Source organism: Pelobates fuscus, chromosome 12 (assembly GCF_036172605.1).
Source record: "Pelobates fuscus isolate aPelFus1 chromosome 12, aPelFus1.pri, whole genome shotgun sequence".
NCBI classification, from domain to species: domain Eukaryota; kingdom Metazoa; phylum Chordata; class Amphibia; order Anura; family Pelobatidae; genus Pelobates; species Pelobates fuscus.
This window is the reverse complement of record NC_086328.1, coordinates 24,033,856-24,105,944: the sequence shown is the minus strand read 5'-3', so window position 1 is coordinate 24,105,944 and position 72,089 is coordinate 24,033,856.

The window sequence follows — 72,089 nt, the reverse complement described above, 5'->3', positions numbered from 1 at the left end:
TGGAGGCGAGATGGGTGAGGTACGGTCGGTCACGGTACCGCTTGGACCCCATGGGGGGTAACCAGGGCAGGGTCATGGCTCATGGCCCACAAAGGAGCCCTGTCCTGGGAACCCACATGGGCACCTGCAGGTGCGTCCAGAGCCACTGGAACAACCCTGGCGCCACAGTGTAGTTGCCTAGAGCTGCTCGTACCAGCTTGTACAAGCGCTGAAATATATCTCTTATAAGTTGCCTTTCCTCACTTCTAAAAGTATTTGTTTTGTTATATACTTGTATAGTTCATGTTCAACAAACAAAGGTAAAACCTTGACAGATGGCAAACCTGTACGATCTCACTAACCTCTTACTGTATGTCTATTGTCACTTGACTTTTGCACTAAATGTAAGGTATTATTTAGCTGCTACTCTGTCGATGCATAAATAAAGAATAAAAAAATAAAAAAAGTCTTAGATCTTTCAATTCAGCTCATGATAAATGGGGGCAAAAACAAAAGTGTTGCGTTTATAATTTTGTTCAGTGTACATTGCATAAGCCTGCCACGACCTCAATGTACCCCATCTTTTGCAGGTCCTACTCCAGCAACCTAATGCCTGCCCTTATGAGATTATCCCACTTACTTGGGAAATGCTTCTTCCTAGGACTCTGTGCAGTGCAAGGTTAATTAGGAACCTGAAATGAGGCACCTGTGACAGGGAAGGGTATACCAAGGAAGCAGTACACATTTACTTTAAAGGGACAGTCCAAACCCCTAAAGCATTGCAGGTGCATTGCACGGATTGCCATGCCTGCAAAGCGATACTATCTGTTTGTGTAAGGGGCACAATTCAACCATTGTTCACACCTTGGACTTTTTCAATTATTTACTATTCCAGTTCTTTGTTATTATAGTCCACTTTTGATTTTATTTAATTTTATTATTTTTCTGCATCTCTACCCTGGGATTTCTTTCCATTTCCAGCTGGAGTCCTGGTCATCATTTTATTGTGGAGATATGCTGTTTTACTACTGATCTATTGTAAGTGCAATCTGTTTGAATAAATTGTGTTATCTTTACCATCTGCACTATTCTTCTTTTTCTTTCATCTATGAGTCTAAGAAGAAATCATATTATCGTGTAAACGAATGAGTTTGGAATTCTCCTTTTATACATCTTGTGGGATTACCATCTGTGTCCACTACTATCCAGTCCCAATCCATACATCTGGTCTCTGGTTTGGACAGTACCCCTGAAAGGGTGACAGGCGTGAACATGACTTCTTTTTTGTAAGTTCTCTACTACGTGCGCTACTTATCCTATTCTTACATACTTCACCATATTTTGTGTTTTGTCATTTTGTAGATTACACGTTCATTATCAGCCATATCCAGGTTGTATTGTTCTGTACCACCCGCTACCCCTTGGGGTTATATACACGTCTTGTGCACGTATTCTGTATAGTGTGTGAGAGGTACACTTTTTTGAGGGGGTGTTTTTCTAGTGTGCTATATAGTAGGCATATTCTTTTGTATCATTGTTCACATTTTACACTTGTGGCTCTGAATGAGACAGAATTTGTAAAAAGTATGCGGACAATAATTGAAGAACGTTAAAATTTTCTTTAATCTTTGTTCATTGTGGGGGATGTTTCTCAAAGAATTTACCCATCTGTGTATTCGTTTCTCTATTGTGCTAGGAACTACTATTGGATACTCTGTTAATTACAATGATTGATGGAAAATAGATCATTGATGGCTAGGAGACAGCGACTAGATATTGATTTTAGTCACAGATCAAGTGAGAAGTGACCGATACAGAGAAAAAAGGAGAAGCATTAAAAAAAATCTATATTTTGTTAATGCTCACATATTAAATAAAAAATATTATATGAATATACATTTTCACTGCTCCTCCTCTTTTTTTTCCATCTGTTGGTTACTTTTCTCACTTGATCTGTGAACAAAATGATGAAAAACTGTGCCTATCGGTGTACTAAAAACTATATACATAATATTTATATTATGTACATAGTTTTAAGTACAATGATTGGCCAATTTGTGCACCATTTTGATTCATCTGATTTGTATTTATTTTTTTTTCATTGCCAAAATTTACATGAACTGCCATGTTGTTGAAATTTAGCAGTCCAAAAACAACTTTTTCATTTTAAGATGAAGGGGTTCGGCGAAGAATATATTTTTTTCGCCATGTGAATATTTTGGTTTTAACATTGACACAAAATGCATCTAGCCAAATGGCACAGATTTTGTTGGGTTTACCAAATTATGGGCAAATGTGGATTTAGCAAATATGAGAATTGTCAAATCGATAAGAATTCGGCCATTTTTTACCAATTTTGTCCATCAACAAAATTTGATATTTGGTGAATAAACCCACAAGTGCCTTACTACACTCTCTACTCATTTTAACCTAAAGTTGCCACTTCAAAGATGTGTTACTATCACCTACCTTAACGATGTCTCTATTATTGACTTTAGAAGAGTGAAAAGTTGAGTTAGTCCTGCTGTGTATAAAATCCGAGACGATGACATGTGATCACATTCAACAATTGGGACATTAATCAAAGGAGCTTTCTTATCAGCTGAATAAAAATCTGTTTTGTTTTGGGGTTTTTCTTCCACAATTTTTCATTAATATGCTAAATGCTCCAGGCATGAAGTTCAGCTATGCACAGTACTAACTGTAATTACATATAGCAACATCACCAAACAACTCAACTTGGGTAAAACTGAAACACAACAATAATAAGGGCTATGTTCAATAAAATGATCACTCAGCCTAAAGAAATATAATCAAACTATATTGTCTTAAAATTAATTGGGGAATTGCGTTCATAATTAGCCATCAAAAAAATAACCATTACATAGACATACAGAAATACCCGACTTGTTTTGACCAAGTAGATTTTGTGAAAGAGGTGCTGAGTTCTCGTTGACTTTTACTGGGAGTCAAATTTACATTTTTCAACTTGCTTTTGGACATGTCAGTGAAACCCAGCCTCTCCAGGTGTTCTTGGATTCCTATCTCTATTATTCCCTTCGTGAAATTGGCTGGAAGACCAATGCTCAACTTTTTTGTAAAGCTCGATGTATCAAGTCAGCTGTGTAAAGAGTTCAGTGAAGCTCAGAATGTAAACAACAGATGGACCTTCTGGTCCCTATCACCATTTCCAAAACTTGGACACTTTCAGATAACTGGCCTAAAAGGAGGCTATGATTAAGTTTTGTTCTCTTCAAATTGTCCTTTGGTTTATGTATCTGTAAAGCATATATTTTAATGCCTACAACAACCGTATCAAGTTGTATCCGGCTCAGTCTTTGTGGTAGGTGTTTTTGCCCAGTTCCTTATTGTGATTTGTTTATTTCCTAGGCATTCTGGCACATACCCAGCTAATTGCACTTCTATATTGGCACATTAAAGCACCATGTCCTACCTTGTTGTTGTCCAGTGTATTTGATTAACCTACTTAAGGCCTCAATTTAATATTTCAGGATAAGATTTTTTTCCTATAAATTAAAATTGTGGATACATTTTTAAAATTATTTAATATTCTGAAAAAGTTTACTATTTTAAAATTTAGATTTTTTTAAAACATATTGAGGTATTTTTTATATGAGGCCTTAGGCCTCAATTTCATATTTTTTTGGGGGGGGGATAAGCTTTTCAAATGAATTAATATTATTGGACAAACTTTTCAAATTATTTTTTTTCCAAAATATTAAAATCCTAAACAATATATAATTTTGTATAATGTAAAAAAATAGATCAATATATTAAAAAAAAAAAAATACTAAAACATTTTTCAAAATATTAAATCATTTTAAAAGTGTATCCAAAATATTAAATAATTTGGAAAGACAATCCAAAATTATTAAATCAAGGCTTAATTCTTGTATGTCTTACGGAGAAAGATACTTTTGTATTCTTCATCATTGTATTTTTTTTTAATTTTTTTTTTGGTGTCTTGGAAGAGAAGACATGATTTAGCAGCAGGATAAATGGCAAACCTTTGTGTGTGTGTTAATAATAGAAGTTATTAATTGCTTTATTGATTGCAGGAAAACCTAATTATTTGGTGCTGGTGATAGAAGTTAGTTGACTTACACAATAGTTATTTTTTTTTGTTCAAAATCAGTGCTTTCCGAACGTGACTGTCTGGTATTATTTATGACAGTGTGCATTTATACTTTTTCATTTATTTCTATGTGACTTGTCTGTACGTGTGCAGTGATGTGCAAGGAGAGCATCTGAGGAGACAGTGACAGGGGCCATTCTCTGTTACCACCTCCGTTCCTGAGTTGTCATCACTAGGAAAAGGGATGAGTTGAGAAGAGCAAACACAAAAGCAACTATTGCAAGCTCACAAAAGGGAGAGTAGGGAGCCCTGGCGACAGGTGGGAGAGAGCTGCACAGGATACCCCCTCCTGCTTTTCGCTATTTGTAGCGAGACCTCATGGGACCATGGGAGAGGATTTTTAGTCTTGCATGGAGCTTGACTAAATGCATGCAGAGAATGGAGGCAATAGGGATTCCCGTGCTCGTAGCTCCCTGTCAGATTGGAAGAAGATAATGAAGATTCTCTACTGTGATCCCATAAGACCATGCTACAGTATGAACAGGTGGGGGGATTAAGATGTTTGAGGGGATAAGAGACAGAAAGGTCTGAGGGGTGGGGAATACGAGACAAAGATTTAAAGGGACACTATACTTAATCTCATTGAAGTGGTGTGGGTGCAGTGTCCCTGTTCTCTTAATCCTTCAATGTAAAGCATTTCAGTTTTAGAGAAGCTGCAATGTTTATATTTTAGGGTTAAGGCTGCCTCTAGAGGCTGTCTACCAATTCTAGGAGTCGATCTACATATCGGCCAACAGAGAAGCCCCCTAAATCCATCACCTTGGGACACTTTTATGGTACATCTTTTCCTTTTAGTTTTTTTTTTTGTTTTGTTTTTTTTTCTTTTTTCTAGTTCAATTAATGACTTTGTTAAGTTATGTTAAACTATGTTCATCACATTCTGACTCCCGATAATAAAAACCATAGAGCCACAAATAGACTCAAGCACCAGCCGGATACGCACACGGATAACACCCTGCACTAACTCAAAACCACTCGAACAACACGAGTCACAAACACAACAGCCTTAGAATGTATCGTCAAAATGTATATGCATACATGTGTATAAAATATCACAAACAATTTAATGTAACCAGAGCATGAATGCCTGGTGACTCATGTTTACAAATGTATGTATACATATCCGAGTGCGGCTTCCCTTCTGTAATGATTGACTCTATGCCAAAACAATCTACCTAATAAATACAGAATGCTTTATAAAAAATACACACAAGGGTTAAGGGTCTAAGAGGTATGCAAGGTGTAAGGGGAGTCAAGAGAGACAAAATAGCTGTCAAATAACCTAGGCTGTCAAATAAATAGCCTCTGATAACTCCCATCAATCTCAGGCAGACCAGGAAATGCCTATCCGGGAGCTGCCCTAACCCTAGCCCCAAATCTAGCTCTACATCCGATATGTATTTAGGTAAAAATGTCTAACTTGTCTATTATATAGATAGCATACAAGAATGTTTATTTACCTCAATTTGCCTGTATATTTACATATTCATTGATGTAAGCCAGAGTCTCTGAAAAGAGTCTTTCGATACCCATAGCTCCCTAGACAAAGCTGGAGCTTGCAATTTAATATAGATCCAGAACACTGCGGCCGGTTTATGGGCTTGTGTAATATCTGACTCCAGCTCAATCACTACGTCTATAATCATCCCACCCCTGCACCTGCCAAAACCACTCTCCTTTCTTAGATATCAGTTATTACGCCGGTTTACAGATAGACCTCTTCACATGGAAATACATTATTTAATGGTTAAACCAAAAAAGCCAGAAGACTGCAGTGTGCAGTAGAACAGCACACCGTGCTTTGAAATGTCATATCTTTCTCTGGATGGTACTACACTGGATGTGCCTTGAATAAAGAGCAAGGAGTATAATTGGTTTGCTAGTAATGACTCACTTGTGGATCATAAGATTTTTAATATGCTGTTGCAGCACATGTATTGTGCAAAAGAATTTAGAGTGCGTACAATATCCATAGAACGCTCCTTCCCTCTGATCGATGGGAACAGACGCTGTTAAATTACCTGTTAGACAGACTGTTTCTTTCCATTGTTTAACGTTGTGGTGGTCATTGATAAGGGAGCACATAATTTCTATCAAGAGAAAAGCCTGTTTTATTTGCACCACGTGACGCAGTCATTTTCTCAATGGGCTCCATTAGTCTCTCTGCTGCCACTTAAAATCAGCAGAGGGCACAAATGGAATGTCAGTGTCTCCGAGCATTCCTGCTCCCTTTTCTGTCCGAAGCAGATGATGAAAGCACTAAAAGAGGAGATGCTTTTTAGATTATTTGCCGGTACGCCAGTACGTTTTCACTGCAGAGGCGTCGAGATTTTATTCACGGGTGAAAAAGATATTGCCTTTATGCAGGATATGTGAATATATATATATAACAAAAAAATCTGCCATTTTTATCAATGAGAGATCATTTTTATTCAATGCAGTGTGGATAGTTTTATCCAGGCATTATTTTCCATAATGCACATTCGGACTGCCACTATGCACTGCATGCTGGATCCCTGATCTGATGCCAATGCTGGGATATATACATGCCAGGAATAGTGGGAGTTAGACTTTGGATACTAGATGCCATGTAGAGATGCCACTGCCATTTTAATTCAGCCCTCTTCTAATCATGATAAAAATTGTGCAATTAAGCCCCCAGCTTGTTAAATACTGTATAATACTATGGCTCAAGAGAGCAAAAAATAGTGGGAACAACTGCTTATAGGGAGAACAACTAATCTTGTGCAGAATGGGGGCCACCTAAACTTGAAAGAAGCCTTGCGCTAATCCTGACACTAGCACAACAACCCTAGAAAAACATATTATATAAATGACACACAAAGGTGAAGCATTGATAAGATTAAATATTTGTAAATATATTGTATTTTGAGGGTACAAAATACCCTCTCACTGTATAGTGTTGAACCTAGGTAAGAGGGTATTTGTAAAGAGTAATTCTGGGACAAAGTTCTTAAAGTGGAGCAATCACTATGGAAACCAATGCCAGGTTCCGGATGATTGTTCTATGTATATAACTCTATGTTCTTAAAGTGGCAAAAAACAAAAGTGTAAAAAGCACTGTTTAGTAAGTATACCCCGAATGAAACATGCATGCTCTTAATTATGTAATTTTTAATTGGGTATATATAAAAATAGCTTGCAGAAGCTGCAGATCTCTTGTCTGATGTTTTGCAAGCCCTCCCCTTCCAACCCCGCCCAGACTTTCAAGGCTGTCCAATCACAGACTTCCCAATGCAGCTCAATGAGAAGTCTTAGCAAGGCAGGTGCTCTAAGCAATTGCTGCATCTTGGGCTTAGCTCTACTGAACTGAATAACCAGGAAGTAACAGGACTGATTGCTTGATTGACCGCCCAGTGGGTGTGGCAAGGTTCACGTATACCAATTTCTACTAAAATCCACATTTTTGGAAAATAAAAAAGAAGACACAATATTCAAACATAAAGCACTTCAGCTAACATAAGTGCTTTAGGGGTTCCGGAGTGTCCCTATAGCATCTTAACTATATGTGATACTATCTAAATATTTATAGTTGCTGTCACCTACAAGCACTGGATTAATAACCTTTTGAACAGGATTCTTGTCGTTCAGTGTTCAGGGCATTGTACAAATTTGTGCGTGTCAGATGCGCACATGATGTAATTAATGCTTGGTCACTTAAGGTGGGTGCAATAATATGAGAGACATATTTATCTTCTGTGCATGTGGAAATTGGAGTTCAAAATGCCCATTCGATGCCCACCATCAGTGCCTCTCTGCAAAACATATTTGCAGGGCTCAAAGTCTACTCATTAACTACTAGCGAGTGACAATTCTGCCATAGCAATTATAAAATTCCATTGCCTGGTAGCACAGAATGTGAAATTTTGCTCCCTGTCATTTGGATAATCTGTATCATGGGCATGATGCCATCTATGGAACATGTGTAGGCCAACAATTGGCATTTATCAGGATCAACATCATAGGACAAGGTCTGGCTATATCTGCCACATTATCAGCTCTGATCATAATATATTCTACCTGAATTAGGGCAAATTATGAATAGATACGTATCTAATCTAAACCTAGACTAAACATTTAACATTCAATATTATGTTATTTAAATCAGAAAGCAAAAAGCAGCTTCCAATTTATATAAAATATTAACAGAACATCATTGCAGTTCAATAAACTCCAGATTAGAATTTATTAAAAACATTACTTAAAGGTTTACTATAGGGTCAGGAACACAAACATGTATTCCTGATCCTATAGTGCTAAACCCACCATTTAGGTGGCTTGCACCCCTTAGTCACCCTGTTACGGACCGTTTTGCATACAAGAGGTTAAAAACCGTTTCCCTTTCTAGATTCACCAACAGCTACTCTAAGCACCAATCTCCCGAACTGCAAACTACACGAATTCACCAACTCCCGAACAGGAAACACATGAATACTGGAAACAGCCGAACAGGAAAAGCATACAATCAGCTTACACTCCTGGCAATCAGCATACAATCCAATTCCCCGAATAACGAGACGACACTTCGTTTTGAGGGTCAAGCAGGAACTGGTTTACTGGGGCTAACTGCCCGGCTTTTAGGCAGGTCTCCCACCTGGTGGACACTCCCCTAGGGGACCAGATGGGAAACTGGGAAACATATTGGACATTGACCAATCACAAGCTTACAATCCCACAATGCATCACAATCCCTCCTCTCCAATTATCTCCAAGGACAGAGGCAAAACTCTATTAGCCACATGGCAGACAAAGGACAATAAAATACATTAAATTACATACTGTTACATTTATCACATAAAACATACACATTCTACCTTCTACCTTAAATCTGAGCGCACATTATTACCGGATGGAGCTCAGATCACATACATACAGTTCAATCGCCATGGAGCCAAAGTCTTTCATACAGTCTTTTTCAGTATACGGCTGGGCTCCATGGCATAGCTATCTGGGGTAGCATGGCTTTAACAGTCCGCAGAAAGGCACGAACCAGCCTTTCTGCAGGGAAAAGAACAGGGGCCATAGTCCAGGGGCAGGTGGCGGGCGACCAGGCTCCTCCAGTGGACAGTGGCATGGCTGGTTTCGCCACACACCCTATAAAAGTTTAAAACTCACCTTATTTCTAGCGCTGCGCGGGTCCGCCGGTGCTGGCTCTGCCCCATTTGTGACATCATCAAATTGGCAGATTTGTAGCCAATCCAATGCTTTCCCTAAAATTGGCTAAAATCATCACGGGGGTGTGGCCAAATGCCATTTTAGCCAATCAGGCTTGTCAGCATAGAGATGCATTAAATCAATCATCTCTACGAAGAAAATTCAGCGTCTCCATGCAGAGCGTGGGGACGCTGAACGACAGAGCTGCTTACTATGCAGCACTGAGCCAGGTAGCACCTCCAGTGGCCATCTAAGGAGTGGCCACTTGGAAGTGTTCCAAGGGGCAATGTAAACACTGCATTTTCTCTGAAAAGGCAGTTTTTACATGACAATGTCTGAAGGGAGCTATTATACTCACCAGAACAACTACATTAAGCTGTAGTTGTTCTGGTGACTATAGTGTCCCTTTAAAAACACAGAGTTAATTGGAGATAAAATGATAGTAAAACTAAAAACTAATAGAAACTATTTATAACATTGCCTCTTATGATTACATTGAAACAGACAGTCCTACAGGAATGAGAGAAGCTCGGATGAGTGATTTAGGCTTACAAGTCTGGGATACATTAACACATTGCACAAAACTTCCATCCTCTTAGCATCGATACAAGCCAACGGGGAAGCAAAATGTCAAAATGTGTTAGCTGCTTCTCCAATTGCCCTTATCTGTGGCATTGTACTTAGCAGGAGAAGTCAAGCTCTCTATGACTATAATAAGATTTCTATTGTGTTTCATCTTGAGCCATAAGGGGAAAAAAAGAGCTGAAGTTCAAAGAATTTTACTAGTGTGATGTTTAAACATACATAAGAAAAATTATCACGTGAAATAAAAAGAGCATATTGTACAAAATTCAGATTATTAGGCAGGAGAGGGATTCGTGTGCGATGCTACTCATACTATCATTATTATTACGTGTCTAGCATTGGGGTCTGTAACATTACCACCGACGCCAATTTCGAACACACACAACCTAAGAAAACTAACCTATAGTATTCATTTTTTTTTATCCCAGCTGTAACTCTGCAAACTATAGAATCAAAAAACTCAATCTGATGGCTGGGATCAAAACATGGTTCCCAAACACCAATTTGAAAAGAGGTTGAGAATTATTTACCCTATTTATTTTGTACTGTGTTAGACCCCATTGTCAGAAATCCATGCCAAATATGGAAAATATTACAGAATTATAGACTCTTTCTTTTATTCCATTATCACAGGAGCAAAATGAAAAGGTTTGAAAACTGATACAAACCCACATTTTTTTATTGTTCCCCCTTTATACCAGTAGTCTCATCTTGCTCCCTGTATTCCAGCTACCTTTCCTCTCACCTACTTGCTATTGGTGAGGGATTTACAGCCAAGATGAGTGTGCCATGTACCCCCCTCCTTCCGCATGTAAAAATACTCAGATGCTGTTTGACAGTAAGAGGTTTTTGCAGAAGTAATCACACAGCAAATTTCTACAGTCATCAAAATGGAGATAATGCTAGGAATCAGGCAGCTGAATACTTTCAGAAAAGGGTACTAATTTTCTTGCACTTTAACTTAATTAGAGTAATGAGTGCTGCCCCTCTGTCCATACCTAGGGGTTACACTGCAGGAAGAGATTGTCTGCTAAAGCCTTCTTTATTCCAATGGTCTACTCAACGTCCCCTTATTCCAGCTGTTTCCTCAATCACCCTTTATTCCAGCTGTCTCCTCACCTCCCCTTTATTCCAGCTGTCCAAAGCCACTTTTGCCACTTTTATTCCAGCTGTCTCATTTTACCCCTTTATGCCAGCTATCTCCTTAGGCTCATTTATTACAGCTGTCTCCTTAGGCTCATTTCATACAGCTGTCTCCTCGGGTCTACTTATACCAGATTTCTCCTCATGCCCTATGCATTGCAGTTTATTTATTTACGTATAACATATTTTACCAGAAAGGATACACTGAGAATTCTCTTGTTCTCAAGTATGTCCTGGACCCACTAACACTGCATTGTTACCATAGGGTATAATATAATGTTAAAAATACCAAATAATATTAATACACAACACATATATAAATTTAACACAGAACAGCTAAGAAATATTCTCAACCATGATTACAGGGGCATTCTGTTTTTAGAGTTGTAGAGAGGAGTCTCTTAAAGAATTTTAGGCTGGACGACGATTTGAAAGTGTCCGGGAGGTCATTCCATGATTCCGGTGCCCTGTAGGAAAATAAGGATCAAGGTGTTTTCTTTTTTATATCGAGGTAGACTACATAAAGTGCTGGTACTGGATCGGAGGTTATAGGAGGTGGGGACAGCCGTGGAGAGCATTCTGCTCAGGTAGGGTGGGAGCTCCCCGGAAAAACTCTTAAAGACAAGACTGGAAAGATGAAGAGTGCGTTGGGATTCTAGTGATAGCCAGTTTAGCTCTATTAACATGTCACAATAGTGGGTCATGTAATTACATTGTAGCACAAAGTGGCACAATGAGTTATACAATGTAGTAAGTTCACGAAGGTGGGTTCTCATCTGTTTCCTGTTTACCTTAGCTGTCTCAATGTTCAACCTTCATCCCAGCGCACTCCTTTTGCTTTTATACCTTTTAAACCTTTTATACCAGCTGTCTCATTTTTGCTATTTTTATTCCAGTTTCCTCCTCACCTGCTGTACTTAAGACGACTCCTCGTCATCTCTTTTCTAATTTCTCTCCTATATAACTCAATCCACTGCAGTTTGTTTTCAGCCAAACTTGCTAGTTCGGCTTTCTTTTAATTAAACCTTGTTACCTTGCTATAGTTTTTCTGTGAATGATTAGGCTCATTAGGCGCAAATTAGTTTTATTGCACACAAATTACGGAGTTGCACTTTACACCAGTGATACCGCAATCCTATTTGTTATTTAAGTACAAGGACAAATGGCAAAAAAGGTCTATGCTTTTAACGGGAAGACACAATATAAAATAAAAAAACAAAGTTTCATTGTTTGTAAATTACCACCTATTGTATATTACAATAACTACTGTATGTTTTGTTTACCAAAAATATCATAATATAAATTGGCTATGTCTATACAGTCCGGAGAATTTATATTTTTATTCTTAACTCCTGCATTGTAAACCCTATTTATACAGGGAGTTTGCACTGTTTTGTATGTTATGAAATGTCATATTAGATACATTCATACTCACCTATATGCTTCTGCTCTGACCCTCAACAAAAAGGGAAACTGATATTTTTGCTAGAGTTATTCTAATTACTCTCAGATTTACACAGAGGAAAATAACATAAAGAGGAACATTTCTCAAACAAGTGTTTTGGGTGCACTGCCCCTGTCTGTTCAAGCATTGCCTTTATTTCCGAATTGTCTTCCTCTTCAGACTTGTCTTCCTGACCGCCACTAGAGGTGCTTCCTCAGTAATAATTGAGTTAAGTTCAATTATAGATCAAGTGTTGCCCATGAGCACTAGCCTCCTAAAGGATCATTACGGGGGAATCATTGGATTGTCTGAAATCATCCAATGCTTACTTATTCTGAACCTGTCAGAACCATGGTAAAATAATGGATCCAGTATAAGATTTAATGCTTTATACCAGGGATTGGCAACCTTTTAGCAGTATTGCGAGGCTAGAGTTCAATCACGCGAGATCGGGGGCGTTGCCGTGGCAACGCTCCTGATCTCGCAAGAGAAACCAGGCAGAGCTGCAAGATAGAGCTCCACCGGGTCCTCCTTGTCTGTGCAAGTGGACCGGTGAGGTAGATCTTTGATCTCCTCACCGGCCCGTCATGGAAAACAACGGGGCCGGTGCTCGGATAGTGCCGGCCATGCATGGACCGGCTGGGGAGATCCTGTGACCTCCCTTGCTGGCCTCAGCCCATGGACATCACAGCCCACCGGGTGTTTGCCTGGTGTCCCCGATGGCCAGTCCGGGCCTGGTCACTAGAGGTAGAGTTAGCCCTGAATGATAATCATTGCAGTTTGTTAAAAACTACAATAATTACTTTTAAAGGGTTAAGGGCACTGGGACAGTGCATCCAGACCACTTTAATGAGCTGAAGTGGTCTGGGTGCCTACAGTGTCTCTTTAAGTGAAAGCAGATGCACAGTGAGAAATTTAGAGAACAGAAACAGCCTGGGGAGACATTTAGGGAAAGGATAGAGAGACTATTGATATATTTAGGTAACAAAGACTGGGAGACATTTAGGAAAGAGACATTGTAAGCACACAAGTAGAGAAGAAAAGAGACACACACTCACTAACACGCACACACTATCACTGACATGCACACACAGTGTCACACACTCTCACTAACAAACACACACAGTGTCACTTAACACTCTCACTAACACACACACACAGTGTCACTTACACACTCTCACTAACACAAACACACACTGTCACTTACACATTCTCACTAACACACAGTGTCACTTGCACACTCTCACTAACACACACACACACACTGCCACTAACACACAGTGTCACTTACACACTTTCACTAACACACACAAACTGTCACTCAAACTCAAGCTTACACCACTATTTAAAGACACACTTTATTTACACACAGAAATACAGCAAACACACACACACCAATTATTTACAACCATGCACACAATAAACAATCCCCCTTAGCCTACCTGGGTGCTGTGAAGAGGAGAAGAGGTCCAGGCTGCAGGACGTTGTTCTTCTTTCTGCTGGGGGAGCAGGAGAGTTGTGCACAGTGACAGTTTCCAGTGTTCACAGGCAAGAGGCAGCCAAGATACCAAGTCACATCCCGGCTTCCCCTACCTGCAGTAAGCAGAGTGCTCTGCTTGGTGCTGGGGTTACAGCAGGCAAACAGTGGAGAGGAGCCCAGCAGCTGGATGGCTGCACTGGGGGGTGGCTAAGGAGCTGCTCACCCAGTGTTTCAGCCCCAGACTGCAGCAGGGCAGCCCACCAGGAAACTTCCTGGTGGGTGCCCCCTCTAGGTCGGCGCCCCAGGCGAATGCCTTATTCACCGTATGGTAGCGCCAGCCCTGTTGGTATGCCAGTCCTATTGTTTTTAAATTGAGGTGTGTATGTTACCATATTGTACTTGTGTTATTTATGGGTGCTGCAGTGGCTTTGTAATGTTGTATTTATTTGTATGTGGGATGATATACTGTGTATAGTTTGTAGTTTGTGGTATTGTGTATGATACCTATGAATTTGTGCTGTGTATAGCGGCTGCTTATGGAATTGTTTGTCTGGATTTTTTTTAATATTGTGTGTTTGGTGGTGTGTGTGTGTTGGGCTGCTTGTTGGGTTGTGTCCGTGTATGTGGATTGTTATTGGTGTTGTGTTTTGGGGGACTGTGTCCTTGTGTGTGGTTGTTTGTATTATTTGTATGAGAGGGAGGCTTCTTCTGCAGCTCTGAATATATCTAACAGTGTGGATGGCTTCCCTGGGGTCCAGTGGGGACCGGGATGGCCAGCTACAGGTCAAGGGCAGGAGCTACTGCGGATTCCTGTTCACAGGTTTTATGTTTCAATCTGTAAATTGAGGTTTGTCCCTCACCGCTCAGGTTGCACTGGCAGATATCTGAAGTCCCACTTGGACTTCTGATAAGCAAAAGTCTGTTTTGCTCTAGCAGCATTGACTGCCGTGCATAGGTTGTTGACTCCTGTTTTATATCATCCTGGGAAAAATTTTTAAATGAACTATTCATTCCTTTTTTCAAATGAAATCAACTTATTTTTGTTATTAAGAATAAAAAATGATATTCCCCCACCTTGCTTCTTACCTTGTGACACGGAGTGGGGACATTCCAAACCCTGGTGGTCTGGTGGTATTATACTCTAGTCTGCACCTCTGCTGGGTGAAGACTGAGCATATTCTCCTTGCAAGCTCCTGCAATGTGAAGTGTTGGAGCACAGTAATGGTAACCAGCAATAGCTCTCTGAATGGCTGGAACTTGCAGGAGAAATGTACTTGGTCTGCAATAGGGAGAGGTGCAGACTGTGAGCCTCCTCAAGCTCCCCACATCATTGGAGGTCGTCACCTCAATGCACACCATCAAGGCCAGTGCATGAGATGTTGTTGGCCATGCATGGGACAGCAGGTCAGATCTTGTGAACTCCCTTTTCAATCTTGGTCCATGGCCCATGGGGAATTTGACCAGTTTGCTCAACGTACAGTCTGGGCCTGGATTCAATGCTTAAAGTATATGATTTGCGGAGTGGGTGATTGGCACATATGCGACATAGGCCCCCAATGCTTCTCTATAATTTGTCATGATGACCTCAGAAGAGGAGTTGTAACAGCAGCTGTAAGATCAGAACTGCACTGAATAAAACAAGTGATAGGGTGTCCAATCATCTAACAGAAGAATATATTTATAATCTCCTCTTGTATCTGCCACCCTCTTTACTCCGTCTTGACTCCCTCATCCCCATGCTACATTTTAATCCCTTGTTACTGTGTCAAATATTCTTTGTCTTGACCTATCAGCAACATTCAATCGCTCATGCCACTGCTACTCCCATGTTACTTTCCTTGTTCACCATTTTATTATGAAAAACAACTGAGTTAGATACTTTCTGAAGCTTCTTGAGTTAGAAGTTCTGGAGCCAATGATTCCATTTCAACAAGGATCTGAGCCACATGGTTAAAATAATGCTTTAAAAAAGCAGTTGCAGCCATTTTGTCCTCCAAATAAGCATTTAAACTCATAGAGGAACTACATTATTTTATCACAAATTCATATCTCTACATTGATTCATTTGTGTCCTCTTGTTGCATGATATTTGCCGTAGAACAAATTGTTCTTCACTAAGATTTATGGCCCTTATTCCTTATGCAGAAATACGCTTGTTTTACAGGAACATTCTATACGATACATCTGTGCAAAATCCAATGCATGCAAATGAGAGCAATATCTATGTTTCTATATTTAAAAAAAAAAAGAACAAAATTGGACATCACAAGTTTGAAAAACAAGATAAGCTACTTTACAACCCACTGCAATAACGTGTTCAAATTCATTCCAATTTAGTCTATTCCATTCGGAGAAAATGGGCTTTTAACAAGCAGCAAATTAAAATGTCAAAACCAATCATAACAGAAGGCTGCTTATAAGAGTGTTGATATTTTGGGTTTCCGGAGCTAGGAAAGAATTCTGCGTTCTTTATTTCAATCCGTGGGATGCCATCGCAGTATAAAGAAACTAAATCTGATATGATTCCATAACTTTTTTTGACACCTCAATTTAAATAGCAATCCTACTCTGGTCAACATAACATGGTACCAAATTCTAAGCTTTTCACATTCAATTTCGTTAAAGATGCAGAGCCTCGAGCTACATTGTAGGTCTTAGCGGATGAGGTCTAATGTCTCAAAAATAAATGCAGAGCAGATAGTCTGATTTTGAGGATCACCAATTGTGTCAGCTTTCCAAAATCCTCTGCTCTGTTAGTAAAGGCAGGTACGTCAAAATATCTCTATGCAAATTGACTAATCCAAAGTTATAATTAAACTGTAAATCTTCCCTCACAGGGGAGATGATTTCTTTATTCGTATTTAAGGTGAGTTTAAGAGTTGCTGTATGCATCGTTGTGCTTGCGGGATATAAGAATTAGCGATATCTCGGTATAATACTTTACTAATCATATTTCCAAAATTAAATAATACCAGTTCCTTAATACGGAGCCATCTTTTAATTTCCTTTCGCAAAATAAATTTCTTCTCCCAAATTTACCTGTTTATTGTTTTTCTACACCAATAAGTTATTGCAAAATAACAGGCAGGCGATTTAACTTTTTAGGCTTCTTTTCCAGACGGCTGATCAGTTTGATTGATGGCTGTGATAAGCCAGCAGTCAATAACATATAGAGAGAGGTTACATAGTTACATAGTTACATAGCTGAAAAGAGACTTGCGTCCATCAAGTTCAGCCTTCCTCACATTTGTTTATTGCTGTTGATCCAAAAGAAGGCAAAAAAAAAAACCAGTTTGAAGCACAATTTTGCAACAAGCTAGGAAAAAAAATCCTTCTTGACCCCAGAATGGCAGTCAGATTTATCCTTGGATCAAGCAGTTATTACCCTACATTGAAAGATTATATCCTTGAATATTCTGTTTTTGCAAGTATGCATCCAGTAGCTGTTTGAACATCTGTATGGACTTTGATAAAACCACTTCTTCAGGCAGAGAATTCCACATCCTGATTGTTCTTACAGTAAAAAAACCTGTCCTTTGCCTTAGACGAAATCTTCTTTCTTCCAGTCTAAACACGTGGCCTCGTGTCCTATGTAAAGTCCGGTTTGTGAATAGATTTCCACACAATGGTTTGTATTGGCCCCGAATATATTTGTATAATGTTATCATATCCCCTCTCAGGCGACGTTTTTCTAAACTAAATAGGTTTAAATTTATTAACCTTATCTCCCATGTTTGAAACAGAAGCATTGAAGGAATTGGGATGAGTAGAAGTATTTTAATATATTATTTGTTTATGTATGTATAGATAAAAAATTTTAACGATACCAGTGGGCTCAATTAATTTGGCCAATATGAGGTATGGAATGACCAAATGGCTAATTACCTTTACAGAGTGTTCCAATTTAGATTTGGTGATTCGATTTAGATGGCATTGTGACAAAAAAAAGTATATAAATCTGGGGGGGTGAATTTGATCAGAATATAAGTCAGTTCATAAGAAAGTTATACAGCAAAGATTATACCATCTAAGCATCTCTCTTGGTAGGCCGTGGACATTTTTGCCAGCTGAAAATGTATTTTCCTTCATTGTTACGTTTTTGTATAAATAGGTTTGTTATGTCTTGTAAAAAAGCTGTGTAGTAATTTGGAAAAATACAAAAAGGTGTTTATTAACCTGCTGAAGAACTGCATCCGTAGGATGTCTGTATTTGGCGCGTTAAATAATTATTCCAAAGACGTATGTTTGATCCCAAAGGTGTCAAGTTTATTTTATTCCTCCAGCTGTCTTAGATGGTTTAATTGGCTGTAAATATGGTATTGTCCAAAGCTGTTGCTTAAAAACAGAACAGGAAATGTTTTGTTATTTCATAGGTGTTATGTTGGCTTTCGATCAGTAGGCATCTTCTTATTCGCATTGTTAATTTTTAAATGGTGTGAAAATTCCAGAGGCTGGAATAATGGCAAGTACCTACAAACAGTGATGTATGAAGAGACAGACATAGATACTGTGCTGAGGAAGACTTGCATCAGCTTATTTTTCAAAGAGTTTTTTTAACGCCTTTTCACACTGCCTTCCTGTGAAATATATACGATGAAGAAACATTGATAACGATGGCTCAGCTAGGAATCCCATAATTTAGTCGCGGCTTTCTCTCAATAATTTCCAAAAATATCCTAAATCTGGACATTTGTTTAATAGGGGCCCTTAGTCATTAGATATGCAGATGCCCAGCCTTACAATAAAATGCTTTAGTGATCCTTAATCTTTTGCTAGCGTGGATAAATGTGAGATTGACAAATATTTATTTGTTGCGATAAAAAATGACTTAATTTACTGGCTGATAGTACAAATAAATATTGGGAACACAGCAAATTTTTTTTGAAATGTTACCCACTGGTGCCTTTAAGTAGAAGCTGCCCAATACAAATTGGCATCACAGCAAAGTTATACCAAAATGTAATCTACTACATAGTATATGTGATCTGAGTTGCCAAAAAAGACCTCCAAACTAATAGAAGGAGTCACATAGAAACTAAAAGTGTGGAACTCTAACTGGAGTTTGGCTATAGGGTCAGAATACAGAGGAGAGCTAGCATAGGCTGGCATGGTGCAATGTCACAAAAGGCCACACACAGGGGTTATTCTGTGGAATAAGATAGCAGGAGGTGCTTCAGCATAGCACTGCAGTAGATGGCAGTAAGCAGGAACTTGAAGTGACTTTGCTAGCACAGCACTGAATGAGTTTGCATTTGGCTTGTTGGCCTGTGGACATTGAAATCATAGCTCGCAACTCTAGAAGCCTGTAATAGTCAAATTTATATTGCATGCTCCGCATGAGTAAAGTCTTCAACATCTGTGAGTTTTGTGCTCCAAACAAGGCCAAAATTTGCCAGCCCTACCCTGTTAGCATGCACTCATGATCGCCAATAATGAACATCTAGCATGCCAAGGTGAAATAAGAGATGCTTCTTTGCAAATATATAACCGTGTTCTCTATATCCCTCAAGTGGTTCTATCTATCAATGCATGGCTGGTGACTCTAGCACCCAGTCCTCAGAACCCAGCAGAGAGAAAGCAGATATAAGATACAATGCTGCCCACAATAGAAACAGAAATGTGATGCCTTAGACCAGGGGTAAGCAACTTTTGGCATTCCCGATGTTGTGGACTGCATCTCCTCTGATGCCTTGCCAGCATCATGGCTGTGAGAGCATTATATGAGATGTAGTACACAACAACTCTTGCACCAAAGGTTGGCTAGTCCTACCTTAGACCATCGGAAGGCCAGATTGAGGTGCCTGGATCATACTGTGGGCATCCATAATAACATAACCAAACAACGATGTGCTACATTACTATTACTGTGAATACACACACTGGTTGGAGGATAGCATATTACAGATCCCGTATCATAGATAGAGGGAACAATGTCATAACAGACCCATACAGTTATACTTTACTTACAAATGTCACAGAGTTAATGGTTACAGAATGAATATAAGAAACTTGCAGGGTATCGCCGAAACATTATTTTAAGAAGAAACCCGGGGGGCGGGGCCTGACCGCCAGCGGGATCAGACTGAGCTCCCGCTCCAGGGTCCGAAAATAGGAGCTAGCTGGAGGCCAACCGCGAATATTGACCCACGACAGTGACCACACTGACCCCCAGCCGCTGGGGTACGTGGGGGCGCCGCTCAAGCACCGACAGCAACCCGACAGGGGCCCAGAGCTTGCTGGAGCTTGAGCCGGGACAAGACGGCCGCTCTCCCGGGTCTCCGGCCGGCATCTCGCTCCCCCCCCCTCTGGACTAGGGGGGGGGGGTTATCCCGATCTGTAAGGGTGCCAACCTTCACACCAGGCCGGACCTGGGCGGCTGTACTGGCGCGCCTTATCCACCGGACGGTGCCCCTCAGGAGCGCCGCAAGATGGCCGCCAAGCGCCAACCAAGCGCGTGACTGTACAGTCTGGCTGAGAGGACAGAACCTGGGCAAAGAGTCAACAAGGACTTAGCCCCAAAGCATCGGACGCATCAACAGTCCCCACAGCAACCGACGAAACACTCACCTCTTAGGTGGATTCTCTCCCAGCAGCGGCAGTCCGGGGCTCTGGCAGTGAGGAAGGCCCCAAAATGGCGGAGAGCAAGGCGGCATACACCGCACAAGCAGCGGGCACCACGTGAACGGACATTACCGATGCTTAAGCCTGTGCACACACGTGAGGGCGGAGGTGATATCGACCCTGGTGAGTGGCTTTGCCCTACAGCTCACTCTTACGCATAGGAGGCCAAGACAGCGCCCCACCGTACCAGCACCAGCCCTAAGCAGCATGGCAAAACCAACGAGACAACCACTCAGCCGCCCCACACACTGATATGAGATGGACACTCACCCACCAAGCGCGAGAACCACGGATTGGCAAACTACCGCCAAGCTGAACAGACCGATAAACCCAGAAGGCGTCGGCTGAGAGGAGCTGGGGCCTGGCCGGAATAATCCACGACCTCACGGGACACTGTAACAACTTGCAGATCGGGACTCTGATCCCCACACTACTGGGACTTGGTCTCAATATGTGTCCTCTTTGGCAAACAGGGGGATAGGATGAGCCCCACAGCCGAGCCTTGAGACATAGGGGGGCAGAACTTTCTTTTTTTTTTTTTTTCAACAGCATAGTCTCCTATGTAAACTCTGGTCCCCACAAAGTTAAAGCTGTTTCCAGGCAATACCTACTGTTATAATTGAGTAGACAGGTCGTTTCATCACCTAGCTAATCACAGTGTTTTACATCTGACCCGCGAAAGTTTAACAATGTCACGCTCATACGATGAACCATGCATGTTTTGTTATTACTATTAATTGGCGTAACCTCACAAATGTCACCCAGTGGTCACTACGCTACAGAAGCAATACTTATAGTCTAGCATGACACGAGACCTCTTCCCTGACAGCGCTATTGTCAGCCTACTCAATATGTCTAAAACGTGTTAACTGTCCTCCCACTAACTGACATAACTTGACTCTGCTTGTTTATTACTCTTACACAATGTATGTTTATATGACGCCTACTTGTTTGATATTTTCATGTTTTAAAAAAAAAGTGCCAGCTAATCTGTCACAACCTGTAATGTTATGGTCAAGCTTGTTGATGCTATTGTGACTCTTCACGCTTAATGTCGATCTATGCACAAGAAAAAAAAAGAATAAAAAAAAAAAAAAGAAGAAACCAAAAATATAAAAATAAATGTTTTTTTGAAGTTTTCGTCACAGTTATAGATGACGTTTGTGAAAGAGATTTTAAAGCCTGCATTTGAATGTAACTGCCCATCTCGATTTTTTTATGCCAAACTTTGCCTACGGCAACAATTTTATCAAATTTAGTGACCCCTTGATGCCTTCCTCAACTAGTCACCACTGACTATATATGTGGAGAAGAAAGTGCTTTGCATTACTATAAAAATGTGTTATCAAATCTTAAATCTCTTCTACTATACTTTAACTGTGTTCACCAGTATCTTCTCTCCTTTCTGTCTTAAAATGTCCTCTTCTAAGCTCTTTTCTGTAAATCACCAAGCATATAAACACAGTCAAGGTGCAAATGAGACACGTTTTGTATTGTGTTCTGAACGTCGGTTAGTGGCATGCGTGTGATTTGATTGGCGACGTTTGATTTTAAATTTGTAGCGCATGATTGCAGGTTTACCTATGATCTTGACAACTTGCAAGAAATGTACGCTAGCGTATCTCAGTGCGACGTGAATTTTCATGACATCTGCCTGTAATTCAGTTACACTAGAGGTGGATAGATGTGCCATTACTTAAAACCTCGAGATGTGCAACGAAATTCATGGCATTGAAACAGGTACACGCATAGATAAACTATTTGGTAATATTGTTAAAGGGTCACAAAGTGAAACCCAAAATTGAGTTTAGAGAAACCCAGAATACCCTACCTTAAATCAGACTTCGTATTTTAAGTATTTTTTAAATATATGTTTTTTTTGGGGAAAAAATATTCCTCAATTTAAATGAAGAATGTTGGATTGGCTTTAGCTCTCAAACTATGCAGGTAAACCAAAATAAAGTTTGGAGAAGGACATTAGTGTCTACTCATTAACAGCTGGGTGTATAGACTTGAGAAGGCACTTTTGGAGAATTCAGCATTTCTCTATACTTTTCTCAAAATCAATACATTGATCTACATTTTGAAAGTGCGTTTTCAACTTTCTGATTAACAAACGGCCCACACTTTTCTAAGTGATTTCACAGTAAAACAACAAATATCCTTTAAATTGTTCAAGAGACATTAAAATAAAGTTAAGGAACTTTTACACAATAACGGTAGACAAATTCCTTAATTACAGAACAGATACATTCATTAATTAATTAAAAGGTGATAATCAGCAACTGCCTGACATAGGTAAAAGATAAAATAAATTAATGATTAGATTTTGGCTGTATGTTTCAAAGGCGACTGGCACAATCAACGCTTTCTGGAGACAATCTGTCTAAAGCTGACACTACTGTGTACACATTGGGGAAGACTGACAGAGTGAATTAGAATATAGGATTTCAGCAAATGGACTGGACATATTTTGACAAGATTGCTTAATCTACCTTTTAACAGCACAGCCTAATCTAAAATATACAGGTTACCTATCCATGGTGCTGAAACAAGAGGTTTTATATATTTGAATGCTGGACTGGTGGAATGTTTTTTGGGGGGGAGTTGGGATTTTGGCAGGTTGGAAATAAAACTGTTTTTATTGCTTAATTAATGTATCTAATTAAAATACAGAGACGTAAATCTGAAATGCAAACGTTCAAATCCATATATTCATATAATATTGTGATTTATCTTCATCAAAAAGGAATGAAGAATAAGGGATTGTCAGAACTTGGGGTTATGTTGGATGAGAATTGTAGATTTAGAACTTGTAGAATTACACAATGCTTAAGCTACCCAGATGCTGCCCATATGGCATTCATAAGCTTGATTGTCAACTAATAGACCAGTATTTGCTAAACAGTCCAACCTCTCTGTTAGGCAAATTTAGTAACCCAGTAGGCAATGTCACTTTCCTTGTGAGACAATGTATATACAGGGACCAGCACAGACATGTCACTCTGATTTATCTAAAGCTTCAGCTATTCGTAATCGCTGGCTGTTTGACAGGGGATACCAAGGCAAAGCTTGTATGTGCTGACCTAAATAATAACGCAACGTCAGAGCTATCTTAAAGGAACAGTATACACCCTTCATTATTCTTCTCTACCCCCTTTTACAGATTCAGAGATTTGATTTACACACATTTTAGCGTTCCTGCACCTATTCATTTTCATGTAAAGTTTAATGTTCTTCTATTTGTTATCATAAAAGTCACATACTGCTACAAAGGACTTACAATCATTTGTGTATGCTATGCTTATGTGTGTCCTGTGTGAAAGAGTGTGTTTGCATATTCATGCGCATGTTTGCACGTGTGTATGTATACATTTGCAAGTGTTCTGTGTGTGTCCGTGTTTATATGTGTGTGCACATGTTTGCATGCACATAAATATGTCTATGTACCTGTCATGTGTCACGTGTGCGCATGCGTGTGAGTGCTTGAATTTGTTATTTGTGTGTGCGCGTTGGTGAATGTGTTTGTGTGCAGCCCATTGCAACTCACTATTTTCAAATAAAGCCCAAAAAAGCGAAATCTGTGCAGAGAACATTAGAAAAAGACTGTAGCCTTTTCTCACGATCCCATGTATTGCTACCTCTTCTGGAATTGAAGGATGTCAAAAAGCTTTGAACTCCATTGGCCAATTTGCTGTCAGTCTCCATTTTGTTGGAGCTCTCAGTCACCGACCCATGACTAACGATGAGGGAATACCACTCTCTATATTAGCATTCATAGACACACGCTGAGAAGTTTGCTCATTATCTTTTTTTTTTCCTCAAACCAGCAGATTTTTTTTCAAATTACACATTTATGAATCAACAGCTATATATAAACATATTTTTTTTCTCAGTGTAGGTGGGTTAACACAGTAGCGTGAAAACTATGTTTTTTTTTTACACAGCTTTGAGGTCTCACCTATACGCATTGATATCTCACAACATTAGAAGATGCAAGGTCGTGTTTGAGGGTTTTGTAAAACAGCACAGTATAAGCGGACAAATGAGAAATAGGACATCTCAGGGTTTCACTAACACAGTTATTCACTAATAAAGCGAAGAGCACAATTCAGGGCAAAATAGGTGATTTGGAAAAGTTCTCTAATTCAGATATAGGTACAGCTTAGCTATTTTAATCTAAAATCCAGAATTCAGTTTTTTATTGATCACATTTCACGGTTTTCATTTCCATGTTTTGGTTTTTCTTCTTCAAAATTCATGGATGGATCCAGAGAAATTTAGAGGGAAAATTCGAGAGGACATTTACAATACAATATCCATATACGAATGTTAGAGGACGCTTCGATCTTAAAATCACCAGATTAAAGCCCATCCTAATGAATTCCAAATGTCCCAGATAATACCCCAAAATAGGAGCAAGATGAGTCAATTAGCTTAGAATCTTGTCGGGTACAAATCCCAAAACAATTTTCACATTCTCTACTATTAAAACTAAAAAAAACAATTAAAATAGATACAAAGGAATCCCTTGTTCCTTACATTCTCTACAAACCAAGGGGTTCCCTTGAGCAATTACTCATTCTTGTCTCTCGTACCATGAGTGACAGTGGCAGAATTAACAAGATATAATACATTGTATTTATAATAACACAAGGTAATACTTTGCTAACACTCACTCCTGATCATTATATAAAGAAACAGTAGGAGATCGCATCCCGGAATCTGTTTAATTGCTCTTTAACCCTATAGCCTCTGATTTTGCTTGTAAATAGAAGTTGTGCAATTCACAAGTCTGCACACATACATATATAGTACTGGGTTAGCAGTCACTACACTCTTGCAGTTCTCTGTCAACATTAACCTTTTGCTGTTTTAAGCTGAAGAAGAATTCTGTGTGGCTGCAGCCTACAACCTGCGGTATGGTAGAGCCTGGAGATGGGTCATTTACCGCCATGCCCCCATGTCAGCCCTCCATAGGTTGTAATTCTACATCCTGACATTAAATGAATTGCTACACATTACTTTTGATGATTCCAGTGGGGACGTGATTAAATACTTGGCAACGAGAGAGTTAATTCTGCTCCAATGTCCATTAGTACAATTTATGCAACATGGCAATTTTTTTTTCAACTCACTGCATTGTAAGTAAAGTACTCCTAATGTGCCTGATTGCACATTATGTAAAGCAGATCTTGCTGATCAGTAATGTGAATTCCCATTGTTGCACCAGAGGAAATCATATCACTTTGTAAATTTGCTCAAAGAGGGATGAGGACATATGAATATTAAAATCTATAAACGGTAACGTTGTCCTCCTCCAGTAGGTTTAAAAATGAAAAGTATGCAGTTTCTGAATTAGGTTACATGTTTTAACTGGCCTTGGCATGTACACATGAACATTGATATAGTGTGTGATGTATTAGTCTCATTTTATCTACTGAATAAGTTTGTTCATAAACAAACAAAACTCATTGACTAGTCGTTTTAAATGTGGACTCACTGGCATTTCTGGTGACTGCAAAACCATTATCATTCTATTTTTCCAAACAAGAGGGATAAGACACCTAAAGCACTTAATCACTGGTTATGCATAAAGCACTTAATCACTGGTTGTGCCAAGCTTCTTAGTGCACATGTTAATGTGTAAGCACATGATACTTATTTTAAAGTAAAAAACGCATATTACACTATTTGTTGTTCTCTGTTTTCTGTATCACCATATGCCTGTGTCTTTAGGCTGTACTAAGATATCTCACCTTAGAGATGAATTTAAGAAGGTGATATGACAACTTAAGATATGTGACTTTAAATTGTTTATGTATACAAATGAAAAATAAACAGCATGTAAATACAATCCGGTATGCACAAAGCTTTCCTATAATAATAATAATAATAATAATAATAGTTTTTTTTTTTTTATCAGTTTATATTTCATGGAATATATAAAAGCAGGATAATAAGCAGAAAATGTTCCAGGGAATAAAACCATATTTGTACTGGTGCTGTTACTCTTAGACACTATTTAAATAAACAAAATAACAAATTTGTCTGGGAGTGGGGGACAATTGCCCCTTCTTGCTCTGTGTTGTGAATGCTTGTGATCTTTCTGTGACATTGGCCTGTAGCAGTTTCCTAAAACGAACAACGGGGGCAATGTAAATAGTGTAGTCCTAAATATATTATTGGAATTGCAACAAAAACAAAGTTGACATAAATCTGTCTATTAATTACCAGCTTTAAAAAAAGGCAATATCGTGATTTTAACATTTTCTTTGGGGCATTGCAGAGTTTATTCGTACCGCAGATCTTTTTTTTTAATATGAACATTGATTGTACGGGATTAACAGTGTTGAATGAATTGTCACTGCTTGAAAAGCAGGGCAGTTCTACCGATTAAAAGCTCCAGGCAGTAAAAAAGTTATTTTATACCAATCATGATTAATTTCCTTTATGAAGAACCTGATGAACTGCAGAGTGTGATCTCATATCCAGGGTTCTTATTATCTGCAAATTGCCAGCATTATTTAACCGTCTTCTTACATCTGACCTTGGCATATCTAATGGATCAACCTCTACATGTATATGTTACTTCGGTTGTATTGTTTACAGATTTGTTGCTGGCTGAATGCCCTTACCATGGACCTTCCTTTGATCTCCAACATGAAATGAAAGGGACAGTGGGAGGTCCAACTGTCTGCTGAGTCAACTCAGGAGCAAGTGCAAAAAATTGCCCTTTTGGCTTCCAAAGCAACCCAGAGGTCCATTCAGTACAACACATTTTATAGTTTTTGAGATCATGGGCCACCAATAATTGTAAGTGTGTGGTGTGCTGGTGCTGTGTGTTTCATATCCCTTCCTATTTACCTTTTGGTAATGACCTCTGGTGATCCAGTGGAGGTTAATAATTACTGTCATTCGGGTGGAAGAGCAAATGGTCAGCAAGCTGGAGGACTTGGTGGCTGAGCGTTGAGTGATTCCCGTAGCGCCGGGTCTGGAAGGGAGTATATACTGATCTGCACAATTCTGGAGGTGCAGACCATGCACTCCACCATCAATCAACTCAGAGATCAATTATTAATCACTGATAAACCACTTGGGATTTAACAAGGTAATTAGATTTTTATGTTAATGTGCTGCTGCAGGGGTGCAGTAAAGAAAGTATAAGCTAATACGAAGCTTCCTGCCATGTAGTAAAATTAAGGGATGGTTTTGAAGGGGTTCATATGAGAAGCCAGACATTGTGTAGGTAGGGAGCATGCCCCCCTCCAGACACCCTTGTAGTGGCGCCACTATTTCTACAGCTTATCACTAAAGCTTTTAGCCAGTGGGGGAAGAATGATGTGAGCCTGCATTATATAACTTCTACATGCTTGTGGGGCTAGGAATATTTTGCCCCGCACCACCTTTGCCAACGTTTCTGCATTTCAACGATATGTTACAGACTACCACAACTTGCATATAACCTGCCTGTAAAAGTAAATTTAATCAGTAAAAATTGCAAAAGGCACAACAGATTAAAATAAAAAGAGGCTGGTACTCATGTTATAACAAGGCACTTTAGTAAATTTCTCTCAGTTTCATCACGAGAGCTGAATGCCGCTACTAATGTTACAAATAAATAATGCTGTATCTAGCACATTCGCTTTAGGAACCCTCTTTATTAAACTTGTCATACAATTGTGGGCTTTGATGTAATCAAAATATAATGGAAGTTCCACTAGTAACAAGTCTGAAGTATAGTAACTCTAAATTAACCAGCTCTATTCATTTACGGCGTTTCTCAAGCCTGTTAATAATATGTCTAGAAAGTGCTCTATTAAATGAAAAAATACAGCAGTAAATGTATTTTATTATGTGCCAAAGAGCAAAATGGATGCAAAGTGGTTTATTTCAGCCTCCCTGATAGAGACAGGTCTCGGTAAACGAGACAATAATCATTTATTGCCTAGAGCTGTGAAAGGAAAAATTACAAGTGGTCTCCCGTTCATGCAAATACAAACTAACTTTTTTACATATTATTATTCATTTTCTTATTATTAAAGGGACACTCTACACCAGAGCTACGGAGTTAGTACAAAAATGTTCTGCGTCATTCATTTATGGCAGCTCCGACTCTACAGCTCACTAAAATGATATATCATTTAATAAAAGGAGTCAGAGGTACCATAGATTGAGGAGTAGGAGTCAAAGGATGTGTGTACCAACTCCATAACCCTGCTTTAAGCACCAAAACTATCAAGCATTATGAAGTGGTTTTGGTGCAAAGACGCTGCTCATTTTCTCAGTCAATGTAAAATATTGCCATTTCTGAGAAACAGAAAGCAAACGTCTTCACATTTTACGCCATTATATACAGCATGGTTATGCCAAACTCAGCTAATGCTCCTTATAGGTAATCATTGAATTCAATGCTTCTATGTGAGAAGCATTGGATTGGCGGAACACAGCAATTTCTGCGCATGCACCCTATGTCTCCAATGCTTCTCTATGAGAATAGGGCTGGACAAAAGGCATTGCAACTGATGATTTAATTGGAAGGGACGTGGCTCTGTACTGTGAAGAGACTGTCCATGCACCACATGTGAATCACATGTTGGTATACAGTAAGTCAGAATTCTGCATATCCCAGGGCTTTTTCTATGTCAACATGATCGCTACACGTAACCTAAGTAATTCATTTGACGTGGGTGTTTTGTTCTAAGCTGTATCCATCCAAACTAACTTCATTATAGAAGCTGTCACTCACCAGATGGTAACATTTTTTTTTTTTTAAATCTAGGAATTTTATTAACACCAAAGATACTAGACGTGAAGAGGACAACCCAAAGAGAAGCCAATGTTCCGTTACATCTTGCTATTAATCCAGTCATGTTTTAGGCTTTTTTTCTGTATCTCTTGATGCACTGCACTCAACTATTAAATAATTCAGAGGTTTAGTTACTTAAAACTGAATTGTAGTAAACTGAAAACCAGATTGTAAGTTTCAGGCTAAAATAGTCAAACTGTAGCTATCGGGCAAGTTTGAGCGTTTTTCCAAATCAACGTTTTGTTTTTTTAAGTCACCTCAATGTGCTGTTTAGCGCTTAAACCCTTTAAGCATTAATTGGTGTTGGATATGAAGAGAACAGTTATGATCATATGTTCATATTATTTTACATGCATACAACCCGCGACAAATTATAGGGAACCGTTACATTGGTTCTAATTTCATTTCTTGCATTTCTTCTGTATTTTTTAATGTAATTGACGGTGGGAATTAACATTATTTGGAAATGATTGCTCACCACAAGATATAAAATAATCAACCTCTGGAAGGCATGAATCCTCTAACCATTAACTATAACCATAAGACCCCTAAACCACTGGAGGAACTACCAGGGTCTCAACAGTCACTATTATGACCAGGCCTTTGAGTTCCACCTGTCAAGGGTCCTGCCTTGCTAAATTATTATATAATAGGCATCACTGGTTCTCGTCAAAATTGGAACCTGATCAGTGGATTGGCTCAGTTGCTTAAAAATTGGAGCAAAACGTATTAACCGCGGCTAAGTTGACACTCATGCATCACTATTGGGGAGTAGCCTTACAATAGCCTCACAAACCCCACAGATTATGGTTCCACACTCTGACAACTCCACACATACATATCACGCTAAGCCAGCCACCACAAACATGCTCAGCTAAACCCCAAACACCATCATGCTCAGGCAACCCCCACACAATCACACACACCCACCACACACATCCTGCTCAGGTGTATTGTTACGGGAGAACAAGCGGTGCCCTACTTTGATTCTTTTCCCTGGGGGCCTAAGGGATTCTTAGTCACATTCCTGCCTAAAGGAATACTCTAAGCAGCATAACATCTACACTGCCCTGGTCCTTCCTACATTGTAAGTAGTCAAACCAGTTTAGAGGCGCTTGACTTTTTACTTTCGGTACACTAGGCACTGCTCCCCTACGTCACTAGAGCCTACACAGAGTTGTAAGCTCTCTGTCTGCGCTATGCCCAGCAGTACAGAGCTTAGCTCATTGGCTGAGAGTGATCAGCTGATTATCTCAGCCTATGAGCTATCCCGCCGCTGCAGGGCTTAGTTCAGGAGGAGTAAAGAAAGCTCCACAGCGGGTCCTTCTGGCTTTCTGACAGTTGTACTGGACATGGGATCAGCACCCCATGGTGGACACCAGTTAAGAAGCGAAGATGATCTGAAATGAGTTGTTTATTTACAATAGGGTGCTACAGGGCAATCATAGAAACATAGAATGTGACGGCAGATAAGAACCATTCGGCCCATCTAGTCTGCCCAATTTTCTAAATACTTTCATTATTCCCTGGCCTTATCTTATAGTTAGGATAGCCTTATGCTTAAACTCCTTTATTGTGTTAACCTCTACCACTTCAGCTGGAAGGCTAGTCCATGCATCCACTACCCTCTCAGTAAAGTAATACTTCCTGATATTATTTTTAAACCTTTGCCCCTTCTAATTTAAGACTATGTCCTCTTGTTGTGGTAGTTATTCTTTTTTTAAATATAGTCTCCTCCTTACTGTGTTGATTCCCTTTATGTATTTAAATGTTTCTATCATATCCCCCATGTCTCGTCTTTCCTCCAAGCTATACATGTTAAGATCCTTTAATCTTACCTTGTAAGTTTTATCCTGCAATACATGAACCAGTTTAGTAGCCCTTCTCTGAACTCTCTCTAAAGTATCAATATCCTTCTGGAGATACGGTCTCCAGTAATGCGTACAATACTCCAAGTGAGGTCTCACCAGTGTTCTGTACAATGGCATGAGCACTTCCCTCTTTCTACTGCTAATACCTCTCCCTATACAACCAAGCATTCTGCTAGCATATCCTGCTGCTCTATTACATTGTATTTAAGTCATCAGAAATAATCACCCCTAAATCCCTTTCCTCAGATGTTGAGGTTAGGACACTATCAAATATTCTGTACTCTGCCCTTGGGTTTTTACGTCCAAGATGCATTATCTTGCACTTACCCACATTAAATGTCAGTTGCCACAACTCTGACCATTTTTCTAGTTTACCTAAATCATTTGCCATTTGGCTTATCCCTCCTGGAACATCACCCCCGGTTACATATCTTAGTATCATCAGCAAAAAGACATACCTTACCATCAAGACCTTCTGCAATATCACTAATAACAATATTAAAGAGGATGGGTCCAAGTACAGATCCCTGAGGTACCCCACTGGTGACAAGCCCAAGCTTTGAATATACTCCTGGCACCATAACCACTACAGAACACTACAGTGGTAATATTATATGGACTGTTCCATTAACAACCCCAAGAGTCCCCAAACTCTTAATATCCCAAATTTCTACTGCACGGGGTGTGCTGCTGTGCCCCCAACATTATTATGGCAGCTGGTATTTCACTCTACTCTGTACACTGTGTTGATATCTGTCAATGTAAACAGCGCTGGTTTCTGTTTAACACAGTGACCTCCTGGCATCCGTATAATGATAGCAAAATGTTAATGCCAATATTTCAAAGTTGACATTTTTATAGTGAATCAGTTCAATGTAGGGTTTTACTAAATATATAAGTGTTATAGTATATCCCGATTGAGACCACGCAGCTCAGGCAGTAAAACACTGCGTCCGGCAGCAATCCTACTCATAGTATTGCAGTATTAGAAAAATTGCTATTTCTCTAGCACTATATTTAAATCAGCATGTATACATGGGCTTCTATTTACAATTCTAGTTTCTATGTATATGCAACTCCCAGATCCATTTTTATCTTATTTCTTAGCTGTGCAAATGAAAGCCTTTCCATTTGAAAACTGTTGATAACATGAGTAAATTGCACAGAAAATCATATCTTTCCGCATGAAACCAGTTCAGTTTTCTTTTTATTTCGATGAAAAATCATTTACCGTTAGTGATGTCCCGAACTGTTCTCCAGGAACCGTTCGCCGGCGAACATAGCTTGTTCGCAGCGAACGCGGCGGGCGAACATATGCGATGGTCGGTCCGCCCCCTATTTGTCATGGATGTGGGAGGGTCTAGGAGGGAGGGTCTGCTGCTGATTGGCTGGAATGTGTCTGCTGACTGTGAGGTACAGGGTCAAAGTTTACTCAATGATGACGAATAGGGGGCGGACCGACCATCGCATATGTTCGCCCGCCGCATTCGCCACAAACAAGCTATGTTCGCCAGCGAACGGTTCCTGGCGAACAGTTCGGGACATCACTATTTACCGTTTGATGACTTGGCTGCATGCGTATTTGGTATTATAAATATTACCACAATGCGGCCAAACGTGGCAAAAATAGAGGGTTAGCATAAAAAAAGTTATTTCACAATGTATTTATTTTTACAGGTGTAAAACACTACCTCTCCACCTGTTGAAATCTAGGGAATTATGGGTAATGTAGTCCACTTCACCAATTGTGAAAGTTTGATCAAGAGAGTTTGAACAAGAAAGATTTTCCCACACTTAGGAAAGTTTTCTCATTGAAAAGTGGATTGTGGTAAATATGATAAATGTAGGTCAAAATATTTGGGCCAATCTGAGAAATGATCTCTCTGCTCTGCTGTTTTGGTCTATATTAGTAAATCCAGTTCTCCACAGTTCAACTTTTGGTAAATAAATCTCTTAGACCTTTAAGCTCCGTATTTTTCCTATGTTGTTACTTATCTGTGTGTAAGGTTCCATTTGTATCCCTCTCCCTGCCCAAAGAGTCCATAGCAGATTAGAGAATATTGCTATTTGTTCCAGGATCCTGGTCTGAGACTAGACAAGGCCTGCAGGCCTCAAAGTCCTTCATAGATTACTGAGTATTTTTGGATGAACTGTATGATGCTATCCTTGCCTTTGTTGACCATATCTCATTTTTAAGTGCTTCTACCTATTATTGCGGGGTTTTTACACTAAAGTCAGACTTGTCAGGAAATCATTCAAAGTAAATTTAAAATTTGACACCAATGGTTTTTTTTGGAAAAGAAATCTCCAAGCCAGCCATGTATTCAGTTATAGTCTAAAAAAAATACACTTTTTGCTCATACTTTAGGTCCTAGTCCTGCCAGTCTATGACCACCATGCATCCTTAGCTATTGCTGAACCAAATATATAGAAGACTTTTAAATCAGGTTTTGTCCTTTTTAAATCTTCATACTATAAATTATAAAATGTAAATGTTGTGCCATATATGCTCATTTTACGATTTGAAATTAGTTTACTTTTTAGTGAGTTTTGTTTTTAATTTTTTAGTCAAACACTGTTCAAGTTTTTTTGAGGGACTTTAGCTCGATGTAAGGTTTTCGAACAGCCATTTTCTCATGAGAGGATACATTAAGCAGGCCAACAGTCGCGATTACTGAAGGTTTCAGAAGTAACGTTACCTCGAGAGACCCACACACGCGCCAGGTACTGATCATTATCAATAACTGAATTCAGCTCAGCACATCTGTTCCTAAATAATGAGACAAATAAATATGCAGTTTGCTACAATAACAGGGTCTCACCCTTGATCTTGTTAAAGGGTCTGTGATAGTTTACCAGTTTTATTATGCACTGCGAAAAATTGCCAAGGTTTGTTAAAAAAACAAAACATTAATTGGATAAACTTGCAACAGTCTCTGTGCCTATTACCATCAGAAAGTACGATACCTAATATTCGACACTCCACCTTGTTGGGGCTACATGTGACATTCTGTCTTGAGCAGGTGTCGGAACCTCACAGTTATACAGAACGGATACAATAAGCAGGAAAACAGCAGGAACGGTGAATAAAATGTTGTATTCATAATGAGTTCGATGTTTTGCCATTCAATCCATCATCACACAGACTGAATTCCGATACACACATACGCTATTACTCACAATGTAAAATAAAATTATCTAGAACTTGTGGAATTCCTTATGTCCTTGTGGACAACAGGATATCAGACTGCTAAAGTTTGAAAAATACCTTGATTATCCCAATTATGCATCCTCATTGAAATCTATGGACGCAATTGAGCAAATACCTTACATCTGCAAGCCCTCCCATGTATGTTAGCAGGAGAACTTGTGGCTGAGCTGAGTACGCAGAAGAACGTAGCCAAAGGTATCCTAGAAAGTGTATAAATATATACGGTACTTTACTTGCTAGAGATGGCTGTATTTGTAGTGGCAGCTACCCCTTGAAGGCTCCATCTAAAAATCCTTCTTAAACAACAAGCATACAAAAAAACAACAGATAGGGTTTAGGCTGATCCTAAGCAAAGATATAAATGCAGCCAATAGTGTAATATTGCAACACTACAAATCACTATAAAGGTATAGGTTGCACTCAAAATCTCCCTGGTACTTCCCACAGGGCTACAAATACACCTCCATCAGTAAGGATCTCCAAAGGAATGCTCAGGAACAGCGGATGAAAGTATTAAAAATGTGTTCAAAAAAGGCAGTAGAAAACGAATCGGTCCTACGCGTTTCGTCCAGTAACTCTAGAAGTCCCCAGCGACCGCATTTATAAAGCATATAAATACAATAAAAAATATGTGCAAGAGTGTTCTGCCGATTTGTAGTAGAGTTCTTTCCATTCCAAGCTATTTTTAAAAAACATTTTACTTATTTGGGAGGGGGAACAATTGTTTGGTTTCTTGTTGTAACATTGTCAGGACCCCATCTCTCGTTCAATTATTTTGTTTGTAAATGGGAGCCCTTCATTCTTGCGGCTCAGACTGTTGGCATTCACTGGAAATGTTTACATTGATTTTTGTACACACAGCTGACCTTCTACTGGAGAAAGCTATCGGTACTGCACCAACTTGTACCAAGCATTAGAAGTGAAAAATATGCATGCTTATCAGCTAGAGACTTAACAAATCCACTAAATCCCTTTATTTGTGCTTCTGTATACACAGGAGGTATTAGCTATCTGTGTAATGAAACTAAGCCCTCTGCGTTTTATCAGAATGTGAACATTGAGTAAAAAGTTAAAACAACTTTTAATGTAAAAGCATTTAAACATTATCCACCGATCAGAAACTGATCACAAAATGCATTGATCTTACAAAAGTTGTGGAAATCATAGAAAATGGTGAAAACTCTTTTCAAGCAAGAGCTATATAATTTCAGACAGTGTATATACGGTATAGAATACTATTGAAAGTTTCTAAATGGAAAATAGCCCCTATTCACCCAAAAAAAATAATCTTAAACATAAAGAGGCAATCTTGTTTTTTGGGTATTTGGGGTGGCATGACAGCTATAATTAGAAAAAATAGAAATTTTCAAAATGAGAAACTTAAAAAATTGGAAAAAAATCCCAGTTGTACTTGACAATAAAAACATTATCATTACAAAGAGCTGCATGAACCTTGATCTAAAACGAATATGTGATCAATCTGTCAACTCTTCAGTTCCTTTCATGTCAGTACATCTTCATTATTTGTCTTTATTCCCTGTATTGTACAGCGCTGTAGAATATGTCGGCACTACATGAATACCAAATAAGAATAAGAATAAAGAATAATCTATAGAAAACGAAGAACGAACTTGGTCGCTTAGAACAGATGGGCCTATTAATAAACAAAAATGCCTACTCCGGAGCTAATATTTGCGTAATATTTTAGCTAAGCCCTGCAAATTTTATTTTACTATATATATATATCCCTGAATGTATATTTTTATTAGTACATATGATGACAACAGTAATGTGACTAACCAAAATCAGAAGAATCCAAATACTTAGGAAAATATTGTGCCTTGGTGGGCTTCGGCTACTATCTGCAATCTGGTATTTTAAATTCTTATTTTACAGGGAAAAGACATTGAATCGTCCTGATGTCAGCTCCTGTCTGCTGTGTGCTTGACTGACTGAATCAGTGTGGCACCAGCCGTGACGCTGTCATATCATGTTTTTATGTACACTGGAAGGTCCTTGAATCATATCTTCCATTGTGACCGTAGCGATGACCCAGAGCTCCAACCACCCGTTAATATGTCACTGTGTGTTACATGCCTGCCACAAGATGCTAATACCACGTATACACTTCATGGGAGCAGTCAGCTTTACACTAAGCAGTCTTTAATTGAAAATATAGACAACATGCATTATTTAGTGTGTTTCCTGTATGTAACAGTAAGTACCCATCAAAGCAGAAACAGCGACAACTTAGTTGGATCACATGTTAGCTTAGACTGCAACTACTTAAAAGTGGTCCAAAATGTTAAGGCAGAACCTCTTCTTCAGCTATTCTAGACTGTGGAACACAGTATTAAATGAAAAGGTAAATTAACTCTAACCTAAAAGTACAGACAAAATAGACTGAAAATATCTGAGTTGTAAAATATATTCTCAAATTTCCACTGTACCGAAAGATGAAAGTACACATACACACACACACATATATATATAAATATATATATATATATATATATATATATATATATATATATATATATATATATATATATATATATACATATAACTGAATAGACAGAACCTCAGGGTATGTGTAATAACTCTGATTATAGTCACCTGTTCAGAGAATTGTAAGTAAGGACATTCATAACGTTTTGACATTTACCTTCATTCATTTTAGCCAATTTATGGAACCAAGATAAATCACAGAGGCGTATCTACTAAAGCGAGAATCGTCCGGAATTCAAAGAGAATTTAAAAATAAATTCAAATGTAAGGTCTAAATAGTCCATTTTGAAAAAAAGGTTCTCACCCAGCTATGCATGTGGTTCAGCTGCTTTGGCCTTAAATTTAAAATTCACTTTGAGTTCATTTTGAATTCTAGACAAGTCTCAGTTTAGTGAAATACCCTGCCAATCTTAAAAATGGCTATTATTTGATGTCTGATCACAACTAATAGATTGTTTCTTTCATCTAAGCATAAATCTTCTACATATTTCTTGTTCAATCCAAATGTTAAATCTCTCTCCTACCTCCGGGCAGGAATGAACAATTGAATTTCCTATCAATCATAAAACTATTACAGATCTATAGAATTTAACAAAAACGTATTCCAGTGTTCTAATCGCTTATATTGTTCTCATACCTGTGAGATATTTGAAAGCATCGCTGGTACATGATGGCTGAAAACATTTCAATTGGCCCCTTGACCCCCCAATAAAATGAATTCAGGTTCATTATAAGACAATATATAAGACGTTCTCTTCATATTTGTAGGGGTCTATTGCATGCAGTACCTCATGCATATTTTGTCTTGTAGCGTTTAAGCCTATTGTCAATGTTAGAGCATTTGGACAGCAGCTAGTTTAAATTAACCAAACCAACCTAAATTACGTCTCCGAGAGCAATAGACCTGGCAGGCTGAAAGCGTGCGCAACACTTAGCTTTATGTTCTGTCATGTAGTTTTTATTTTGTGTGTTTATTTTAGTGTGAACGCCAAAATAATCTATCCTCAGTTCTTCCCCTTGTGTACGTCTAACTACAGCAACCTGGTTTCTTTATGAAGCACGGAGCAACTCACTCAATAGTTGGCAAAACTATTATCTAATTTTAAATAAAAAATGTATATAAAGCTTTTCACTGGGGATTAAGTACGACTCAACTGTACCAGCAATAAAACTTACAGGACAACTGTAACCTTAATCTATTTTAATATAATAATGCTTTCATCAAGTTTTGAAAATAAATAGATTTGTTTTTAAATTAAATATCTGTATAAAAAAAAAAAAGAGGGAGGGAGGGAGAAAAAAACTCATCCCTACTTTTAGTATGTGACAGGATCCGTCAGCCATATACATGCACCTTGAGTCAGACTGACAGTTAGTCTCTATGGTCTTCCATGCTTCACTCCCTGCACAGAAACAGGGAAGACCATAGAGATTAACTGTCGGTTTTCAGATAGTGTCCGACCCAAGGTGCATGTATATGGCTGAAGGATCCTGTTGTATACTAAAGGTAGGGATTTGGTTTTCTCATTTTTTTTACATATATTTAATTTAAAAACAAATCTATTTCCTTTCAATAGTTGATGAAAGGAGTATTATATTTAAAGTAAAAAAATTAAGGGGGGGAAAAAGCAGAGAAAATATGGACTATCTCAAAGAGAAATAGGATAATCCTGCCTGGTTATATTCAGATTAAAGAAAAGTTTAAGGGACACTATAGTCACCAGAACCACTAAACCTTAATATAGTTGCTCTGGTTTCATAGTCTGTCTCTAAAGACTTTATAATGTAAGCGAGGGTCTTTCAGAGAAAAGGCAGTATTCATATTACTTCTTTCGAACACTATTGTTGGCAGTTACTCTGACGTCCACTAGAAGTGCTTCCTGTGTTAGTGCTGCATAATGTGCAGCACTGGCGTTTAGCATCTCCAAGCTCTGCATGGAGGCTCTACACATTCCCCATATGGATGCATCAATTCCATGCATTTCTATGAAGAGATGCTGATGGGCGCGATACGGCGTTTTGCAGCACATGTGCAATAGCTTCCTAATGCTTTCTTATGGAAACGCATTGGATTGACTGAGATCATTAAAATTACAAAGACTAATTAGTCTACTGCAAAGTCAACCTACTATAGAGGAGCTAGTTAGTCATAGTTAGAGAATGGGTAAAGGTGGTTTTAAAACATGGAAATATTAAATCTGTTAATTATTATTAATGAATAGTAAGTAAAGTTCTATCAGTTTGATAAATATTAGGCAAGAAGTCATTTGCCTCAGTTGTGGTAATAATACAAAAAGCAACAGAATATATGAGTCAAACAGTATAAATCGCCCACGGTAAGTCTGAAGAAATAGACGAGAAAAATGACAGAAAGGTGTAATACCTTGACAATTTGTAACAAATAACTTGCAATCCATTATACCACCATCTCTCCCTGTAAATCTAGCTAAATAAAAATAGAATCCGGCAAGTGAACAATATATAATGTGTGCAAGAGCAGGTGAATATGTGAGGCCCTCTTAACTATTCCAAAAATGGTCAAAGTTGAGTCAAAATTAACCCAGAGAAACAATTATTTAGTTTAATATCAGGGATCTTTTAACACAGATGTTTGCATTAATATAGTCTTTGTTTTTAACATTTTGAGCTAGACATAGTGATTTTATTTCTGACTATGATTCTATTGCCTGCTATATTGTGATTGGCTTAAAAAACAAAAATCAGCCAATCACGACACAGTGTTTCTTTCAAGTTAATCTCTTGTATTTCTTTCAATTTTACTGGTAGTCTTTCAATTAATTGTGCAGATTCTCAGCGTGGTAAAATGTGAAACAGTCAAATGTCATAGAATTTACCCATATATCTGAATTTGTTTCGGTGTAGTATTGTAAATAAAAAAAAAATATATTAAAGGCATTAAAGCGGTATCAAGATAATCCAAGGCTTACTTTTCAATAAATGTTACCGTCATTTTAACAAGCAGCAGTAAAGCTCACAGGATATTCGAAAAAGCAGAGGTAGCGATAGCATCGTTAGCACCTAATTGAAGTGTTATATTCAAAGTGACCTTTTAATGATTGTCCTGTAATGGGAAAGAAATTTATAATGTGTTTACATAATGTCAGCAACAACCAAAAAAGTATATTAAAATGTCGGAAGAGATTATGTAAAGCCAGAGAAGTTGCACCCTGCAAATATTAAATTTGGTATATAATTTACCTAGTGCTCCATAGAGTCCTGCCAGTGATTACATTGATTTATGATAACGCCAGCCTGCCTTTACATTTTTTAATTAATTTAGCTCCCTCTGAACATATTGGAAATTAAGTTCGATATCATCTCATTTTGCAAGACTTTTCAGCAGTTGTTCTAAATCTGTAGTTAAAGAAGGTAAGAATTCTATGCTGTCCTATCGCTATTCTCAAATATATAATGTCATTTCTGTTTTCTGTGTTTATATGAAGAATAGAAAGCCATTAAAAAATCTAGATTGTTGAACTCACTTCCCTCCTCCAGTCTCCAAAAAATCATTAAAAACCCACTTCTTGGGGGCAGAGCCTGGAGCCGAACCTGAACGGACGCACTTACACAGAGCTCCGAACAATCGATGAAAATCCAAATCAATCCGAGGTACCAGGGTACCATCAGACGACCCAAACACCCACCCGAGTACCCCCGGAACCCAAGGTACAGGCGGATGCCGTTTCAGTTCCTGCAAACGGGTAAAAAGACCCGGCAAAGATCTGGGGCCTACCTGACACTTCAAACCGCAAGGTACGCGACAGAGGCCACAGCAATAGACGCTCGAAACGGCACCTACCTCTTCACTGACCCCACGGAACCGGACAGATACACAATGGGCCGCAGGTCCCAAAAGCCCCCACCAACCGCCGGCAGAGGCACACAAGATATCGGCGACATGCTGCAGAGGCCAATGGCACCCAAGATGGCGCCCCCGCCGGAGCACACGACAGCCTCTCTAGACGAGGGGGAACAGAATGGGGATGGATTGGAATTATCCACCGCTTCTCTAGCCTCAGAGTCACTGGCCAGACAAGACACACAAACCCTGGCTACCAAGCAAGATATTGCCGACCTCCTGATGGAAATGAGGAGAATGCACGCAGCAGATATTAATCTAATAAAAACTGAAATGCAGTCGATGACCACACGCACACAGGCCACAGAGGAGGACATCCTAGATCTAAAAAGAGAGGTGAGAGAGATAAAAGACACTTGTTACGATATGCAGGCAGCACAGTCCACCCTAACCACAAGACTGGACCAAGCAAAAGACTGCAACAGACGTGCCAACCTAAAACTAAGGGGGATCCCAGACACCATTGACTCCTCAGAACTACCCCACTACCTCAGACGTCTCATAGCAACACTTCTGCCACCCGCACAGGCAAAAAAGCTTGTATTGGATGTCTGTTTTAGGATCATAAAAGCCAGACAAGCACAGACAGACGCCCCTCAAGATGTCATTATCCGGTGTCACTCCGTGACCGACAAAATTAAGCTTCTCACGGCAGTCAGAGGAAAGACCCTGCTTACATTCGAAGATTCCCAAGTTACCTTTTACCAAGACCTGACCCGCAACACGTTACTGTGGCGCAGGTCTCTGGCCCCGGTCACAACTCAACTGAGAAACGCAAAGATCGATTATAAATGGACATTCCCAAGGTCCCTGACAGTGACCAAGGGGGGCACCACGCACAGCCTCTCCTCATTACAGGATGCAGAACCATTCCTGAGGGCACTGGGGATACCAACTCAAACCCAACCACGGGAGAACCCCACGACATCACACACATGGGATCCAGAGAGAGTAATTTCTTTCACTCCTAGAAACACGGAGAGAAGCGGGGCCCTAACCTGAACTGTCCCACTGAAACAAACAAATAAGATGTACTGCATCTGAACCCCCCTAAGTTACCCCTTCTTTCCTTTGACTCCCTTTGTCTCCTCTACAGGCCCTGAGGGAGAGCTGATCTGAACTGCACAAATGGTGGCCAGCAACTTCAATGCATTAATCAGTCACTGCCTTCTCTTTAGTGTTTTTTTGTTGTTTTTTTTTTGGCATCAGATATTGGGACCACTTTATGTCATTGCCAAATAACATTATCAAGATCCCATATCATAATTTGCTTAGAATAATCGCAAAAGGAGAAGAAAAGAGAAAAGAGAAAAACAGAGAAAGAAAAAAACAAAAAAAAGAAAAGAAGAAGGAAGAAGCAAAGACAAAGAGAAAACAAAAACAGAAGTTCTGCCAAAACTTCTATCATTAGTGGTCTATTAGCTTGTCTTGAGTATGTCTTAACGTAGTCTTACTATGGTATTGTCTTACTATGGTGTTTCTGCCCAGTACGTTAGCCATAGTCCCCATATCCTATCGTAATGGTCTCTCTTCCCCTGAGTGGCCCAATGAACTTCTTCAAATTCCCTTAAAGCTTCCACTCTAAGAATCCATTGTTCTTTAATCGGAGTACTAGATTTAAGCCAAAACAGCAGGATCAGAGCATGTGCCTCATTCAATAAATAACTCAACAATATCTGTTTGTTCTTCTCCTTGAAGGAAGCTGGCCAGCCCAACAGAATCTTGGATGGGGATAATTGATCAAGCATTGGAAAATTTTTAGAAATGACACACAATACCTGTAGCCAATAGCTCCCAATAATTTTGCACTCCCACCATATGTGTTTCATATTCGCTCCCCTCTCACCACATCTCCAACAATCATCCGAAGCCAGTGCTCCATATTTTATAAGTCGATCCGGAGTATTGTACCATCTAGTAACTCTTTTAAAAAAAAAAAAATTCCTAGAGGTGCTCACCTGTGCCTTCATCCCCATTTTGCAAAGTAGATGGTGGGAACCGCGGCCAAGGGTGTTCCGGATCAGGACCAGCAATCCCAGAATTAAACACGAAAGAGGAAAGGACCACAGGCACTCCAAATTGAAACCGTATGCAGATTTATTAGGAAAAAATGCAACGCCAAGCAACGTTTCGACCAACAAACGTTGGTCGAAACGTTGCTTGGCGTTGCATTTTTTCCTAATAAATCTGCATACGGTTTCAATTTAGAGTGCCTGTGGTCCTTTCCTCTTTCGTGTTCATCCCCATTTTGAACACAAATGACCAGTCATTGCTGTCCATTTGAATATTCAAACCTTGCATCTTAATTGGAATGAAGGGACAGTCTTCTCTATAGCACCCTTATGAATTAAACTATATATACTGGACAGATAACGCTTCTTCTCTATTCCAGGACCACAAAGTAACTCGAACTCTGTTCTATATCTCGTCTGCCAATATGGTAGCACTTTTTGGTTTATAAAAGACTTTAAATATCTAATCCCCATTATATCTATAAGCGCTGTCATATTGTCCCATAACTCTCTTATTCTATTGGGTATTTCATCTGTTATTAAACTTATTACTGAAGGGTCTGCATCTCCGGTTAACTTTTCCAATAGTTTACGGCTCGGCCCGAACTGGAATTCCAAATTGGATGCTATTGGAAAAAATACCGATAGTCCCGGGGATAACCCCCATCTATCTTTAAGCCTTTTCCACATCTGTATGGTATGATTTATAATTGGATGTTTAAATGGAGATAGTAATTTTAATTTACAATTCTGCCAAGGCAGGGTCTCCAACTTCACCTTTATAAAGTCCTGTTCTATCCTATACCATGGCTTCCCCTTATCTATAGCCATCCATTCTCTAATTCGCGCACATAATACCGCAACATAGTATCTATAGATATGCGGAAGGCCCAAGCCACCTCTCTTGATAGGTAGTGTCAATGTATTATACGCAATACGTGTTTTATAATTCCATATAAATGAAAGGAATGTAGATCGCAATTTTCTAAAGAAGTCTCTCGGCAATAAGACCGGCAATGTTTGAAATAAGTATAATATCTTAGGTAAAATCATCATTTTTATAATATTAACTCTCCCAATCAATGTGAAGGAGGCCTGATTCCATTTTTTAGATCTTCTTCAATCTTTCTCAATAGTTTCCCATAATTCAATTTGTATAAGTCTTTTAGATGTATCGTCAGTAATGTCCCTAGATATGTTATACTAGTGTCCGTCCACTTATAATTATATAGCTTTTGTAGTTCCTCTTTAATTCCTACATTTATCCCCACTCCCAGTATTTCAGATTTATCTGAATTTACTTTAAAATTAGATAAGCGACCAAATTTCTCCAATTCCTCGTGAACATAAGGAAATGTATATCGGGGTTCTATAAGCGTAAATAAAACGTCATCGGCAAAAGCAGTTACTTTAACCTCTCCTCCCGTATACTTATACCCTTTAATGGCTATGTTCTTTAGTGTTTTGCATGCCGGTTTACCTTCTGTTTTACCCTTTGTTTGTTTTTTCATTTTGTTTTTTTTGTTATTGTTTTAAGTAAGATATTGCTACGCGCATCCTACAAGTCTATCTTACACTACACCATAACTGCAACTGACCCGCAACCAGTCGTGACTTACTCGGACACAGAACACCATAAGCTCCAGGGAGTATATACCTTCTCCCACCCCTCCGCGACTTCCTCGGTAAGAAGTCAAACCCCAACCCATCGGAAAACCACAGAGGTACAATGGGCTCAATGAGGGATAACCGCTTACCCACGTACACACGAACACACGCTGACACATGCAGACTTCACAATACTCACTCGTAGACACAAACTTTACTAAGGACAGCCATGTACACACACAAGCAACCCCAACACGGAACACATCAGAGGGTACAAACACGCTGACAGCTACCTCCAGATCGACAACCTTTGGGTACTTACTGCACCAGACCCTGCTAATCCACCTCCACACTGTGACTCCTACTCTGAACATCAGGCATACTGGGTCCTGGTCCTGCTTCGCCGCCCAGATAGTGTCTGGGTCCCGGGCACCGGGAACTTGGAACTAGGAGCTTGGAAATTAAGCAGACCTCCTAGGAGCTGAATAGGGAGGCTCTGCAGCAAGATTGTATCCAGTACTAGAAACAAGGCAAGACTAGAGATGGGCACCCAACATGAAAACAAGACAAAACGAATAGAACCCAGAACCAGAGAAGGATAGTAAGCTAAACCCAGAACATATACACAAGACATGAGGAAAACATGAACATAACATGGGCATGACTGGACAGGACTGTACATGGACTGGGTATACAAACTAAAACAAGACAAGATAACATAGGCAAAACAAGAGGAGAAATAACTAAGTACTACACATGGGGATTTAGTCACACTATATGATCATACATTGCATAAGCCTGCCAACAACGCCAGTGTACCCCATATCTGGCAGGTCCTACACTGCCTAATGTATGCTAAAACATCCAAAGAAGACATATATAGCACTTACCTGCAAGAAAGGGCAGAAGCCGAGAGCAGCTGCCTGCAGGACACTGAAACAAAAAGGAATGATGGAAAACAAACGGGTGTGGCAACATAAAACAAACATTTAAATGAATCCAAGAGACTGGGAAATCCAGGGACGGACTATAGGAATGAACCCAGAAATCCCAGCATAAAGAAAACCAGACATAGAATAGAAAACCAAAAAAACAAGAAAAACTAAACAAGAATTGAAACAAGAGTACTGTATACCAGAAGCCATTGCCAGACATCTCCACAGAACAGAGCAGGACGTGACACTTACCCCCCCATATTAATACGGTCCTGGCACTCGAAGGGGAAAGACATACACTGCGAATCTACTCCAAGGAGGCCTTTGTTAGACACCAGTTGACATGTAAATAAAAATGTGCAGACCTAGCTGACATTACAAGTTGGAATTGACAGACAAAAGTATGCCTTAACTATGCTGTGATGTCATGTAACAATCATCACCCGCAAGGCTGTTGTGACTAGGCGGGCTGTTTTGTAATTAACCATGCACGCAAAAATAAAGAATTGAAGAAAAAAAAAACACTTCTTCATAATAGCTCCCGATTGATTACTCTCTTGTAACTGTCACTAGTCTAATACTATCCTTACCTTTTGTGTCACTTTACCCCACTCCCTCTAGCATGTAAGCTCATTGAGCAGGGCCCTCAACCCCTCTGTTCCTGTGTGTCCAACTCGTCTGGTTACAACTACATGTCTGTTCGTCCACCCATTGTAAAGCGCTGCAGAATTTGTTGGCGCTGAATAAATAATAACATAATAATAATAATCGTTTTAGCATTTTATTTACATTCATGAAACCACTTGACCCAAAAATATAGGGACCCCACAGGGCCTTGTGTACCAAGGAATAGCTCAACCAAACTTACAATGCTTAAGAAAGCATTTATTGAAATATACTTGAAGAACTGCCCACAGTTCTTGATGAAATTTCATGATGAAAGAGAACAATTGTCTCTTTTTGTCCCTTTTCCTTCACCACAAAAATTGAATTGCTAGTGATACAAAATTCCCTAATGATTGCTTGGAAACTGATGATTACAATTGATGAAGGAGTTTAATGCAGGAAATAAAACCGTTCGCAGTACTTTTCATAACAGTATGCGTCAGGGTTTGTCTTTTAAAAAAAAAAAAAAAGATGTGAAGAAAACTCATCTACAATTACTGATTCTAAAATTACCCACAAAATGTTACTTAAAAAAATATATAAAAAATCTACTTCCTTAATGATAACAAGGTATATAGAGTGATTCAGTAATCATCAGTTCGATGCTTTCCATGTTTATATAGATAATGAGCAACCAAAATGTATGCAAACAGATTCACGGGTGCCATTTTGGGGCATTTTATGGTACTGTCCTGGGGACCTGTCCCTCATTTTGAAGTATGCAGGTATTTCAAAATGGAGGAAGTGACTGGGCACTAAAACCATACATGAAACACTTTAGCAGCAGTCTGCATGGTCTGCTGGAGGGGGCAGGCTGTCAGTCATCCTTGCCACCCTCTTTTGGGTGCCCCCTTTGCCGGGTGGTCCCAACTCCTCTGCCGGACAGGCATACCTCATTTGCCAGGCGGCCGCACTCCATAAACTCCCAATCTCCATGGCCATCTTTGAAGGTGGACAGGGGAAGATGGCAGATATGTAGACTTAATTTGGAGTCAGGGAAGATATAGCAGTTCAGCATTAGGTTTGCACATGTATATCCCATACACCATATGTTTGAAAGGAAGAACGTTTTACATTTGGAGCAAAACTAATTACAGTTTTGTTGAGAAGCAAAGAGGGCATCAAGACTTTTAAATATTGGACAACATTGAGATCTTTGACTCTTTTCACAAATGCTTTACTTTTCTCTTTAACCAATAGCACATCCTAAATTGTTATAAAATAATTTGTTAGTTATTGATTTCAAAATTCAATAGTTTTTTTTTATTTTTTATTCTTGCTTGTTTACTGCATACATTATTTGTATCTTGTTATATAGATTGTTTATGCTGCATGGAAGTGCGTGAACTGTTTATGTAGAAATGCAAACCTTCCTGCAAACAATACAAACAACCTTGGTCTCTTCTGCAACAATAGAGATGTTATGTACAAATATCTCTACCAAACACACCAAAAATCAAAAATATAAGGGGAAAAGCCTGCTAAAAAAGAGTTTATGGAAAAGGACCAAGCCTTATAGCAGGGGTAGGCAGCCTTTAGTACTTCAGATGTTGTGTACAACATCTCCCCTGATGCTTTGCCAGCATTATGGCTATGAGAGCATTGTGGGCGATGTAGTCCACAACGTCTGGAGTGCCAAATTTTGCCTACCCCCTACCCATAGACCAGGATCGGAAGTTTTTGATTGGTGGAGCCTCTTCGTGATTAGTGAAGGGTCATCCTGCAGCTACAGAACTTGAAGAGTGAGTATATTTTATATTTAATTTTACTTTTATTTTTGTTTACATTTAAATGCCTTGTCCGTATAATATATTAAAAGACAGAGGGTCAATAGTTTTTGTTATCCTTTAAAAAAAAAAAAAAAAACTAGTGATCAATGCTCTCAATAAATTAGTCCCAACTTGTTATATTTTCAGCTCTTTTTCAATGACTTTTTAAAGGATGTAAAACAGTAATTGAGAATGATATTCTAGCCTGCATACAGCGCTAAGACCCTGCAGAATTTCCCCAATTTATTTAGTTCCTCTTTGATTCGATTCCTTTACGTCTGCAAGACACACTAGTATCTATTTACCTATTAAGCCGCATTCATACACATCCATATATATGCAGATTTTATTTATTACCTCAACATGTGGGTTTCTCTAGATAAATTACCAATCAAACCCGAGTGTGTTTACTTAATAAAGTGAGTTTCTGAAAAATATCTGAGTATAGTTGATTGCGAAATGTCCAGAGGGCTCGTAAATTCGTGGATGTGACTCGGAGGAGGTGCAACAGCTTGAAAACTGAAAAGATAAGAGTAGAGCTTATCAAAATTATAGTATGAGAATTATGTATTTAGTAACATCCAGATGTGATAAAAGGAATACATTTAACCTATTCACCGTCCAACACTTGAAAAAAGATATGTAAAATATTTTCGTATCACATTTATTTGAAAATGGAATATATTGCCTATGTATGTTCATATGAGAGAGAGAGATAGAGAGAGGGGGAGAGAGAGAGAGAGAGAATGTAATTATATCAATTTGTAACTGTGATTTTTCATCCTTTACAGAAGTTGTCGGCAATCTTTTTCTACATGAGGGCCAAATGCCATGTCTGCAAATGGACTGCCACCTTCATGTATTTAGCTAAAAATATAGCTAAAACTACCAAAAATATAATAATAGCAGAAAACTTCCTAATTTACTATCCTTATGTGTGATTGCCATATTTGAAAGGACACTATAATCACCAGAACAACTACAGCTTAATGTATTTGTTGTGATGAGTATAGTCAGTTCCTGCAGGCTTTTTGCAGTAAACACTCTCTGTTTAGTAGATGGCTACTAGAGGTGCTTCCTGGGGCAGTGCTGCACAGTGTGCACAGTACACACTGCCATTCAGCACTGCCATTCAGTGTCTCCACCGTCTGCATGCAAACACTGAACGTTCCTCATAGAGATGCATCGGAATTGATAATCTCAGCCAATCCAATGCTTTCCTATGGCTGAAATCAACACTTCTGATGATGTCAGCTAAGGAGGCAGATCAGAGGCAGAGCCAGTACCAGCAGACTGGAATAAAGGCTTTACTATATTTAGGGGGGACATGGAGGGCCAGGGGGGCTAGATAGTTAGTTTAACACAATAGGGTCAGGAATACATGTTTGTATTGTGTGTTCCTGACCATATAGTGTTCCTTTAAAAATATCAAATTATGGAGCTATCTACTAAACAGCTCAAAGATTAAGATTAAGAAAATCCCTTTTTCTTCATTTTGGCCTTTCAGCTGTTTAGTAGATAGTTCCCAGTTTGATATCATCATGCAGGATTTTCATATTTAAAGATACCAAATTATGGAGCTGTCTACAAAATACATTCATGTTCTTAAGCACACATACACATACTTACACACACATCATAACAGACACATGTGCACACATAATCACAGACATATACACAAACACACACATACATTATTTATTTTTAAGAGGTCTGGCCAGCCTCCCTACCTGTGCCTGGAGAGAGCTGGAGTGGTCCTTCTCCAATGGTGCATTGGGGCTGCTGTGTTCACTGTGGTCTTCCAACACAGCGCCAGCACTTTGTAGTGATGCCAATGCAGGGGTGATGTCCTATCCCAACTGCTGGCACACTACAGGCATGGGCGTAGGAACCGGGGGGGATGGGGGGGACGTATCCCCCCCAGCAAATCATGCGGGGGGGACAGGTAATGGGGAAATCCCCCCCAGCTCCGCCGGCCCCCCTTTTGCTGCAGCCGCCCGAGCGCTCTGCAGAGAGCCTCAGGCGGCTGCAGCTCTGCCCGGGCTGGTGCGTCCATGAGGGCTCACCGCCCGGGCGCAGCCAGAGGAGAGGGGCTGACAGGAGGGAAGCGCTCAGCGCTCCCTCCTGTCACTCCCTCAATGTAGCTTGGCCGAGCGCGGTATAGTCCGCCGGTACAGGGAGCATCTGTCTCCTGTACCCGGCCGGACTAAAAGGAAGTGAACACTGAGTGTGCACTTCCTGTTAGTCCGCCGGATACAGGAAACAAAAGCTCCCTGTACCCGCGGACAGTACACAGCTCGGCCACGCTACAACACAGGTAGGGGAGGGGGGGAGATAAAGAAACAGGGAGGGGGGAGATAAAGAAACAGGGAGGGGGGAGATAAAGAAACAGGGAGGGGGGAGATAAAGAAACAGGGAGGGGGGATATAAAGAAACAGGGAGGGGGGGGGGAGATAAAGAAACAGGGAGGGGAGGGGGGGGGAGATAAAGAAACAGGGAGGGGGGGGAGATAAAGAAACAGGGAGGGGGGGGAGATAAAGAAACAGGGAGGGGGGGAGATAAAGAAACAGGGAGGGGGGGGAGATAAAGAAACAGGGAGGGGGGGGAGATAAAGAAACAGGGAGGGGGGGAGATAAAGAAACAGGGAGGGGGGAGATAAAGAAACAGGGAGGGAGGGGAGAGGATAAAGAAACAGGGAGGGAGGGGAGAGGATAAAGAAACAGGGAGTGAGGGGAGAGGATAAAGAAGCAGGGAGGGGAGAGGATAAAGAAGCAGGGAGGGGGGGAAGAAAGAAACAGGGAGGGAGGGGGGATAAAGAAACAGGGAGGGAGGGGGGTAAAGAAACAGGGGGGGAGGGGGGTAAAGAAACAGGGGGGGGATAAAGAAACAGGGAGGGAGGGGGGATAAAGAACAGGGAGGGGGATAAAGAAACAGGGAGGGGGGGGAGAGGATAAAGAAGCAGGGAGGGGGGGAAGAAAGAAACAGGGAGGGGGGGTAAAGAAACAGGGGGGGATAAAGAAACAGGGGGGGATAAAGAAACAGGGGGGGATAAAGAAACAGGGAGGGGGAGATAAAGAAACAGGGAGGGAGGGGAGAGGATAAAGAAGCAGGGAGGGAGGGGAGAGGATAAAGAAGCAGGGAGGGGGGATAAAGAAACAGGGAGGGAGGGGGGATAAAGAAACAGGGAGGGGTATAAAGAAACATGGAGGGGGGGATAAAGAAACATGGAGGGGGATAAAGAAACAGGGAGGAGGGGGTAAAGAAACAGGGAGGGGGGATAAAGAAACAGGGAGGGGGGATAAAGAAACAGGGAGGGGGGATAAAGAAACAGGGAGGGAGGGGGGATAAAGAAACAGGGAGGGGGGATAAAGAAACAGGGAGGAGGGGGTAAAGAAACAGGGAGGGGGGATAAAGAAACAGGGAGGGAGGGGAGGAAGAAAGAAACAGGGAGGGAGGGGGGAAGAAAGAAACAGGGAGGGGGGATAAAGAAACAGGGAGGGGGGATAAAGAAACAGGGAGGGAGGGGGGATAAAGAAACAGGGAGAGGGGGGAAAAGCAACAGGGAGAGGGGGGAAAAGCAACAGGGAGGGGGGTGATAAAGAAACAGGGAGGGAGGGGGGATAAAGAAACAGGGAGGGAGGGGGGAAGAAAGAAACGTGGAGGGGGGGATAAAGAAACAGGGAGGAGGGGGTAAAGAAACAGGGAGGGAGGAGGGGTAAAGAAACAGGGAGGGAGGGGGGATAAAGAAACAGGGAAGGAGGGGGGAAGAAACAGGGAGGGGGTGGGGAAAGAAACAGGGAGGGGGGGAAAGAAACAGGGAGGGGGGAGAGAGGGGGAGAAAGAGTGACAAGGGAGGGGGAGAAAGAGTGACGAGGGAGGGGGAGAAAGAGAGTGACGAGGGAGAGAGATTGACACACAATCATGCCACCCTTACACACACAGAAACACACAATTCATCCTTACACACACTCGATGCACCCCGTGCACACACACACAGAATCACACAATCATGCAATCCTTACACACACAGAAACACACAATGCATTCCTTACACACACTCAATGCACCCCGTACACACACTCAATGCACCCCTTACAGACGCACACACTGCATCCCGTACATACACAGAATCACACCTTGCAGCCCTTACACATACAAACACAGATTCACACAATGCATACCTTACACACATATCAGGACATCCCCTACACACTCCACCCCCTGTGAACAAACTCATTGGTGGAACGTGAAGGTGGACCCTGGGACCCAGACCTTGAGCTGTGTAAAGGGCCCCCCAAAAATGGAGCTGCTTCCCATTCTCACAGAACATTGATTTTTGGGACCAGTTACAAACAGCCTCCAGAGAGCCTGTTCTACACCAGACCAGTGGAGCCAGACGGCAGCTAGAGCCCATCACCATCCTCATCTGGTTGTAAGTAGGCAATCTAGTATATTATTTGTGGCACTAATCTCTAATTTACCTCACATTAAAGAAACACTATAGTCCCCAGAACCACTGCAGCTTAATGTAGTGGTTCTGGTGTCTATAGCCTGTCCCTGCAGGCCTTTTAATGTAAACACGGCGGCACTCCAGCACTGGCGTTAGTTAACATGGCAGAAAAATAATTGGAAAGGGTTAGGGGGGCTACTAATAAGGATAGGGGGAGAGGGGTAGGTAGAAAAATAATTGGAAGGGTTTAGGGGGGCTACTAATATGGATGGGAGGAGGGGGGAGGTAGAAAAATTATTGGAAGGGGTTAGGGGAGTACTAATATGAATGGAAGAGGTAGGGTGGGTTCTAATATGCATGGAAGGGGTTAGGGGGTACTAATATGCATGGAAGTGGTTAGGGGGTACTAATATGCATGGAAGGGGTAGGTGGTTAATATGCGTGGAAGGGGTAGGTGGGGTTCTTTTGTGCATGGAAGGGGTAGGGGTGGTTCTAATATTCATGGGAAGGGTAGGGGTGGTTCTAATCAGGAGGATCCCGGCGCTGTATCTGGGTAAGTAAAACCCCTTCCTTGTAGTGACCCTTTAATGTTATTATTTAATCATTTATATAGCAACTGCAAATTCCGTAGCGCTGTACAATGGGATAAACAACTCCTAGTTTTAGAATATACCCGGCGAGTAAAAATGCTATCCCCCCCAGATTTTTTTGGGTTCCTACGCCCATGACTACAGGCGTGCAAGCTTGATGTGTAGGAAAAGCACACCTAGTACATAGCTCCTTCACTACACATTCACCACCAGTATATCTGGGAAGAATAAGCACTTGCCATTTGGGTAGGTAGATGTCTACTCTGCCAAGTGAGAACCCCTGAAACCCCAAGACAGTCAAGTCTCCGTGTTTAACTAGGAGACTGTACATGTGAGTATACAATTTGGTAAATGATACTGCTCTCTGTGTGTATTTTAATGTTATAAAGCATAGCTAATGTGAATAAATGATCTCTTTTGTCAAGTAAGTGTCTCGTTTTTAGTGTGTTCATATAATTAGTGTGCACAGGACTCAAGTCTTTGTTCTTACCTCCCCAATCAATTATATAGTTGTACCTTTTATCTTTTGTTTATAAGGTAAGCCAAGACATACTGCTGTGAAGCATGACATCATGAAGGCACACTGAGTTATGTTATATGACATCATCACACCTTGCACCAGAATATAACTCAGTACGCCTCACTGGGGGGCCACAACTTTTTTAAGAGCTGAAAGCACAACAGGGCCGTATACAATATAGATAGACTGACGGACAGATGGACAGAGGGACCAAGGAAGGGATGAACGGACCGATAGATAGATAGATAGATAGATAGATAGATAGATAGATAGATCAGAGACAGATAGATAGACAGACAGACAGACAGATAGATAGATAGATAGATAGATAGATAGATCAGAGACAGATAGATAGACAGACAGTAGATAGATAGATAGATAGATAGATAGATAGATAGATAGATAGATAGATAGATAGATAGATAGACAGACAGTAGATAGATAGATAGATAGATAGATAGATAGATAGATAGATATTGCAAATACATACATTATTTTAAATAAAAGTAAAACTTCACACAGCCTGAGCCTAATGAAAGAAGTGAGACTGGAACTGCCACACCACCAGTCTCTATGTTGATACAGACCATATTATCTATAGCAAATTCCAGAGGTGGTAGTTCGTCTATCAATATTTTTGCCCAAAGAGTGCCATTCATATTGCATTTACACAAAAATAAACATCAAAAACTACAGAGCAATATCAAATGTAAAGGTAAATCATATTATTTTTTTCTTAAGGACAGAATCGTTTTTAAATTATTTACTAACTGATAAAGCGTTGTGTTGGCTCAAATTATGTCAATTCCAATGCTTTGCTGAATTTTTGAAAACCCACAAAGAATAATATAAGATGCCCATGTCCAGTGACACAAGAGTTCTCTTGCGACACACAAGATATCACTTAAATATTTAAATGTGACTCTGTCCTTTTGAAAGAATGAGGAAAGATATTTTCCTTAATTATTATTTAACAAGCTTGCATGAACCTTGTGGAAAACCTTTTTAATCTCAATAGATGTGTCACAAAATATTTGAGTATTTCTCACTTGCTACAATGTTTTATTCATTTAGTTTATCCTTAGAAAATAGTCTATTAACAAAAAGATGACTTTGCCTAATCATTGCTTCTAGAAATCGGACAGAGATGTTAATGTATAAAAGGGTGACGGTGAAGCGCTAATATATACAATTTGTGATGTACAGTGCGGAATATATAGCAATACCTCTACCTTGGAATATTTTATACAGGTGTCCTAATTGAGGTATGCTGTACCTTAAAAACAAAAGGCAAAATAACCACACATAGTGTATACCATAAATATAAGTACGTGGTGTATAAAAGAAGGGGAAATATGCCCACTCACACTTTCAGGAGCTAACGATTATAGCTCACTGTGATCGCCTGTAGGGTCTGTAAAGGCGACCCTATCCCTTCTTGGCAGTCGTTCCTTTGTTGCTGGTTTCTCTAGAAGTGGAGAAAATAGAAAGAGAAGGCCTTCTGTACTGTCTGCAGAACAGCAAAGAAATGCTACAGGCGATCACAGTGAGCTATAATCGTTAGCTCCTGAAAGTGTGAGTGGGCATATTTCCCCTTCTTTTATACACCACGTACTTATATTTATGGTATACACTATGTGTGGTTATTTTGCCTTTTGTTTTTAAGGTACAGCATACCTCAATTAGGACACCTGTATAAAATATTCCAAGGTAGAGGTATTGCTATATATTCCGCACTGTACATCACAAATTGTATATATTAGCGCTTCACCGTCACCCTTTTATACTTTGCCTTAAGATAAGTTTTTGGTGTTATAGCAGCTATATTTTGCGGTGTTATACAACAATTATCCACCCTTCCTAAAATAGCGCCAGTACACTCCTACTTCTTCAGAGATGTTAATGTAAATACTTTTTTTTTTTTTAAAGTATTGGGCCAGTTTTACGAAGAAAAATTGCATAATTTAGGTGCCTTTTTACCTAAGGCACACATTAAAGGAAGATCAATTTTTAAAGAAAATGTGTAGATGGAGTGCAGTTTATTGCCTCGTGAAGCAGGATGTGTACAATTCATGGATTTTTAGTATATATATATATATTGGACAATAGGTATATATTTATTTGTGGTGGGGACAAAGGCCAAGGTATAGAGCAAAGTTGGTTGTGGTGTGCCAAAACCGACGTAAGGGTAAGCCTATAATTAAAGAGGGTCCACCGAGGTAGTGATATGAGAAAGAGGGGAGCAGTGGTTGGGATGAATTGAATGGCAATTGCCCAGCTAAGAGTGTTGTCTGAGTTAAATCGTCTGGTAACCTCTTCCACAAATACAGGCCATTGCCTTAATATTTCTGGCCGGGGACAAAGGCCAAGGTATAGAGCAAAGTGTTGTGTGTGTCAAAAAACTGATCTCCGCGTAGGCCTGAAAATAAAGAGGGCAAAAAGATTTCCAAAACGCACACTTTATTACATAATACAAATTACAAGGCCAAGCTCTTAAAGTCTTCTTTAACTCTTTCTCTGGTTGAGGTATGTATCTATCATAAACAGAGGATTTCCAGCGTCCTAGTCCTTTGATTAAATGAACTGGAATATCCCTGTTAGTGGCAGCCGACTTTCATTGGTCCTTAAGCAATTAAAATATATACCACAATAAAAATATTTCTGAAGTTCCACGTTATGCTCATCTTGCAGAACTACAACTATAGGAAATGACTGGTATATCCAAACCCTTATATCCACCACACTTGGCTGCATAGTAAGTGACCTCATTTAGCTATATTGTCCACTCTAGCCTGTATAGGTCATTAATGTGGCTATAACATTCATTCCAGCTTGCATGGTGACCTATCACAGCCATATTGTCCAATCTAACATGGCTGTATTGTCTACTTTATCGTACATAGCGACCTAAAATGACTATCTCACCCATTCCAGCCTGGAGAATGACCTAAGATGGCTGTACCGCCTGCTCTAGTTTGTATATTGACATATCATGGTTATATCGCTTACTCTAGCATGCAGAGCATTCTAACTTGCTATATTACCCACTCTGGATTGTATAGCAATCTCATGGGGCTCTATTACCCACTCTAGCTTGCATAGTTACATAACATGGCTGCCTAGTAACCTGCCATGGGTATACCACACACTCTAACCTGCATAGCAGCCTAACATGGCTATATAACTCACTCTTGCTTGCTTAGGGACCTAACATGTCTATACTTCCCACTCTTGCCTGCATAGTGACATAATGTGGCTATATTGCTGACTTTATCTGAATAGTAACCTGGTATGGCTGTATTGACAATTTTATCCTGCATAGCAACCTAATATAGCTATATTGCCCATTCTTTCCTGTGTAGTGACCTAACATGTTTATATCACCCACTCCAGCATGTGTGGCTACCTAACTTGGTTACATCGTACAATCTAGTCTGCATTGCCACCTAACTTGGCTATATCGTCCAATCTAGTTTGCATTGCCACCTAACATGGCTATATTGCCCAATCTAGGCTATGTAGCAACCTAACTTAGCTATATTGCTCATAGCTATTTTGCTGACAATAGTCTGCATTTTGACATTTTGTGGCTATATTGCCCAGTTTGACATGCATAGTCAACTAACACGGCTATATTTCGAACTCTACCATTTGTAGTGCCATAACAAGGTTTTATCAGCTTCATTGCATCCTAATGAGACTGTGTTATCTATCCTATGTGATGTCCTAAGATGGCTGTCCATTGACATGGTGCCAGCAGTCATACCACTGATGATAAACAGCTGACCAACCCTCGCATTTGAGGGCTCAGTATACAAAAGTAGTGTTTGTGACATGGCAAGCAAGGATATCACCTAGAGCTGCATAGTAAGCAATAGACAGCATCTGATCCTCTCACTTCTTGGTGGGTGTTCTCTCAGTAAAATATTTACCATATGCTCGATTATTCAACCATTCCTCTCTACAGAGTCTTATAAACATCTCCCGTAGGATCAGATGATTACAAGAAAACACATTCTATTTATAAGCTTATAAAACGTCTATAACTCCAACCCCCCCTTCCCTCTCAGTTTACAAATCTGTACATCACAATGTGTAAGGCCAAGATAAAATCTCTACTGATAGCATGGAAGTGATATGCAGACAGCAGAAATATATCACCAGAGACGAAGTACATCTCCTCTAGTGTACAAACAAGCCATCTGTTTCAAATGACCCCCCCAAACAAGCCAGTTTGCATTTGATACTTTTGTAGCATTTTAATACGCCATCAGGGATTTCAGTTCCAATTTACTAAAAAGGCCTCTGTTCTTAAGCAAGCCTATTACCAAGCAATTAAATGGCACTAACAGTGCCATAAAGAGATTAGGTTTTCTCCTAACTTATCAGGGTGCTGGCGTTATTGAAAGGCGATCACACCCAAGACTGTTGTTTGTGGATGTCGCTGTGCTACAGTAAGCAGGTAGAAGCTTTTTTTCTTTTTACTTTACAGAGACTGGAAATGGCGACGTCTTGCGCTTCTTGAAATCAGATATCGCATGAAGGTGATCTAAGATCAGAAGTTGCGGAAGAGCTGATTACAACAGATACAACTACGAATTATATTTTAGGTTTGAAGGATTTCTTTTTTTTTAAATCCTCTTTCTGGGGATGGTACTTTTTTTAATATATTTTAAAAATTTTTACCAGTGGCAAAGAACAAGAATTCTTGGATTTTGTTGGGGGTAAAAGGTCTGGGGGGGAGGGGAAAGGAAGTTTTTTTTTTTTTTTAACACACACTGCCCCTCTACAGTCTGTAATGAATGCTGCCGCCTGACTGATTTTCCTCTCTAGTCGGTCCTCTCACACCTCACCCCTCTGTCAGTCCTTATATTGGCTTCCTGTATCCTATAGGAGTCAGCTTAAAGTACTAATCCATAACTTTAAAGCACTGAACAATTCTAGCCCCTCTTATATCTCTTCACAGATCCATAGGTGTGCCCCTTATCGGTCTTTCCGCTCTGCCTGTGAACTTCTCCTGTCCGCTGGTCGCACCCGTATGGCCAACTCACGCTTGCAGGACTTCTCGCGGGTGGCTCCCTTCCTATGGAATAGTCTGCCTACCGCCATCAGACTCTCTACTAGTCTTCAATAATTTAAGAAGTTCCTTAAAACCCATCTCTTTAGGAAAGCTTATGGCCTCCCAGAGTAACCTCTGCCTCACATACCTGTCCCTTGCTCTAAAGGGCAGCACTCTACTCTCTGCCTGTCTTCTTCACTCCCACCTTGTTTGATTGAAATTCCCTGTACTATTGTGTTTTATACCCCACCCCCTCTAGACTGTAAGCTCGTTTGAGCAGGGTCCTCTTCATCCTATTGCTCCTGTAAGTTTTTGTAAATGTCTAATTTATTATTAAATCTCCCTCTCCTATAATGTTGTAAAGCGCTATGGAATCTGTTGGCGCTATATAAATGCTAATAATAATAATAATAATAATAATAATATTAATAAAATGCTGGCACTCACTCTGTCTGTGTTTAGAATCAACAATGCTAATATAGAATTAAATCAAGAAGAGCAAATACAGATCTTCAGAAATATTTATATAAATCAGGTTATTGCTCACATCAAGAAATCAAAAACTATTTGCTGACATTTTTTACAAATCAGCTATTTAGGCCTAACATTTGCAGACAGAGCACAATTATTACCTTGTATTTAATGCTGGAAATTGCTTCTTTCCTTGAGACAAATTCTGGTTCCTGCTTGCTATGATTTCCAGAACAGACACCATTTTAGTTCCCCTTCATTTACGTTCTACTTAAATTGCTCACCTCTTTTTTTTCCGCACATCAGAAAGTTTATCTTCTTTATATATCTCCTCTTTCCTTGGATCTGACAACTGCCCCTTTAACGCTACCCCTTATATGACATGTTTTACTTTTTAACATAATTCAGATCAGGTTCTGGAATGCTGTTTAAAAGACATGCCAACGGTTTTCCATCACTGCTCTTCATGAAAATACCATAAGTGACTACCTCTAAAAAGCCTGGGCAGTCACGATCCTGCCATCACGAACAAAGTCCATTTTTGCTTCTTTATTTGTCTCCTTTAATGCTCAACTTGGATTAACTAGATACTACCTTTAAGGATTAAAATAAATTGTTCATTAACATGATCAATTCAAACATTAAAATTGGTTCATGCTTTAATCCCTTTAACAATCAAACTCACTGGCTTAGATCTGCTCCAATAAAATAATTAATCAAAGCTCAGGTCTACAAGAAAAAAAAAAAAACATGAGCTGATAATCTTTCATAATTATCATGCAAATGCGAGCTACTATTTCAAGTTCCTGTCATTTCCAGGTTTATTGGAAATCTTGTTGCAATCTCAGAACACATAAAACAATGGAGAAGAGGTCGGCATGCCTGAGGAAAAATTAAATAAAATTAATCTCAGGGGTGATTCGAGGTCTTTTTTTTTTGCAAATTTCAGACCATATGCAGAGCTCTCCAAATGGTGTCCAGTTAAACTGTTGCCTTCAAGACAGCATGTTCAAAATATGGTTTACATGTGTTATTTAGCCATCTAAATAATTTTTGTGTTACTGCTTCTCATATTGAATGTAAGACGTGTTTTGTATTTATTTCCTCACCATGAATCCCCTTGCATATGTCCCTATAGTATATGTAAGCATCAGCAGCCTCTCGTTCTTTTGGCCCAGATGACTCCAGGTGTTTCCACATGCCACCATTAGGATGATGTTTGTATTGACATTGGATGACAAATCATGACTACTTTATGGGCCTTTGGAGGCATCCTATCATCATTCTCGCTCATATTTTTGAATCATCACTTAGTAAATTACCTGCCAGGTGGTTAGAGCCTATTAAAGATGACTCGGATCTCCTCTTCCTGATATTTGAGTCATTTGTGATGCTGAATCTCTACTACCGTATGCTTTGTTGTGATCCTTAATCTTTGAGTCATCTAATTTAGCTGGTTCCATTATCTACTTCATGTCCTGATCTAATAGCCTCTCCCAACCACCCGCATATCTGTGCTCATGACTTTTCAAGGGGGAGGAAATGTGCTCACAGATGGTTTCAGACCTTCAAATGATGCACGGTCTTAGCAGATAAGTGGTACGTCTGACTTAAGAGGGATAAAGATGGCTGCTTCCATAGAGCAAGGGAAAACCAGGACATGCAGTTATTCACCTATACTTATTCATTACAATATTACATATGACCTATTGGGTAATAACAACATTTCTGACAATGTTCCTTTAAAAATTAGCAAATATCTGGATTTTTACTCCTGTTGAAAATTAAGTAATTTTACTGTTATTTAACTGATTCTACTGGATAACTAGATTTGAATGTGTCTACTCCATACATTGATGAAATGTCTGACATGCCATCAATGAAACCAGTTAAAGCAGTTCTATCACCAGAGTATGATTTCCGAGTATACCATAAAGATGTAATTCACTGAAATGTCAACATATTCAAAGGGTATCAAGAATATATACAGCAATGACATGGACTCCTGGCAGATAAAGCAAGAAGAGGTAGTGCATCAGGTTGTCAGGGTACCTGAAGTCTCTACCTCTGAGAGAGGTAGAGACTTAGAAGTTTATCCGTCCAAAAGGGCTGTTTCCCCCGTCCCTCGCGGTCCTCCCGGTCATTTACACGCCGGCCGCGAGGGATCCACTTCCTTTTGTAACACGACACCCAGCAGTCGACGTCATGACGCCAACCCGGACCGACCTGTCACTCAATTGTCTGGAGACTAATCAGGACTCGTCGGAGGCGTGTCTACTCTCCTGAGCCAGGGTATTTAACAGTGCTTCTTCCATTTGCTCATTGCCCTGTCGTGGTTCTAGCTTGTCTAGTCACCCAGCGCTCTTGTATTTCAGTTATTCCTTTTGGTTCCGACCCGGCTTGTTTATATTACTCTGCTTATCTCTGTTACCCTTTGACTCGGCTTGTTCCTCGCTTACCTGTCTTCTCGTTCCCTCGACCTCGGCTTGCCTTTGACCATTCTATCTTTCTCCGTACGTTAGTCCGGCCATTCTAAGGTCCGGTATACGTACCTTTCTACTGTCTGTACTCTGCGTGTTGGATCCCTGTCCCGATCCTGACATTACGACAGGGCCAATGGATCCTGCAGGTACAAACAGTCAGCTTGGTCCTTCCGATCCTAGGTTTGAAGCCATGGAACACAGAATGGATCAGATGGCCCTAGCACTACAGGCGTTATTGTCTCGTGCTAATAACCCACCAGAGGAGATGCGTACTACTTCTATTTCCCCTGTGAGTCCAGGCCTAGAGGTAGCCACTGTAGGTGCCTCTTCCCGTATTACCCCACCAGTACGTTATGGTGGTTCACCTGAGAAGTGTCGTGGTTTTTTAAACCAGATCAGTATCCACTTTGAATTACAACCTCGCTCCTATCCTACAGATAGGGCGAAGGTTGGATTTATTATCACCTTACTCATTGAGAGAGCTCTGAGATGGGCCAACCCATTATGGGAGAATGATAACCCGTTAGTATATAATTATAATGCCTTTGTAGCTGCCTTTAGAAGAACTTTTGACCCTCCTGGTAGAAAGGTCAATGCAGCTAGATTACTTTTGCGCCTGAGACAAGATAACCGATCACTTGTGGATTATGCACTAGAGTTCAGGTCTTTGGCGGCAGAAGTTAAGTGGAATGAGCAGGCTTATATTGATGTATTTTTGAACGGGCTATCAGATGTAATCCTTGACGAGGTTTTACTAGAGAGCTTCCTGAAAATTTGGAGGATTTATTTTCGTTCATTTCTCGTATTGATGAGCGTTTAAGAGAGAGACAGAACACTCGAGAGAGGAACTTTAGACCTTCCTTTAAATTAGCTCCCGCATTTCAAAGTCCTGATTCCACTACCTCACTGTTTCCTGAACCTATGCAGATAGGCAATACTCGCCTCTCAGAAGAGGAGAGACAGTACAGGAGAAGGGAGGGATTGTGTATGTATTGTGGAGTCAGAGGTCACTTACGCCTGAATTGTCCTAATCGCTCGGGAAACGCCCGCACCTAAGTTTCTCTAGAGGACAGGCCTTGGGTGTTTCTATTTTGTCCTCTACTCATAACTATAAAGATCACAGGCTTCTGCTACCAGTTTCTTTAACTTGGGAGAAGGGAGTACTAAAGACCATGGCTTTGATAGATTCCGGAGCTGCTGAGAATTTTATCGACCAGGCCTTTGCTACTAAACACACTATCCCATCCCAGTTAAGGGATACACCCTTGGCCATTGAGGCCATAGATGGTAGACCTTTACTTGAGCCTGTTATCTTTCGTGAAACCATACCCGTTAACTTAACTGTTGGTATCTTACATGAGGAAAACTTATCGCTTATGCTTATTTCGTCCCCTTCTGTTCCCATAGTCCTGGGTTACCCATGGCTAAAGAGACATAACCCTATTATTGATTGGGAGTTAGGGGAGATACTCTCATGGGGCCAGGGTTGCCAGGAGAGGTGTTTACGGAGGGTTTCCCCATTGGGTGTAATCAACACACCAGGTAGTTCTACCCAGTCTACAGATTTACAGATACCGCCTCGGTACCTCTATTTAAAAGCAGTATTCGACAAAAGGAATGCCGATACTCTACCTCCACACAGGACTTTTGATTGTAAAATTAATCTACTACCTGGTACCATGCCTCCGAGGGGCAATGTATATCCTCTATCCACCAAAGAGAATTCAGTTCTAGAGGAATATATTCGGGAGAATCTAGACAAAGGATTCATTAGGAGATCTTCTTCTCCTGCCGGGGCTGGTTTTTTTTTTGTTAAAAAGAAGGATGGTTCCCTAAGACCTTGCATTGATTACCGAGGGTTGAATAAAATAACCATCAGAAATGCCTATCCGATCCCCTTGATTACCGAGCTGTTTGATCGCCTAAAGGGCTCTAAAATTTTCACCAAGTTAGATCTCAGAGGGGCATATAACTTGGTGAGAATCCAGCAAGGACACGAGTGGATGACAGCGTTCAATACCCGTTATGGGCATTATGAATACACGGTCATGCCTTTTGGTCTTTGTAACGCACCGGCAGTATTTCAGGATTTGATTAATGAAGTTCTCAGGGAATTTCAACATGATTGTGTTATTGTGTACCTGGACGACATACTTATACACTCTAGGGAGATTGAGACCCACCACAGACAAGTCAGAAAGGTATTACACAAACTTCTTCAACATGGGTTATACTGCAAATTGGAGAAATGTAGTTTTGACCAGTCTCAGATAGACTTTCTTGGTTACGTGATTTCTGGGGAAGGCTTTAAGATGGATCCCGACAAACTCCAGTCTATTTTAGATTGGCCTTTGCCTAAGGGACTCAAGGCTATTCAGAGGTTTATTGGTTTCTCCAATTATTATAGGCGCTTCATTAAGGGATACTCTTCTATTATTGCGCCTATTACCAATATGACCAGACAGGGGGCGGACACTAAGACTTGGTCTACTGAAGCTCTCGTTGCTTTCAAGACTCTCAAGGAACTTTTTGCCTCTGCTCCAATTTTAGTCCACCCTGATACGACTCTGCCGTTCCTACTCGAGGTCGATGCCTCTGAGACAGGCGTAGGTGCTATACTGTCACAAAGGTTAGGGGTGGACAAACCACTACACCCTTGTGGTTTTTTTTCCAAGAAACTGTCTGGCCCTGAGAGCAGATATGACATCGGTGACAGGGAATTATTAGCGGTCATTATGGCTTTAAAGGAGTGGAGACATTTATTGGAGGGGACCGTACATCCTGTTACCATTTTAACGGATCACAAGAACTTGTCCTATATTGGGGAGGCTAAGCGACTGTCCGCCAGACAAGCTCGTTGGTCCTTATTCCTGACCCACTTCAATTATGTCCTTACTTATAGACCTGGTTCTAAGAACTCTAAAGCCGATGCTTTGTCTCGCCAATATGAACCTTCTACTATATCTGAACCTGTTCTTTCCTCTATAGTGCCGAAATGTAATATTATCGCTAACACGAATCTCAGGATTCACTCTCCGTTACTTGCCGAGATCTTAAAGCTGCAACATCTAGCCCCTAAACAGACTCCCGGGGGTCGACATTTCGTTCCTCCTGCTCTTCAACTGGAACTGCTACAATGTTTCCACAACAGCAAGGTGGCTGGACATCCTGGCATTCGCAAGACGTGCGCTTTGATCTCTAAAGACTTCTGGTGGCCTGCTTTACGTAGGGATATCAAAGATTTCATCGGTGCGTGTGAGGTTTGTACTCAGACCAAGCAACCTCATACGCTTCCATGTGGATTTCTGCATCCCTTAGAGGTTCCAGAAAAGCCGTGGTCCTGTTTGGCTATGGACTTTATTGTCGATTTACCTATATCTAAAAAACAGACTGTTATCCTCACCGTGGTTGACAGATTCACCAAGATGGCTCACTTCGTTCCTCTGCCTAAACTTCCGTCTTCTCCCGAGTTGGCAGAGATATTCGCAAGGGAGATTTTTCGTTTACATGGGATACCCTCCCAAATTGTATCTGACAGAGGCTCCCAATTTGTTTCTCGTTTTTGGAGATCCTTCTGCTCTCAACTGGGTATCAAATTGAATTTCTCTTCCGCCTATCATCCTCAGTCTAACGGAGCTGCTGAACGCACCAACCAAAAGATTGAACAATATTTACGTTGTTTTGTTTCCGAACACCAGGACGATTGGGTCGGTTTGATTCCTTGGGCGGAGTTCGCGCACAACAATCTCGTTTGTGATTCTACTCATTCAAGCCCCTTCTTCATGAATTATGGCTTTCATCCATCCATTCTTCCCTCGGTTTCTCCTTCCCAAGGGGTACCGTCGGTTGATGTTCATGTTGCCAATTTGAGGAAGTTGTGGGATCAGACTCGACAAATTCTTCTGCACAATTCTATGCTGGTTAAGAAACACGCTGATAAACGTAGAAGGTCGGCTCCGGTTTTTGTTCCAGGCGATAGAGTATGGTTGAGTACTAGAAACATTCGTTTAAAAGTGCCTTCCATGAAGTTCGCTCCTCGTTATATTGGACCTTACAGGGTTCTGACTCGAATTAACCCAGTTGCGTATCGTCTAGCTCTTCCATCTGCCTTACGCATCCCTAACTCCTTTCATGTTTCATTGCTGAAACCGCTAGTCTGCAACAGATTTTCCTCCACGGTATCCTCTCCTCGCTCTGTTCAGGAGGAGGGTCAGGAGGAGTATGAGGTCAACTCTATCATCGATTCTCGAATCTCCCGGGGGAGAGTACAATATCTGGTCAACTGGAAAGGATATGGTCCTGAGGAGAGGAGTTGGGTACCTCAAGAGGATGTTCATGCTCCTCGCCTCCGCAGGGCGTTTCACTCCCGCTTCCCATCTTGTCCCGGTTCCTTCCGCCCGGTGGGCGTATCTGAGAGGGGGGGTACTGTCAGGGTACCTGAAGTCTCTACCTCTGAGAGAGGTAGAGACTTAGACGTTTATCCGTCCAAAAGAGCTGTTTCCCCTGTCCCTCGTGGTCCTCCCGGTCATTTACACGCCGGCCGCGAGGGATCCACTTCCTTTTGTAACACGACACCCAGCAGTCGACGTCATGACGCCAACCCAGACCGACCTGTCACTCAATTGTCTGGAGACTAATCAGGACTCGTCGGAGGCGTGTCTACTCTCCTGAGCCAGGGTATTTAACAGTGCTTCTTCCATTTGCTCATTGCCCTGTCGTGGTTCTAGCTTGTCTAGTCACCCAGCGCTCTTGTATTTCAGTTATTCCTTTTGGTTCCGACCCGGCTTGTTTATATTACTCTGCTTATCTCTGTTACCCTTTGACTCGGCTTGTTCCTCGCTTACCTGTCTTCTCGTTCCCTCGACCTCGGCTTGCCTTTGACCATTCTATCTTTCTCCGTTCGTTAGTCCGGCCATTCTAAGGTCCGGTATACGTACCTTTCTACTGTCTGTACTCTGCGTGTTGGATCCCTGTCCCGATCCTGACACAGGTAAGTATAACTCACCTGAGCTTATCCCCAGGCTTCTGCATACCAAGCTGGGATGTCACCTCCGTTTGTTGTTGCAAAATGTTTTTTAATTGTGACACAGCCCATTTAACAGAAAAAAATGCTTTCTGGTTTCCTTTTTCAAACTATGGCATCAACGTAAAGGAACAATATAGGATCAGGAACACAAACGTATTCCTGACCTTATAGTGTTAAACCCACCATTTAGGTGGCTTGCCCTCCCTCAGCCCACCTATAAAAGGAATTAAAATCACCTTATTTCCAGTGATGGCCCCGCCTTCGATCCGCCTCTTTGATGACATCATCAGAATTGCCTATTTTTAGCCAATCCAATGCTTTCCCATTGGAAAAGCATTGGATTGGCTAAAATCGGCAAGGTGCCAGGATGGGGGCAGGCCAACCAGCATTTCTTCATAGAGATGCATTGAATCAATGCATCTCTATGAGGATAATTCAGCGTCTCCATGCAGAGCGTGGAGACGCTAAGTGGCAGTGCTGCCTACTATGCTGCACTGCCCTAGGAAGCATCTCCAGTGGCCATCTGAGGAGTGGCCACTTGGAGGTGTCCCTAGGGGCAATGTAAACACTGCCTTTTCTCTGAAAAGGCAGTGTTTGCATGAAAATGCCTGAAGGCAATGATTATACTCCCCAGAACAACTGCATTAAGCTGTAGTTGTTGCGGTGACTGTAGTGTCCCTTTAATATTTTTGGATAAACTTCTAAATTGATTTCATGGTTTAAAAATATTTACATTTTTGAATATTTTTTATATATTGATATGTTTTTTGAAATAACTGATAAATATATATTTTTTAAGATATAATTTTTTTATTGTAATATTTAAAAAAATTAAAAAAAATTTATATTTAAAGTTTATCCAAAAATACTAAATCATTTAAAAAGCTTATCCAAAAATATTAAATCGTGGCCTCTGATAAAAGTAAAAGTAGGGAGAGAATGTGTAGTTAGAGCTGTTTGTGCCGCCTGAGTGTGATGAGATTGCCCAATCTCCGAAGATTCTGTTTGTATAAAGCATGAATTTGATAGTGTTTTTCCCACTCTGTCGCTCGGTAAGTCCAAGTTACCTGTAGACACATTAACAGCACATAACTGACACACGGCAGACGGGGATCTCTCTTAATGTGATCAGACATTTATTTGGAAAGCTATGAGAAGTAAGTTGACATTTTTGGACAGTGATATTTTGGCATAAACAGTGCTAATATAAAAGGTGCGAAGGAATATGTTTAACAACAGGTTTTAGAGCCAGATATTATTACTAATCTCTGTTTGACATAAGTAACAAATTGCCTTTGACAGCTGATGTGCATGACGTACTTCCCTGTACATTACAGAGCAAGAGAAGACAAGACACTTTAAAAGACATCCTTGTCCGCTGTAAGACAGCAAACATAAAAAGACTGTGTTCTTTTTCAACACTTTTATTCTGGTATCATGGGCTATCCTAACCACCAACTCACAGAAGCCCAATATATGTGTCTGGGCACATGGTTTGTACGGACAGGAGTCCAACTCCTTCAACTATGAAAGTAATCAGTGTACATAGAGAGAAACTAGATATAGGAATGGCTGCGTGTGCTGTGAGTGAGTAGTCTACAACTGGAGCTGTCTATGGATAACATACCTTCACCTGTACTGCTGTGTGTTGTTTTTATTTTTTCCAATATGTGATTTTTTCTATTTTTTTTCCATTTTAATTTAATTTCAGTTTATATTGGATCATGTGAAGACGCCTTGGTGTACAATGCCCGCACGCTCCTTTAGTGGAAATATGTGTACAGGAATAAAAAGAGATAACTAAAATCCAGGTTAAAAATAAAATAGCGAAAACACAAACTAACAGGAAGCAGGCCACTGGAGCAGGACTCGGCACGAAGCAGGGCACACAAGAACAGTATTCGTATAGAAGAAGGACATGCTAACTACCTTATTACTTATAACACACACTTCTACACAGGTGAGCCCTTGAATTTGGCAGTCAATGGATACAGGCGCTGAAAGGCGTTGGCGTCCTGCACCGTTGCATGTGTTTTTTGTTTATAGCTTTGGAACCTGTTATAAAGGAAAGCTAGGTTGAAGGAGTTCATCAAGGGTATTTTTGCCACTATTTATTTGAAGGCCTTTATATTAATTTACTTTTGTGAGTGCAAAGCAACCTGCATTTACCCACCACAGTGGTGGTGTTACTACTCTATATGAATTTTTTCTTCTTCATTGGCGGACTGTATCTCCATTTTATTTTTGGCTTTACTGTATAAGTCACTGGATACAAGCAGCCATTAGGTGGGTCAGTTGCTGTAGTAATCGCGCAGGCCAGTTGGTGTAAGAAGAGTTTGGTACATGAAGCCTCAGGATTTGTGGAGAGGGCTGACTCTGGTTTCAGGAAGAGAACATCTGATCTTACCTGCTATTTATGAGCCAACTCTCTGACAGCATCTTATGAACCCATTACTACCATGCCACTAATGAAGCAAGCAGCATCATTGGCTCAACCCTTTGTGTCACGTCCCATCCTCATTCAAAATGACTACTGTTCAATGTCGATGGTATACTTACTGCCCTGACGTTCATAGTACCAGTGGTTTTTATTTTTGCTCTAAGTACTGCAGTGCATTATGATTGATTCACTCATTCTGTAAATTTCAAATTTAAAGGAACACTATAGCTTATAGTATTCCTAACACTATAATTCCCTAGTGGCCATTTTAGTGACCGGCCCCCACCTGCAGGGAGAAGTTTTTATTTTTTTTACTTATCTTTTCTCCCTTGCATCACCGGTCTCTGCTGAGTCACTAGAGGCACGTAAACCCTGCAATAAATACATTGTCGTTCTGCAGAATGGTAATGGTCTCAGTCGCAGGGTTAAAGGGACACTATAGGCACCTTTTACCATTTTACTCAACCTGCGTGTGTCTCCTAGTTCGCTGGCCCCGTCCCTGCTTTACCTCCTTGGCTACGATCATCATATTCGATTACATCAACCAATCCAATGCTTTCCCATAACAAAGCATTGGAAGGCTAATGTGCATGCGCAGCAAAAACGATGTGCTGCGCTAATCGACATCTCCTCATAGAGATGCATTGAATTAATGCATCTCTATGAGGAACGTTCAGCGGTGCATGCGCATTGTGCAACACTGACCTAGGAAGCACCTCTAGTGGTCGTCTGAGTGACTTCCACTAGAGGTCTTGCAAGGCAACAATGTAAAGGCGGGGTTTACATTAAAATGTAATATGTTATACACACAAGAACAACTATGTTAAAGGGACACTCCAGGCACTCAGACCACTTCTGCCCATTGGAGTGGTCTGGGTGCCAACTCCCACTACTCTTAACCCTGAAAGTGTAATTATTGCAGTTTTCATAAACTTCCATATTTACCTTGCAGGGTTAACTCCACCTCTAGTAGCTGTCTACTAGACAGCCACTAGAGGGCACTGTTTATTGCACACGAAAAGTTGCACACAAAAAGTGTGCTATAACGTCGCTGGACGTCCTCACGCTATGTGAGGACCTCCAGCGTCGCTGAAATCCCCATTGGAAAGCATTGAAAGCATTTTTCAATGCTTTCCTATGGGGAGGTCTAATGCGCGTGCGCGTCATTGCCGTGCATGCGCATTAGGTCTCCCCCACCAGCGCAGATCTCCCTCACGCATGACGTCGGCGGGGGAGGAGCATGGGCAGACTCTGAACCAGTGCTGAGGAACATCGGCACTGGATACAGGTAAGTCACTGAAGGGGTTTTAACCCCTTCAGCAACTTGGGGTGGGAGGGAGAGGGGACCTGCAGTGCCAGGAAAACGTCTTGTTTTCCTGGCACTGGAGAGTCCCTTTAAGCTGTAGTTGTTCTTGTGACTATAGTGTCCCTTTAAGAGGTCTGGGTGCCTATGGTGCCCCTTTAAAGGGAATTCTCACTGTAGTAAGTAACCCAGATATTGCTGTTGAGCTGAAAGCTCAATTAAACTGCAATTCCCAGAAACCCTTGCTGTAGTGATAAAGAACGAAAGAGTTTACGGAAGAGTTCAGCCATGCTATAGAATATATAATTGTTACATTTAAAATTAGCGGAAATAGCGCACAGTCTGGAGCTTTGCAGGAAATGTAGGAACCTCTTTTTTATTTATATTTTATTTATTTGCAAATATTTTTAATGTGATGTCTATATAACATACAAAAAAGTGTGTTTAATTAAGCTAAACAAATTTATAAAAGAGCTACATCACTAATGTTTTGTTAACCAGACAAAAGACGATTTAAACCATATTAAAGTCCATTTCCCATTGATATTCAGAATATCTCTCTAGTTTGCTTATGAATGGAAAAAAAAATAAGAGATGCAAACCCCCCCCCCCCCTAAAAAAAAACAAAACCCTGCTATTTGTGGATTTAATCTGGATCCAACAATGCAATACTTTTCCGGTAAAACTGTCCATCTGCGTTAAAACAGACTCAGATGTGAACAAAGCCGTGAAAATAACGGAGAGATATTAGCAAGATTTAGCATGTGTGTCTGAGAAGCATACAATATTAAAACAGCAGCCTAACTTGGCACATGCACTGCCCAGGTGTTTAAAAAAGATCAAATCAGGACAAAGCAGAATCTTAATAAAAAATGACAGCAGCGGAACTTCAAAAAAAGGATTTGCAAAAATCTCTTGCATGTATTCTCTTTTCCCTGATGTTGAAAAGAAATTATGTATATATACGGGGTGGGGGAGAGAGAGAGACGAGAATTTTATTTTTTTCCATAAATTTTCTAAATGCCATTTTAACGTCTAATGATGTGAACACTTTTTTTTCATGACACATGCATTTTTTGGAACACAGAGCTCACAATCTAACCTCAAACAAACGCAAACATAAAATGTCAAAGTTAAAAGAGATTTATTTTTTATTTTTTTTATCACTGTCGTCTATCTCAACCTCAGTGCTTCCACTTCAAAAGGCTATGATTATGCTTGATCGTACCATCCTTTTACCGACAGCTGCAGACCGGTAGTGGGATGGAAAAGATGTGTGCTTAAAATGTTAGAATATGCAAGTCCACTCTTCGGTTTATTTTGTGAACCAGATTTGTAAATATTGATGCTAACAAATGCAAGGGAAACAGTAGAAGATTTGTTTTTATGCTAGCATGCTGCTACCCCCTAGTGGCCGATCTTCCATTCTTTTGCAATCTGCACGCCTGGTAAGTCGATAATATGGATCTCACAAGGAAAGCGCCGAGGACTTTTACAAAGTAGAGGAGAGGTTTAATGGGGTTTAATCTTTACAGCACATGGTATTGAAAACCGAATTGCAAAATTCAGGCCAAAAAAGTCAATTGGGAATTTTTTCTCCCACTATATACTATAATCACAGCTTGGCTATTTTAAAATAAATCTTGCAACTTGTTTTTTTGTACATTATTATCATTAGCTATTTAGTGGATAAATCCCTTAGAGCTTTCAAAAAATGGTTGCCAGCGATTTCTACAGCTCAAAAAAAATTATTGCTTTTTGTTTTGTTGATTTTTTTTTATTTTTATTTTTTTTATTTTTTTTACTAGATCTGCAACACGGTCGAGGTATCTAAGAAAAGTTACATTTTAAGATCCTTTACTTGCAGTCATGTGACCACGAAGAGGCTCCACCAA